The sequence below is a fragment of the Fundulus heteroclitus genome, chromosome 3 (genome assembly GCF_011125445.2).
Source record: "Fundulus heteroclitus isolate FHET01 chromosome 3, MU-UCD_Fhet_4.1, whole genome shotgun sequence".
NCBI classification, from domain to species: Eukaryota; Metazoa; Chordata; class Actinopteri; order Cyprinodontiformes; family Fundulidae; genus Fundulus; species Fundulus heteroclitus.
The window spans coordinates 4,740,109-4,802,725 of NC_046363.1; the positions used below are offsets into that span (position 1 = coordinate 4,740,109).

A 62,617-nucleotide genomic window follows, 5' to 3' on the forward strand; every position below is an offset into this window, starting at 1 on the left:
TTGGGCCACAGCAGAGTTTTGACCACATTCTCCAGCTCTGACCAAAGGAAGCACACAAAAGGAAAGAGGAATGCCAGTTAGAGACCAGCAGAACCATAATTATAATGGAGTAGGATCATAAATCTCAAGGTTAGCAATTTTCTCTAAACAGAAAACAGTACTTATGCTTAGGAAGGGTTTTCTCTGCACAGCTTCTGGCTGCACACGGCTCACAGAGCCATGCTGCAGGCAACTATATCTGTATATATTCTCCACTTAAAATAAATAAATAAATCCAAAATAATCTGTCGGCATATCAGACCTGTCAGAAAGAGCTGGAAAATAAAAAGAAGATGCAATGTGCAAACAAGATAAAGAAGCCGACTGGAACAGCTGCTTTAACTAAAGTCTCACTTGATTCAGACTCTTTTACGCCATCTGCCATTAAAGCTCATTCTGCATTAACCAGAGGGCCATCTAAGACACACAGTACAGCCACAGCCTCCTCCTCTGCAACCAAAACCTCCTCTTCTTCAGGAGCAGGAAAGCTTTTATCCAGTACATGTATCCACAATGCTTCTTCAACAAAATCAACCAAAACAAACTAGAATTGTTAGAACTGTGTTCAGCAAATAGACTATTTGCCTTCTCCTCTGCACCAGCCCAGCCCCTTGAACAAGATAGAACATCGTCTGGGACATTTAGCATATTTCACTCATCTGGACCACACACTTTCTATAAACCGTGCAAAACTAATGGATCCAACAGACCTTCCCCTGCTACACCCACAGCCTCCAATATAACAGCTAAAGAAGGTTTTGCTTTTCCAAACCGAGTCACAATTGGTTCTGTAAAAGAAAATGAGAAGATGTGCTCTGGATCTCTTGAGGGACTTTGTTTCTAATCCAGAACATTCAAAGAGACAGAAATAACAGTAGAGGTCTTTAAACTCCTAATCTTTTGGTTTATTATACTATTCTGCAATTATTGCATGTTAATTTACTAAAATGCTTGTGTCCAGTGTGTGCTTCTTTTAGTCTAAATACATGGGAACCTCAGGTCATTGTTACCTAAAGCTGACTTTGTTTGTTAACTCGTGTGTATAAATAGCTGTTTGCTCATTCAGAGAACATTTTCAATAAACATTGGCAAAAGCAACAATGTGTTAAGATTTCATTCCTAGAACCACCACAAAAAAAAGTTTTAGGCTGGGGATTTTTTTGTTTACTCTAAGCCCTGAAAATGACTCCCTGAGTCTGCTCATAGCACCACACTCATTCTGCTCTTTTCTTTTCAACTTGCTTCCCTTTAAATTAGTTTCAGTAAATTATATGCCATCTTGAAATAATTCAGGCCCGTAACTTTGCCCACAGCTATTCCTTATGCATCACGGGAAGCTTCAAAACTTTCTCAACATTCTGTCAGCACTGCAATCGAATTGTTTTACTGAATAACAGATGGGATTATTTTTGGTTTTAAAAAGCTCTAAAAAGGTTTTTTTTTGTTTTGTTTCTTTCTGTTGTTAGATGTGCGACCCTGACACCAGATACCAGGCCTGAATGTAATTATTCTTTGGCATAGGAGTCCTCCTCTCCATATGGCTGCGACTGGATTGCATACGTGGTCAAATCTGTTTCCCAGTTCACATTCCATTCTCCTGAGAGGAAGGTGCAGCATGAGAATGACTGTTTGCTGAAGGAAGCAACAGTCGAAAGATAACCAAGGTTGGCATTTCAAAGTAAGTGTAGGGTACAAAAGAAATAAACTATATTTAGTCTGTTTCTCTCTCTCTCTGAGGTCTACAGCCAGCATAAAATAATACACCTCATTTGTCTTTTTTGGTGTGCCACTACATTCCTGACAAATGACAGATAGTTATATTCATAATGTTTCTCCTTTCTTTTCTGTTTTCATTGTGTTTATTGTTATTAGTGTTGCAGTGATAAAGGAAGGAGGCCCTTGAATTGCAGGAGGCTCCGCTGGAGTTGCAACAGAAAGACAGCCTTCACTGTCAGTTTAACACATTTCAGGTAAAGACAAATAAACTGCACAGTTTATGTCTTTGTCTGGTGGAGCTGAGTGTTTGGGCTGTCTTTAGTTAAGGGGTGTATTGGGATTTTTTGCGGTCTTATGACGTGTGGAATGAAGCTGATGTGGAATCTGGTGGTTCTGCTGAAGCTGCTGAACCCAGTGACGGAGCTAGACTTTTTATATGGGGGGGGGGGGGGGGGGGGCAGAAGGTAATATGTTGGTTGTCGAGTAGAGCTGTGCTTTTACTAGCAGACATCTGGTCAGTGATTGGTCATTGGTGTGGCCAGCCAGCAACTGGTGATTAGCCGTGGATGTGACCAGCCAGCCAATAGTGGAGCGAGGGGAATCAACTGTGATTTGCAGACTCAATCCTATGGAGAGGGAAACACTAGATTCACTATACTGAACTAACCATTGTTCAGTGTGTGTGGTAGAGGGCAGAGCCACCGCGTCTGCAGTCTTCTGCGGTAGAGAGAAAGCTTGAGAGAGGCAGTGTGGAGCGAAGCCCAGACACTGCCAGTGTGGGGACTGGTGGGGAGCCCACTTTGCTCCTTGTCCCCAGCGGCTGCAAAAACAAGAAGGTGTCGCTCTCAGCTCCTGGAGCTTTGCTCCGTCACCGTTGATAGTGGATCTAACCCAAAGAACACTCCACATAATAGGTGCAGCGTGAATACCCAATATCCAGCCTATAAAAAGCCCTAAATTTTAACAAAATTTGAACAGTTTGGAAGAGATTTTTATTTCTTAAAGGTACATGGCCACGTTTTTTTATTTATTTAAAAGTCGGTATCTCGCTCTGGTTGCAGACAAAGTCTTTATGAAAGATTACCAAGTCCTGCTGCCGTATTAGTTGTTATTTTTGGCATTTTACGCTTTGTTTTCTTCCCAATTCGTTATTAAATAAAGCCCTTTGTGTATATGTATAATAACAACGGAAGTACAACATTGCGCATGTGCAGCAGCGGATAAACAAGGAAGCGGCTAACAGCTATTAGCATCTCCCAGCGAATTGTGGAAATAATTAAGAAAGGCCTGAGATCCAGTGTAAAAAAAAACGCAAAAAATGTGATTCCAAGAGGGAAAAAACTGGAATAGTGCTGGGAATACGGTATGAACGTTGGTGTTCAGTGAAGTAGAAGCTAGACCTGCCAATCGCTCAGATGTGAACTCAGAGTTGATTGGTGTGAGTTAACGTCCTTATTAATACTGTGATGATAGTAATAGCGATGCGCTTCTTAGCCTCTACAGTCTTAAGTGCAAACAACATTATAAATAGATTGATTGATTAATATTGGTTCTTACCTTGATGCTGAGTCCCTGTTTCTGTTTGTGAACAGGACTTTTCTTTCTCTGTGATGTTCTGACATGAGGCTCTAAGAGTTGCTGTAGATCAGTTTATTTAATTAATAACGGTTGGTCTTCTATCAAGCTGAGCTGCCGTTATACCACAAGGCATTGCAGAGGATTACGCTCAGTCCGGGATTATTTACTAGTGATTTATTAGTCGCCATCTGTTTTTCTGATAGTTCTGCAGTACTGCCGGAAGATGGTGCGACATCTGTTTATATCTGCTCATCGCGCCCAGTGCTGGGTTCTATTTAGGCTCAAAAAGGACTATGAAAACACTATCAGGATGGACGCTTGGTGTATATAACCTTTTTTTGTCATGATTAAAATGGTTAAGCATAAGCATATAACGTGGCTGTTTACTTTTAAACGTTTTTTTACTCTACCATTCCTCATGTTTCTTCAGAGTTAATGTCTCAGAGTAATGATTAATGGCAGCAGGGCACAAAACAAAAGTGGGGCTTAAAACCACCGCCTTACCAGGTCTGTTCTAAGGTCCCATTAGAAGAGTACCAAAATAAAACAAGTATCCCTTTAAAACAAAGTACTACACCTGCTAAAATTATTTCTTAATTGTACCCCTCTTTACCTTTAGCAGGAGGACAAAAATAAATAAAAAATTATCTTAGCCTAGACCATTAATTCACATTCACTGCACAATAAAGAAGAAAACATAGCGTCACACTCTTCAATAAATGGGTCTCTGCTTAAACTGCAGAAAGCCAACAGGCACACAGTTTCACTCAGTCAACTTTGGTACTAACAAGACATTGAAGGGGGGAATGCCTGTTTGGAAAAAATAGTACTATTTCCATTTTCAGTCCAAGCTTCAACTATTACATATTCCAAGTCATTAAATGTATTTAAACTGCATTACAGTCCTTCTTTAATAAATGTTCATCCCCGTCCATTTCCCTCCGCTCTTTCCGTAAACTAACTTAACTTTTAATAATTAAATTCAGTCTGTGTTTCAGCCAAGTTTCCTGAAAACGAATAATGTCTGGTTTCTTTTTATGATTTTTAACACATCATTTAAACTCCTTTCAGTTTGCTACAAGACTTCTTGCATTCCAATGTAAAATAATCAGTTCATCCTATCACTTGGTTCACTGGGCTTTCCATCTGCTTCAGGTTTTTTAGCTGCATGTTCCTATGAAAGAACTTTCATCCCCAAGAACGTCTCTTCTCTTCTTATGTTAATTTTTATTTTCTCGGTCTAATGTTTAACCTGATCAGGGCAATTGATCACACTGGCAATAAACAAAATGAGCGTGTTAGTTCTGTTTTATTTCCTTTTCTCTGGCTCCTCTCAAATTAGGGTTTCTCAAATTCTGCATAGCTGACCTTATTGATTGTTTTAATGAATGGAAGGGGGTGACTTGGCTGATTTTATCTAAAGTCAACAGCGATCTGTTTTGTTTTGTTGACATTCAGGGTCAGATTGTGTTAGTCGCACTGGTCCACCAGGTATTTCACATCCTCTCTATAGGCCAGTTTGTTATTGTCCCTGATGAGATCCACCACTGTCTTGTTATCTGCATACTTGATGATGTGATTCGTACTGAACCTGGCACGGCGGTCCTGGATCATCAGGGTGAAAAGTAATGGGCTTAGTACGCAGCCCTGGGGGGAGCCGGCGCTAGGGATGATGACGCTGGTGGTGGCATTTCTTGTCAATCTTGGTTGCAGAGACACCCTCCATGCTCTTCTGGATGTATGAAAACATGACTCCAACATAGTCCTCTACATTGGTGTGTTGGTTTTTAGTTGCAGCCAGTCTGAACATGTCCCAGTCTGTGCACTCAAAACAGTCTTGTAATGCTGACACGGATCCTGCAGGCCAGACCTTCCCCTGCTTTGCGGTGGCTTTTCCTCTAATAACTAGGGGCTTGCATGCAGGAATTAGCATAACAGAGAGATGGCCCGATGAGCCAAGGTGGGGACGGGGAGCTTTCTTGAATACTGCCTTAATATTACTAACTAAATATTTAGCTTAAAATTAAATTTTTAGTTTACAAACAAAATTTCTATTTTCCAAACTAAATAATTAGTTTGCAAACTAAATATTGAACTTATATTTTTAGCTCGGAGCTAAATATTTACCTAATTATTTAATTAGCAGATTAAATATATATTTAGGAAATGCAACATTTATAAATCTATGAATAACATGGTGAAATGTGTCTTTGAAAAATGAGCCCCCATTTCTCTTATGACCCAAAATATTGCTGTTAATCTTTGTGTGACTTTACAAACGGGACCCATAAGAAGAAAGCTTGCTTTAGCTTTAGCGCAAGTTTGCGGATTTGAATTGCTCCCATCTGAGACGGTTGTGCTACAGTACACACAGACCTCACCTGCCATTTTCAGAAGTTACGGAGGTGTATGAAGACATAGAGGAGCATGTCTACCCACTCATTTTCTGTCTTGTTTCACCCCCAGACTGACCAGTGAACCTGAGGACTTCACTCCTGAAGACACAATCCCCTGCAGTCCCTGGTGTTTAACACCAAATACCTACTATACTGGGGTTCTGACAGGATTTAGAAACAGGTTCTGCCCAGGAACAGATTCTAAACACGCATCTCATTCACTGTTAGTGTAAAAGTCTGTCCCTCTTCTTGGTTATATGATTTCTGTTACCACAACAAAACCAAACCAAATGGTGAAGCAGGGAAGAGCAGTCTGAATGTTTCCCCTCGCTGCTTCCATGTGGCTCTTGAAACCCAGCTCTGTGTCTGCTCTGCATATGGAACCAATTTGAAACGTGAAACTTAAGAGACTCCTTAGAACGTGGATAAGACTCTGTTTAGGTGTGCAAACCAAGCTCTATACAAATCGTAACGGTTTGAGGACAACCTTTTAGAAAGCAAAGGTCACACAGCACAGTGACGGACTGGTTGAGTTCTGGAAAAGCAAACAGGAAGGCTGCTGCTCTATCTCTTTGAAATAACCTGGCCTTTATTTTAGTTTTTTGTAGCTGCGCTCCTGTTGCCCAGCAACTTCACGCTTCCCTTTTCTCTTTCAAGGAGGGCAGATCAGTATGACTAATTTCTATTCCATGTTCTACATTAGTTCTACAATTTATAGCCAACAACCTTTGTCATAAATTATGTATTGCAAGTAAGGTGCACATCATTAAATACAGTTAAACACAGACCTGTAAATTCCCAAATACAAAATGACAATTATCATTTCTACTTGCTGTCGGTTTTCTGTAACCATACATCCTGTAAACTCTATGCAGAGCTGAATGTGTTTAAGCATTTCAACTCTTTTCAAAGTTAATATTAGTATTTGCATCTCATAATTATGATTTTGAAAGGGGGGAAATATGACTTTGACTAATTGTGATTTTAAATTTCATAATGCTAATGATAAATTATTACTATAAATGTCATTTGTAACATAACTGTAACTTTTAAAGTCAACATTTAGATTTGTCAGTCAACATTCTGACAAACTTTTCGCATCTCATAATTATGACTTTGAAAGTCAAAAATATGAGCATGCGTGTGCAGGAATGATTTTCCTTATAGAGGAGACACAGAAGTTATAGCTTAGTCCTGAAACTAAACCTTCTGAACCAAAATCAGTAAAGCAAGAGAAAAAGGATTGATAGAGGCAGAGCTGTTGTTTGCTGCTGTCGGCTCAGTAAAGCATGAAGGTAAAGAGAGAATAAAGCCTTACCATGTTTGTTGTCCCTGATCAGGGGCGTTCCTTTCCAGGGAAGGGCTGAGTTATCGCAGACACATCCCAGGAACTGAAAGGTATAACCGGGGATCTCTGTGAACCGGCCAGCCGGTGATCCTCTCAGGAGGCAGCACAGCAGCGACTCTTCCAACAGGAGGCGATGGGAGAACTCTGGCAGCTTCCACAGGAAATAGCACAGATGGTCTCATGCAGTTTTATTTAGTTGTTGCTAAAGAAAGTGTCATGAAGCCAAACGTTGCAGACTCTCTGCTCCCCAGGGATCAGCGCGCTGAAAAGCGCCTTCCCAGCAGGATTTCACAGTAAAAGCCAGAGAGCGTCTGAGGAGGAGCACAGTCTGGAGTGAAATCTGAGCACATTCTGCCCCCTCTCTCTGCCTTGTCATGTTTCTCCCAGCCGCCAGAAACACACTGACACAGGAACGACTGCTATAGTCGGCAGGTGGAAGACAGATTCCTTTAACTAAACCCATTGTGGTTACCTGAATGAACCTGCTAAGAGATGGTAATGATTATTAATGAACCGGCAGCTGAAACCTCCCATCTTATGCCTTATGTTTATGTCTATGTAGTTATTATGTGATAGATTGGCCTGGTGAGCATCTTCTAACATGTTCTTTAAGTTAAAGATGTTTCTGACATGTTTCACGGCACCACTCCTCTAACTGCTCCTTCCCTTTGATTCATCATTCCACAATGTTTTATATTTGTAGTGTCTTCTATATATCTTGTAAATATTGTACTCCCACTATCGCCGCCCATCACACAACTAAAGTAAATATGATTTAAGGTGACCTAGAACTTCCTCTTAAAGCACTTGGACACTGTAGATGTAAAAAAAAGAAATGGACCGATAGTCATAATACGTTTTATTTGTAGCCACCTTTCTGGACACTTAAGGCCACTGCACAAAAGGAAAGACATAAATTGCAGAATAAAGAGTTCGACAGTTTTGAATGGGGAGTAGATTATTTAGATTTCCAAATGAATTGGGAATCTTCAGTATGGTGTCAGAATGCTGCCAAAAAGGGCACACGCACAACATATACTCACATAAGCAGTTTTATTTTCACACACTAACAAACTACTCTCCTCACACATTTTGAATGTTTTACATGTGCATATTCAGTACCAAGAGACCCCAATATAACACATGCATGAGTGTACGCTCCTTCTCTGTGAGCTCGTGGTTTGTTTCCCTTTCACCCGCAGCCTCTTTCCTACTAGCGTGGGAACTTGTTTCTCTGCTTGCTCGTGTGAACTTTTGTCGGTTTGCGGGTTGTACCCACCAGAGAAAGTGAGCCACCAGGAGTTTCAGAAATCCTGCCTCTTGAGACTGGGCTATTTCATAGACGCCTGATGGACCTGGCATCCCGTGGGGCAGCCATCTTGGAAAGGTCACCCATTCCACTCAGTGTAATCTGTTTGGCAGGTGGAATGAAGTATCAACACATTTAATCACCCATAATTTGCTGAATGCTCAACATTTTCATGCTTTATTTTTCAATTTTGACACTGGGATATATTCTCCATCGTTGATGGATGCATGCATACAAGAGTCTGAATAATATCCCAAATATGCTGATAACACTGCAGATATTTCATACAACAGTCTGTGAGAGGATTTCGTCTCTATAATGTGTTTGACTTTGTAAACTGAAGTACTGAAATGAGTGACCTTTTCGATGACATTCTCATTTATCAAATGGGTCTGTATACAAATGCATCTTGTTGTAGTTGCCCATATTTTTGAGCAGGGCATGTCATTTAAATCCTGTATTATCAAGTTTCAAGGATTTTATCCTTTCACCTCCTGGACCTTCTCCTTCACTCCAAACAATAAGAATCAATTTGCTACAACACTTCATCATAATTCCTCATTTTCTACTTCAAATAATAAACCCACTTACTTCTCTGCTTTAGTGCCAAAACGGAACCCTGATGAAAACACACACACACATAACCACTACAGCAACTATATTTAATCTCAAGAAAACAACGCAAGTTCAAAACTAAACATTAGACTAAAGCCAAACAGAATGCAAGTCATCACCCCATCCTCCTGTCCATGTTGATTTTCCCAACAAGGCTGATTGAACACACAGGTTCCTTGTTAACACTGCTGTGTATGTGCACTTCCATGGCAACACATACACGGGTGACTTCAGACAGAGGTGTAGATAAAGAAGAAAAAACAACAGTCCGGAAGTTTGGTCAATCCAAAAAGAAACGTATATATTCATGAATTGGTGTATGGAAATAACTTTAACGACAGCACCTCAGAATCATTCCGTCTTTTTAAGCATTGTATCCAAGTATCCAAGAATATGATGTCAAACAAATGTATCTAGAGAATCACTGAAATAAGAAGAGCTAAACGAGACAGTGTTGTAGCTAATATTGATCAACAGTGTCATTTCACGATCATTCTGATTAACGAGAGTAACTATGATTTCCTTTTAGCGAAACAATTTTTTCTTTTATTGACACCAAAGTCTAACATAGCCTACTGTAAGGGTGGTTATAATGAAAAGTGTGGGAAAATTAATGTAACCGGAAATTATGAGCAGAGTTCAATTGCTTGGTGATTCTACAGATACAAGCCAGAAGAGGGCAGCATTGCCATGGAAGAGACCCATCAATCAGCGTTATAGATTTTCTTTTCAAATAAACAGTTTTGATTAACCTCAATTAATAATATTTAATGTCCTAACGTAAAGATAAGTATAGGTAATATCTAAACAGGCTTAAAAAAAGAACCAAATTGGCAGCAAGCCCTCACCCATGATATTTTAATTAAATGTAAAATTTCTTCTTTGAAAGTCATTTGGCCAAAGAACCAACAGCTTTCTAATCTAAAACAAAGGAAAGGTTTGTTCACATGTCTCCCCTCAACGGAGCGGTTGCTGTGGGAAAAGAGGAAGAACACTGCTCCTCTCCTGCTTTCGTACCTTTATGACATCAAAAGGATTTCAGCTCTGGGGTTTCACCTTCCTAAGAGCAAATTATTACAATGAGTTAATGCTATGCATTGCATCCTGGGATTCAGAGTTTTTTTTTTTTTTTTAAACCAGTCTGTATTGTTCTGTGTGCAGTTTAGTCCTTGAGCTCCATATGGTTGAGTTGGATGCTCAAAATGTCATACCTATAAGTTTACTTAGTTTTCTTATTAAATCCTATCTTTATTTACCATGTTGCTTCCTAACTCCTGTCCAGCCTCACACTTTGTGACATCATTTAGATCCTGGAGAGATGCCTTTTGGTCTGCTTCAGCAGGCAAACTAGCACCTGCTGGAGTTTGCTCATCACCTTGAAGTTGGAGATAAAATTTTACACCTATATATGATTAATGCCAGAATAATGACTTTTATTTCTGCTGTACAGTTGCCACAATTAAACCTTTTTTACTATATATGAAACTCCAGATGACACAGATTGCTTGTCTGATTGTCACCAGGGAATTGTACACATTCAGAAAGAATAGCACACTGGGCGAGCCCCTCCTTCAACTACATCCAGTCAAAAATACAGGAAATCAACAAAATTCCAGGGTAAAATAACATGCAGTGCTGTCATGCACTAAGCACCCAAATTAATCTCCCTGTACTCCGCAGCACCAACAGGAGGCGCCAACTTCTTACTGACCGCACATTTGTAAAAGTGATAGGAAATTTCTTCAAGTCACAGCTGATTAATAAGGAACATGTTTTTATCTTGTATTTCTGGGCTCAGACCTTTCTCTAATCATGATAAAGGCAACTGTACGTATAGCCCAGATCAAAACCTGCCATTGACTCACCATACCTCTCACCTCAGACTTCCAGGAAAATACAGAGTCCTACAATTTGCAGAAATACTCAGATGACTTTGCAGTTATCAAGTGTTGAGAGAAGCTGAGTACAGACAGCTGGTGGACCGCTTTGTGGCATGGTGTGGGAACAACCACCTTATCTTGAATTTGAACTGAATAAAGGAGATTATAGATTTGAGGAGAAAGAGGACACAGTCAAGGGCTGTGCAACTACAATTTGGTTTGGCTATGAACCATTCTAAATAAGAGTCAAAGAGAATTATTAATAAGGCTATTACTTAGAAAGTAACAGCCAAACAGCTCTCTGCAGTTATTGTTTTATGAATACCTTTCTGGTTAGGTGTGATATTCGTGCTTGCTCAGTATGAGGGATTGCAGCAAAGCCATGTACAATGCAGACGACTCTCCCTGTGGATCTACGGTTCTCCAGGAGTGAATGCTGCTTGTCGGGACTTTGAAGCAATCAACTGGTTTCCTTATATAGGACATTTTTGACCAATCTGTATAATCTGACCCAATCTGTATAATATGATTGAACTTGATTTTGTAAAGTGCCTTGAGATGACATGTTTCATGATTTGGCGCTATATAAATAAAATGAAATTGAATTGAATTGAATATTATAGAACGGTAGATGAAGGAGTGAATTTGTGCATTGACATTGCCAAACAGCAAGCCTTGTGCACATATATAGAATAAACCCAAACAACTTTCATGCTTTTCTCAGATGTTTTATGTTCCATCTCAGCCATAGATCCTTCTGCTCCTGCATGTTTGCATTTAATCAAATCAGAATATGGTGTTGCTTCCTTTGCCTCCCCCTTCCACATTTCTGTCACTAGGAGTCAAGTGAAGAGGCAGCTGGAGAGACTGAACCGGAGGCTGGAGGTCCAGACGGTGTCTTCTCCAGAGTCCAGAGGGCAGAACAGCTCTCTAGGATTCTAGAGCACCTCTTCAACCTTAGTCTGACCAAGGGGAAGGTTTCAGTGTTGTGGAAGACCTGCTGCATTGTTCCGCTACAAAAAAAAACCCTCACCCATCTGTCCTCAATGACTTTAGACCTGTTGGCCTAACATCTCACATCATGAAGCTTCTAGAGAGACGCCTGTTAGTCCACCTGAGGAAGGAGACAAGCAGCTATCAGGGCGGCCTGCAGTTTGCTTATCGCCATAGAGGCCATCATACACCTGCTTCAACAAGCCCACTGTTATTTAGACAAGGCAGACAGCACTGTGAGGATCATGTTCTTTGATTTCTCCAGTGCATTTAACACAATCCAGTCTAATTTGTTGTGTCTAAAACTCCAGAAGACTCAGATGAAGGCCTCAACCATTGACTGGATCAGAGACCACCTGACAAACAGACCACAGTTTGTGAGGTTTAAGGGTTGCGTGTCTAAACAGGTAGTCAGCAGCACAGGAGCACCACAGGGAACTGTACTCTCACCATTCCTTTTCACTCTTCACACCTCGGACTTCCAGTACAAGACGGACTCCTGTCGTCTGCAGAAATACTAAGATGACTCTGCAGTCACTGGAATGGAGATGGATGAGTGTGAGTGTGAACAATCAGAGATGGACAGGAAGTTGAGTGCAGGAAGGTGTTGGACCGCTTTGTGGCATGGTGTGGAAACAATCATCTCATTATGAATGTGGATAAAACAAAGGAGATGATTGTAGATTTCGGGAGAAACAGAAATAGAACCAACACTGTTATCATACTGGGAGAAGAAGTGGAGGTGGTGGAGGAGTATAAAGACCTCGGTGTTCAAACTGGAGACACACCTGTGAAGCTGTCTAGAAGAAGGGACAGAGCAGACTGAACTTCCTGAGGAAGCTTAGGTCCTTCAGGGTTCGCAGCAAGATGCTGCAGATCTTTTATAAGTGTGTTGTGGAGAGTGTGACCTCCTCTGCCATCATCTGTTGGGGTAGCAGCATCAGACCCAGGACTTACGCTCTGTTCTGGGGATTCCTCTAGAACCTCCGGAGACTATTTTACAAAGAAATATTTTTCATAAAATGAAAGACATTATGGACAATCCTGTGCATCTTATTCATCAGACCGCCATTCAACAACAGAGTGTCTTCAGTCAGGGGCTTCTTCAGATCTGCTTTAACCTTCCTCTGGTGTTAGCTTTCTGCTGCCATCTGTAGTGTTAGCGGGTCATTTTGGACCCATGTATTAAATCAGCCATAAAATACCCTAAAAACAATCTTTTATCATCCAATGTTTTCTTAACTCTTGTTTAGCTGGTTGGGCTCCCTTATCCATGAAAAGATTGGTATTAATATTTTTTTGTGGCCCCCTGGGCCTTTGTTTTAACAGCATATCTTCTCCTCATTGTTGCATCCTGTGAATTGGAGATGTGTACTCTGCAAGTCACCACCTCTACACTGAAATGGCTTGACAAGCCTGGACATGTCTCCCTTTGTTTGTTCTTGCAAAAAGGCAAAGAGAAAAGCCCATAAATGAAGCTCAAGTGGTTGGAGGAAGAGGCTGTTGGTTGACTGTGTGTTCATGATTTAATTTTGGGCATTTTTTATTGTTTTATAATAGAAAATTTTAACCGGGTCACAAATGACCCGAACACCACAAAAGTCATTTTTTTCACCAGAGCACTTTATAATTTAGTAAAAAAAAAGAAAAAAGATTTTACTTTGTTTAAATGGAAGTCCCTGACAAAGTCAAAAAGTTTCAACTCAAAAAACAATTGTATGAAGTGCTTTTATGCATGTTAAAACTCAAAACGGGTCCGTCGGGACCCTAACACCATAGGAAGGTTAAGACATACCACTTCAGGAGATTCTTCCTGCCTGCTGCCATCAGCATCTACAACTCGTTGAAGAAACCCCTATAGCATGAGCTAACCAGCATTTAATTTCTCTTTGGGATTAATAAGGCATTTTTGAAATGTGTTAAATTGAATTCTCTCTAAAACATGACCATTTACAAACATACAATTATGTAGGCTAGTAACACTCAACTAAACACCAAAGACAAAGGATAACGAATTAAAAATAAAAATAAGACTAATAAAAGTAAAAAGGGTCAAAAAGAATAAAACTGAAACACTAACAATCATGCAGTAATATCACAGCTCGGCGTCGATATGTATGTATCAGAACCCATGTGTGTTATAAGAAATTGGGATTGAGGGAAAATTAGCTCTAAAGCTGACAGAAAACAACCATTGTTAGGTGTTCAAACAACCAGTCCACAATACAAATGGAAAAATAAAACTCAATGTACTATTAACTCTTACATTTGTGTTAATCAGCCATTATAGTGTAGGCTTGATAGGACCTAGGAACTACCTAGATGAGATGTATATGGTTTCACAAGATGTTGTCAGAACCAGAACTCAGTTAATACCAAAAGTGGATGCTACGGCGCTATCTAGCATGCCCATGTCTATCCCAAGAGTACCATTAAATACTACTGATACAAATATGTATGTGTTTGGCGGTATATTATGGTCACCAGCGGCGCTGCAGAGCTAGCTAGATAAACACATATATACCGTGTTAGCAAGGTTTTAGCATTTTCAGTTGGGACCACTGTTGCTAACTTAGCGACGTTTTAGACCCCTCTAGCAACTTGTTTTTGTTAAGAAAGCAACCCCCACTTAAAGGTGGTGAGTCTCAGTCTCATGCAGCAAACCCAGCCTGCAGTCAGAGCAGAGACCCACTCCACTCTGTTTCCACATTCCAAATGGATCACACATGTGCAAGACTGCCTGTGATCCCACCCTGGATTACAAAGCAAGGCATAAATATAATACAAAAATAAGTTTTTAGTTCAGTGTGTTGTTTCCTCTCCTCTGCACTACAATAACTCCCTTCATTTGATACACTCACAGCCTCAGTAACTTCGTCACCTCGCCCACTGTGTGTGCCTCTGATAACATTTGAAAAATGGTCATGTAGTCTGGGTTCAGGCAAAGTATTAAAATCAATAATTTATTTCATTAAGTAAATTTATAGTATACTTTTCTGATGTGGTTATACTTTTATACAATACTTTTCTACTTTTCTGATGTGGTTAGTCCACTGACTGAATTAGTGAGCCATTTGAAATCTGTCATTTGAGTCCACCAAAGCATTGTTGTGCAGTGCACCAGTGCTGGCTGCGTCGAATTTTGATAGTCCTTCTAAACTCAAAGTTGATGCCAGCTTGTGTGGTGCCGGAGATGTTCTTCTGCAAGAAGATGAACAGTGTATAGATCATCCTGTCTGTAACCTTTAAAAAAAATTCACAGGCATCAGATTCATTATAGCACCATTGAAAAAGAAGCTCTTTCCTTGTTTCTTGCATTGCAGTACTTTGAAGTTTATATTGGATCCAGTGTGCAATCTTAGAAAGTGTTCATGGATCATAATCCTTTAGTATTTCTACCTCAGATACGCAATTATAATCACAGACTTAAATCCCACTCCTGGGTTACTCTGATGTACTGTACTACAACTCAATCTAAACTTTAAATATATCTTTCTAAACTGTTCTATTTTGTCTGGTGGTTGCTTGAGGTTGGTCAGAAGGTGAATCATCCTTCAAGTTTTGATCTGGACCCGTAGACAGAACATAACACATTCCTAAGCAATTTGTCTTTTACAATTTGTCTTGTTACTAAAAAGTGCTAAATAAATAAACTTGCCTTGCCTTGCCTGAGCTGCTGCCTTTAGCAGGTGATTCTGGCCAAGCTATAGTAACCTGTCCAGTCACATTGATAATGTGTAGCACTCTTTGTTCTGCACCATTATCAGTCTGGGTCTGCTCCTATCAAATCCATTCAGGAAATAAAGGGACATTCAGCAGAACTTTCCAAGTCGATTGGGCAAAGCAACACCTGTTACCTGCCTATCAAAGGTTTTAGCCAATCACTGTATCAAATGAAAATGTAAGCAGCAGGTGCCATGAGAAACCACAAGTTACGTCAAGGCGCTTCTTGCTGTTCTTCTTTCAAAGATTAAATTATGAATTCTTACCAAACAAATGTGATAGCAGCAGCTATGCGTGTGTCCTCCTGCGCTGCCATGTTTAGTTTGGTTCGGCTGTTGCTTTCGGCCTGCATTAAACCATAATCCTGCATCGTAATTGCCTGTTTTTGGTTCGAGTCCAAACTATTGAGACGGGAGAGGAACATGATGGATTCCTGTGTGTTTGTGAATGCAAAAATATCGCTAGAATTCAGCTTGCATGCTAGATTATGGCTAGAGTACAAGGCAAAGCACATTAACATCGTCAAAATATCTTTGTTTGTTCAAAGTAAGATTACTGGCAATGGGATAAAACTTGCTTACAGTCACAAAACATTAATCAGTTCAGCAGTGACTGTACACCTCTATAAATACTATTGAATTTCAGGTTGATCCACCCAGCTCCCTCTAAATCTTCTCATCACCTACCAAGCACAGAAATGTCTGTACCTCGTTTTTTGACCACAGTGTCAGTTTCATTGCTTCCATTTTCTTTAAAGCCCTGATTACTCTCACTCATTCTGGTGAATTTTTAAAAATGCCGGGTCTGATGCTCGTAATGGAGTTGCTCAGGTGACCTCACCGCCTACCCAGTCAATCACCAACAGTCTGTTAACATTGAGTTTTCATCTCGATTGAGCTCACTTGGAAACCCAGCCCAAAAGGTATCAAAAAAGGGACCGGTACCATGAAACCGTTACTAATTGAAACCCAAGTGTGCAATGCCACACTGAAATGAAAGGTATTAGAAAAGAGCCATTAGCACAGTCCGAAGTCTTATATTTTTGTGACTCAAGCACGATTTATTTCCTAGTTTCGAACCTGAATCCCCATCTCTGCCCACAGTTGCACAATGTCGTTCCACAGTGATAGGATATAGCCATGGCAAGTAATATCAGGTGTTCTAATATCATTGGATTTTAAATGTTATGTTTCGTGTACTTACTTCTATGATTTCAGATAACTATAACTTCAGTGTTTTTAAATGTTCTACATATATTTCATTCAGTTTTTTTCTTATCCTATAAATATTAATTGTTTCCTCATTAATCTACATGATAGCATTTCCACAGTTACACATTCTCAACAATACATTGATCTCTCTCTTCCAATTCTCAATCCCTAAATTATTGATATAATAATTGGGTTTCTTTTGTTATTTGATTTGGTAATTTTTTTGGATGTGTGTATTTCTAGGTTATGTCTGTCCAGAGTTCATCCTCTGTAAAGGAGTCTGTGTTACACCTGACTTTATGAAAAAAGGTGTGAATAAATTACGATTGAGTGTCTGATTAATTGAACTCACACAAAGGATACTACAGCAACATCCGCTGCTTTCAGAATATTAACATCTGTAGACGTGGACTGCAGACCGTATTCCTATGACTATTGGTCAAAGCCTACATGTGAAAAGAGAAAGTCACCTTCCACAGGATGGATTAATAAGTTATGTTTTGTGAAAGTGTCAAAACGAGCCTTGGGGCTGTTTCATCATCTTATCTAAGAGCAAAAACTTGGATTGGAGCCAGGTTGTTCTGAGAACACGCAATTAAAAATGTAGTTGTAAAATTGCTTTAATTAAACATACATTACATCAAAGGAGTTCCAAAGCTGTCCCAGCCATATGCACACTAATATTTTTACTCCAAAACATTTGCAGCGATGCAAAGGTTCAGAAGAGAATGATAGCTGAGTCAGTTGCTGCCTCTGAGGCATGCTGTATCACATGCTTTATTCAGTCCCTGAAAATACATTGAATTAGAAAGGTTTTGCCAAAAAATTTATTGAAAATTAAAACTTTTTAGAAAGAGAGAGAAATCAAATATAGACTTACTCATGTCAATGAGCTCTACACCAAAATGGATCGGTCTAAGACTTACGCTTCAAGAGATGCCGACACCTCATATCTTATCTTATCACTTAGGCTTCAGCCAGGGCTTCATAGACTTCTCACCCTTCTTTCTAAGAATTGTTCAAGCAGCAGGAGAGAATTTCAGATGTCTGCGTGTTGTCAGCAGTAATCTTTTTGTGTTGGAACGGCCATGCTTTATTGCAGATTGCAAACGACTCGAAACTGGGGCATATAACGTCCAAGGACTTCACTAATCCTTAATGATTTTATATGCACGAATAACTGATAAAGGTGAGAAGTCTGGTGATTCTGTCCAAAGGTCAAGCCATATGTGAATAGAAGGCTTAAGCAGAACAAGGCTAATATATATATATATATATATATATATATATATATATATATATATATATATATATATATATATATATATATATATACATATGTGTGTGTGTGTGTGTGTGTGTATATGTATAGTGTTAAAACAACATGCTTACTTGCAATGGATCTTTGTCCCTAAAATGTAATTGGGCAACCCCGACGAGGCAAAGTCAGACACGGGCGTCGTGGTGGGCGACCCAAACGAGGCAGAGCTAGATGTGGGCGTCGCGTTGGGCGACCCCGGCGCCGAAGTAGCAGAGTCTGATGTGGCCAGCGGTGGAAAAGTACCCTGTAAGACAAGCGGCTATCAATTAAGGGCGAAGCAGGGCTACAGGACACAGGTGTCACAGGACTAGAGGCTACAGAGGTTGCAGGACTAGAGGCTACAGAGGTCACAAGACTAGGGGATACAGAGGTCACAGGACTAGAGGCTACAGAGGTCACAGGACTAGAGGCTACAGAGGTCACAGGACTAGAGGTTACAGAGGTCACAGGACTAGAGGCTACAGAGGTCACAGGACTAGAGGTTACAGAGGTCACAGGACTAGAGGTTACAGAGGTCACAGAACTAGAGGTTACAGAGGTCACGGGGCTAGAGGCTACGGAGGCCACAGGGCAACAGTCTACCGAGACCACAGGGCTACAGGCTTCAGGAGACCCCGGGCTACAGGCTTCAGGAGACCCCGGGCTACAGACTACAGAAAATGCCTGGCCACAGACTACAGAAAATGCCTGGCCACAGACTACAGAAAACGCCTGGCCACAGACTACAGAAAACGCCTGGCCACAGACTACAGAAAACGCCTGGCCACAGACTACAGAAAACGCCTGGCCACAGACTACAGAAAACGCCTGGCTACAGGCTACAGGAAACGCCTGGCTACAGGAAACGCCTGGCTACAGGCTACAGGAAACGCCTGGCTACAGGCTACAGGAAGCAGTAGACCCCCCAGGGTCCCAGCGTCTCTGATAGCCGGTGGACCCTCCTGGATCCCCACGTCTTTGACAGGCGGTGGACCCACCTGGGTCCCCACGTCGATGGCCGGTAGTGGACCCGCCTGGGTCTCCGTGTCAATGGTGGGCGGTAGACTCGTCTGTGTCCCCGCGTCAACGGTGGACGGTGAACCCTCCTGGGTCCCCGCGTTACAGGAAGAGGGCGGACCCATGTCGGGCACCGGGCTAGCGTGCTCAGCACCCGCGTCGGACGCCGGGCTGGCGTGCTCTGTACCCGCGTCGGACGCCGGGCTGGCGTGCTCATCACCCGCGTAGGATGGCAGACTGGCGTGCTCATCACCCACGTTGGACACTGGGCTGGGAACTGAGATCTTGGCAGTGAGCTGAGCAGGACCTGGGTCTTTGGCTGCGGGCTGAGCATGAACTGGGTCCTTGGCTGTGGTTGAGCAGGATCTGGGTCTTTGGCTGCGAGCTGAGCAGGACCTGGGTCTTTGGCTGCGAGCTGAGCAGGATCTGGGTCTTTGGCTGCGAGCTGAGCAGGATCTGGGTCTTTGGCTGCGAGCTGAGCAGGATCTGGGTCTTTGGCTGCGAGCTGAGCAGGATCTGGGTCTTTGGCTGCGGTAGGTCGACCGAGGAACAGGTCATCCCTGTCCCCATAGAAAAAATCCCACATCTGAGTCTTGTGGACCCGAGGAGCTTCGGCCGGACTCTCCTGATTAACAATCACCGCAACCACACCCGTTCAAACCACCAAGGGAACTGAGGTGGCTTCGGTCCCAGTCAGAGTGACTGCGGTGGCTGCCTCAGGCAGGATCTCAGAGAGCGGTGTGGTGGAAATCCTATGCCGGCGCGCTCGCCGTCTGCGCTGGGAGGAGCCGGGCGGCAAGGTTGAAGTTTCCACCGACGATGAGGCAACGGAAGCTGAGGTAGAGACTACGGCGGGCTTAGCAGCAGCAGCGGTCGGATCAGCAGACGCAGCAGGAGCAACTGACGTGGAGGAGACAGAGGCAGCAGTGCTGGGAGCAGAAGCTAAAGGCTTCACCGAAGCAGCCAGCTGAGTGTCGTGGAGGTGGTGACAGAAACGACGGGAAATGAGACAGCTTCTTCTCTGGCTCGCTGGGGCAGCCGCAACGCCGTCGGATTGACTCACCAGGGACGTGGAGGTGACGTCAGCTCCAAGCGGAGGGATCACAGCTGTGCCAACCAGCTTAGCCTCAGGTTGAGCAGTGGGTGTGTTCCGGCATCGACGAGCCTGGCGTCTCCGTCGAGAGGAGCCGGGCGGCGAGAGAGTGGCTGCTGCTAGTAATGAGGTTGTGGGGGCAGCATCGGCAGGATCTACAGCAGCGGCAGGAACCGTAGCAGCGGCAGGAGCGAGATGAACTGAGGCGGGATCCGTTGTGGGAACTGCAGCGGACTCGGCAGCTGCAGTGGTGGAAGCGGCAGGAATGGAGGAGGCTGTAGTGGCGGAGAACGAGGGTCTGGGAGGAGGCGCTCGGCCGAATAGCTGAGCCACAGCAACCTCGTTGTTCCAATCAAGCTCCTCCATCAGCCCTGTCTCTTCAAAAAGAGGAAGGAGCTCGACTTGACTTGTCCACAGCTTGCGTACCTGAGCGACCGCGCCTACCCACCTCCAAGGTGGTCTGAGCGAGGCGAGGTTCTTCAAAACGGCCCGGAACTGGGCTATGAGTTGCTCCGCTGCCCGAGAGTTGCCCGAGAGCGGAGCAACATCCTTCTCGCCAGTTCCTGCATGGAGGCTCTGTGTGGGTGTCGGGTTCATGTGGTCGGTTCATTCTGTCACGTTTTGTAGACTGAACCCGAACACAACCACAGCAGAGTATAGTTTAACAGTTTATTGAAGTTTGTGGATAGTGGAGGAAAGAACCAAGAGTCTGTGCTGAGCTGAAGCAGGAGGATGGTGAAGGCAGGAAATGGCAAGCGGGACGGAGCCAGGGCACGGAGGCAGCAGAACCAGAAGCACAGCAGAATGGAGACTTGGAACCAGGCTTGACCAGCAGCACGACAGAATAGAGACTTGGAACCAGGCTTGACCAAAAGCACGACAGAATGGAGACTTGGAACCAGGTTGGACTCACAGCACGACAGAATGGAGACTTGGAACCAGGCTACAGCAGGCTGGCGGAGAATGGAGGAACTTCGGACTGGACGAGACTGGATGAGGTGAGCAGCAAAAACAAAGGTAAACAGGAAAACAGAACGAACCGACGAGGAATGACAGAATGCAGTGAGCTTAAATAGTGAGGCTGACAGGTGTGCTGAATACTGGCTAATTAGTGGCTGACAGGTGTGGAGGATTACTGAACCGGAGACTGGAGCTGTATGGAAGGTGGAAAGTGTCTGAGTCTGTGCATAGTGCAGCAGACAGGCTGCATCATGACACTGTCTGGTTTGGATCTGCCACCAAAAAGGACAGACTGCAACGGACAGTCAGTACTGCAGAAACCTGCTCTCCATTCTGGACCTGTACGTTTCTAAAGTCAGTAAGCAGGCAGGAAACATCACTACACATCCATCTCACCCCAGTCACCACATGTTCCAACTTCTCCCCTCTGGTAGGTGCTACAAAGCTCTGTACACCAAACCAACAGACTCAGGAACAGTTTCTTCCCCCAAGCCACCAATGATTAGCTGACACTGACTCAGGGACATCTCCTGTGCAATAACCCAGTAAGTCCGCCTTTAGTCAGCCACATATTTACTGGCTACCACCCATCAGCTTCTTATTCGTTATTTTCTACTTCAATGCTGTTCATATCCCCGACAGAGATCAGAGCAGTCTGGATAACAATAACTTACACAAACACCTCAATTAACAACAGAAGTTTTTATTGATACATATTTGAGTCACTTTGACAAGAAACCTTGACCTAACCTTGAAGTTCAAATGAAAACTTGAACTCTTTTAACATGTGGGTGTGAAATATTATTCAACCACCAGCTGTAGTACGTTGAGGAGCATCCTTTAGCTTCTATAAGTGGCAACAAATTGTTTAATGAGTGCTGACGAGCTTCCTACACCTCTCAACTGGAATACTTGGCTATTATTCACGCGCACAAATTTCTAGCTTAATGATATTTTTAATGACTTCCTTGCTGCAACTGCCTTCTTTAAATCCAACCAAAGATTTTCGGTCTGATTTAAATCTGGAGACCGAGAAGGACATTCCAGGACTCTGTATCCCCTAGTCTTCTCAACCAAGCCTTGGTTTGGACTTGGAGGTGTGCTTTGGGATAGTTGTCATGCTGGAAGGTCCAGTGATCACCAAGGTTTAATGTGTTTACAGAAGGCAGCCCGTTCCTCTTCAAAATGGCTCAGGATACCTAGAAAACCTTAATGCCAGGTACAAGATCAAGCTGTTAGCAGTTTCTGCTGCAAAAAACAGCCCACATCTTTAAAGATCCACCTCCATGCTTGACTGCAGAGATGGTACTCCTCTGCTCATACATGTGGTCTTTGACAACGCCGCAGGTCCATATGTCCAGATAAGGCCCGGACACCCACTGTCTATAATGACCTACGAGGTGGATGGAGGGGGTTAGTGTTATGTGAAAGGAGAGAATGGATGGATGAATTAGGTGTGATGAGGTCTGTGAATACACTGGTGGGTGATGAGAGGATTTTTTATAATGGCGAGTCAATGAAGTTTATGCAGAATTGGATGATGTGTCTCTGTGAACTCTCTTGAGGTTTCTTGCAGCACAGTTCTAGAGGTATTACAGCTTCGGGATATTCTTTGCAGGAATCCCCATGAACAAGGCATAACAGGAATTAAGCCTTGAGGAGACAAAGGCATGGAGCAGTTTTTCAGCATCAGTAAGGTTGACAGATGGATGAAGTTTGGAGTTGTTAAAGCGGAAGACACAAGATTTTAATGGATGATTGCTGTGATTATTAAATGAAAGCTAAGGGTCCAGTCTCAAACCGAGGGATGACTTGACAGGAGAAAGAGATGGTGGTTTTTGGAAGATGATCTGACCTGATGAGGAGTGACACCCAGTATGGCTTCAGTTTTGCTGATGTTTAACCGGAGGACGTTTTGATTCATCGATGTCAGGTTAAAACATAAAAGATCATGTTCTAAACCTTCCCCTAGTTTTGTTACTCTTATATATTTTTTTCTTTTAGAAAAAAATTTGCTCTTGATTTCTAAATCATTTTAAGAGTCGACGACTCTTTAAAAATTATATATTTTATATATTAATTATTATGTGATTCATGTTAAATATATTGGGTGGGTCCTATCAAACCATCTTTGCTTTCTCTGCATTACATTACTTTAGCACCAGACATTATAAGCATCATCATTACCGTAAAGTAGGTAATACTATATTTTTATTGCACCTTTCCAGGACATAAGCATTGTAAAATGTTTCACAAAGATCAAAGTATTTCAAACAGAAAACACATCAAGCTATACAGCTGCAGGTCAGCATCCACTTAGCTTAAGTTTTTTCCCATATGAGTTGAACTTTGGTCTCTATCCAGTCTTCCAGACTAGGTGACCAACATACTATATTACATGGGTCTCCCTTTTTTCCCATACTTATCACTTGAATACCCCATGTGACTGATATTGACAGATTCTTAGATTCATTAACTTCCCACAGTGCAGCCACATTCAGTAACTTTCCATCATGGGATGACAGGGGCAATGTTCAGTTTAGGGAGCCTGTGGCACATCAGCATTTCACTTACTGAAAGCGCATTGCACAACCTTGAGTTTGACTGTAGTTTTCAGTGACCTTGTGATGGCTACGTGAATTTCTTTATCCTGCACCACAATGTTAACTCTGCCCTGCAATGTTATTGTATATTTAGTTCAGAAAGTTCAAATAATAAACCATAAGTTTAATTGCTGGATCTGGAGCAGTAAATTAACTTCACCTAAAAGCTAAAGTAGAGGTGGAGCTTTTGCATTACTGAAGGATAATACAATTAAAAAGCTGTTGTATTATATTCAATTTAGTAGCACTTATTATACTGTACTTTACTTTTCTTTAACATGTTGTGATGCTGTCTTCTTAAAGGGCTCAAGGTGCAAAACTTTCAACAAAATCTTTTTGACTGAGACTGCTTCATGCTAGAAACAGCATAGGCTTTAGACTTTAGAGGTAATTATGGCTTACGGCACCATTTTTCTATCTGTACCTCTGGCCACCTAAATGTTTTTATCACTGAAAAGCTGCAGTAATTATGTGGACATCTTTAAGCAGTTACAGCTCAGTGGCTCATAAATATCTATTGCTAGTTTTTAATCTCCTGTTTCTATTGATATCATTGAACTATATGTTTTGGTATATTCGTAGTTTTGTCTTTTTGTAATAAAGAAATATATAAATTTGCATGCATAAGAAATATGCAACACCTTTAATAAAGCTGCTATTGCAGATTTACTCAGGCAACTTTGTTGCATGGTGCAGCTTTTTTTTGGTTGTTTAACATTCACATGGATCAGTGGGAAATTCCATGACATCAGGATAGTCCAACCTCCAGTCTATATATATAGTGGCATCTTACTGTAAGTGTGTGTTGAGCTGCAGGCAACAAAACAAAGCTGCATAATATCTGGCAAAGTATGACGAGACAAATGAATGGTGAGTTCTATGAAACACTTTTTTCACAAAGATCTTTTATCTATGTTTTATCTATATAACAAAACAGTATCAAATAATGTTGGAATTAGAATCTACTCTTTTGTGAAAAATACAATGATATCATACTGCATTTCAGGATTTTTTGAAAGTAAAATTGGTGGAATCACGTAAAGGTTTTATTAAATATGGTAAAAAAATGATTAAATGTGATTATAAAAGTCAGTAGTAAAATCCTCATACTATGTATAAGAAAATGGATTTTACTACAGACCTGTATGATAATATCATCATGTGCTGTAGTGCAAACATGAGCTGGTTGCTTTACCTGTTAGTGACCTGATCACTTCAAAACTCTTTGAAAGTAGATGGATGAAAACTCAATTCAAACCAGTTCTTAGTGTCAGTATCAAACGGTACTGATAAACACAGACACACACAAATGTGAGCTTCTGGTATCGTGATAAGGGCTTTGCATTAACTTCTATACATTTTCCATCCATTTCTATGGACTGACCCTAACCCTAAAACTAAACTTAACCTAAGCATTTTTCACACATTAGTCCTAAACCCAACCCAACAACAGAAGTTTTCATTGTGGGGAACCACAAGGAGCAGCAGGTCCTCACACTGTAGCAAATGTTGCAAATTCTTTTGTTGAGGTTTTTTCTGTGTGTTTCTTAATACTTTGCAATTATGGAAGCCTTGCAGCTGCATTTGATGCATATACCTTCAGTTGTGTTCATATTTACATAACCACTATAACACAGCACTTTGAATCGTCTTGTTACTGAAAAGTGCTATATAAATAAGATTGCCTTGCCTTACAAGTCTCAGAATAATCCTTTTTGTATTAGAATGGATTAACCAATCCAGTTTCAGAATCAGAATAATCTTTCTTTGCTAGGTATGTGTACCTATACGAGGAACTTGACTCTGGATTGAACAATGCTCATGATGTGCTTACTTATTCAGTCATCCAAAAAATCTAACAGTCTGCAGTATGGAAAACACATCTGAACACACCATAAACAAGCAGACAAACTGAGACTATGATTCAGTGGTGGGATTAGCAGAGTGCAGACAGTGCAGGAGTAAATATTATTTCCATTGTTGTTATTATTATATACAAGTCAGAGGTGGGAGTGATGTATGGGTGCACATACAAACATACAGGGCCACGGTGTGATGAGTTCAGAGAATGCTAGAATAAATGAGTATTATATGCAGTTTTATGTACTCTTGGTAGGTGGATTTGGTATACAGTATATACAATATGACTGTATGTACAGTAAAAATGAGCTGACTGGGGTGAGATGGATCTGCAGTGAGGTTTCCTGTCTGTTTACTGACTTTAGAAATGCACAGGTCCTGAATGGAGAGCAGGTTTCTGCAGTACTGACTGTCCGTTTTAATCTGTCCTTTTTGGTGGCAGATCCAAACCAGACAGTGATGGATGAGCAGAGGACAGACTGAATGATGGCTGTGTAGAAGTAGATCAGCAGTAGTTAGGCAGGTTGAGCTTCCTGAGCTGCAGGAAGTACATCCTCTGCTGGGCCTTCTGGAGGATGCCGACAGTGTTGGGCTGCCACTTTGGGTCCCGGGCCATAGTGGATCCCAGAAATCTGAAGGTTTACACAGCAGACACAGAGCTGTTGAGTATGGTGATGGGGGAGGGGGGGGGGGAGAGTGGGTGGGCTCTTCTTAAGCCAACTCATCATTCTCCCTGATGAAGGTGATGACCGTTGTGTCATCAGCAAACTTCAGGAGTTTGACAGCTTGGTCCCCTGAGGTGCAGTGATTGGTGTAGAGTGAGAAGAGCAGTGGGGAAACACACACACACACACATGAACATGATCCTTGCATATGTCCCTGGAGCTTCAAGGTGTGGGAGAATGTAATCCAGTCCCAATTTGTCAGCCCTGTAGGGAAACTGCAGGGGGTCCAACAAGGGTCCTGGGATGCCCTTCAGATGAGCAAACACCAGTATTCTAAAGCACTTCATTGCTACACATGTAAGGGTGACAGGTCTTTAATCATCTCACACAGCTCTTGGTCTCCTGCCTCTGGAAGAGCAGGTGCACATCCTGTTCACAGATAGAGGGTACATGTGGGGTGCTGGGGAAGGTTTAAAGATAGTGTTGCATCAGAGAAAGAGAAACTTACAATAGAAACAGTAGTATTTACCACATTTGATAATGGATACATTTATTAGAATTGGTCTGTGATTTGTTCTAAAGGCCATTCCACCTTGGAGGAGCTGATGAAGCCGGACAAATGCTCTCCAGATACTGCTGAGGACATGGAACCAGCAGAGAGCTTCATCCAACAAGCCATGGAAATAATTATTCAAGAAGCAGTGAAAAAAGGAACAAACGTCAAAGAGAAGGTAAAACTAAATCCTTCCTACTCCTCAACAGTTTGTCACTGTGTACTGAGTCTGGACTATTACGTACACAAGAAACATTAGAATTTGTTGTCATCTAACGTTTCTGACAGTAACAGCTTGCCTCTGTCGGACAGGTTTGTGAGTGGCGGCCCCCTGAGCAGCTGAAAGAGCTGCTGGACCTGGAGCTGAAAGACACAGGAGAGCCTGAGTCCAAGATACTGCAGCGTTGCAGGGACGCCATCAGATACAGCGTCAAGACCAGTGAGTGTACCCATTTAAATTAAATGTCGATATTATCAAACATGATAATAAAACTGAACTGAACTAAATGGCCTGTGTCTTTGAAAACGTTTTGCTTCTGGAGGTATATTATGGTCTGTTGTGCACTGACAACCACACCATCTAGCAAACAGCATTCCCCCTCCCCTTCCCACCGCCCCTCCTCCCTCCAGCAGGTTGAGCTGAGAACTTGAAGGTGAAGCAGACAGCAGCCCCAGATCAGCTTACCTGTACTGGCTCAAACAGGAGGCAGATGCTGCTGAAGATGTGGAGCGCAAATATTCCATATTCAACCTGAAACGAACTTCACAGCGGTTACTAAAAAGGGGAGCTGATATATCCGAGGGTGCTTAAAAATGCATGAAGGTTCCACTCACTCCTGAAAGACAAGAGAATCAAAGAGTTTTATGGGGACATTACTGAAGGCTGTTTCCTGTGGGGGAATTCAAGTCTTGGTTTTCCAACTAGCTGATAAAAAAAGCTTCCGCTTTTTCAAATAAGATTGTAGCCAATCAGAGCAAAGTCAACTTGGTAGAGCTGCATATCATTACCACAACCAACCCTTTTACTGAGAAGGGACATTTGGTCTGACAAAACAACAAGCTGGCACTATTTTTTATGAAATTCTTTGGAGAATTGACACATGCAGTAATATTAGCTACATGAAATGGTTTGTACAGTGATTGTGATCTTTTAACTTTAGAGGTTCCACGACCTCTAAAAAGTTAAAGGAGCAGTAAGTAATACTGACACCTAGTGTTGCAAATCGGAACAACACATACACAGAGAACAGCCATTTCTCAGTGGTCCATTGCTGGTGTGAAATCCAACTGAATTTTTAATTTCACAGGATAGGAATATGATGTTGTATACTGGCTTCTATGTTAGCAGGCTAATGCTGTTTTTGTTCAAGATAGAATACCAAATGCTTCACAGTGTTAGGAACCGTGGGAACTCTCATATGATTGGCTCAGGAACCAGGAAGTAAACACGGACTACACTCTGAAGTAGTACCTCTAATTTTAAAAGGAGAAAAATGTGACTAAGACATTGTTGTTGGAGAGGACTGATTGTTTATGGGGAATGTTACTAAAATGATTTTGGTTGATTTTGCAGTAAATTTTAAAGTTTAAAGCATTCATATTCATCCATTTTATTTGGCTGACCTTAATTCCAGTGAAAAGACTGAAAGAGGGAAAAGACTGAAACGTCCTCCTCCTTGTTTGGTTTTAGATCTGCCGCACATCTACCCTAGACTTAGATTGGGTTAGGTTATTTTCAGCCATCAGTTGGACCTTGGTTGAGCACTGAGCTAAGGTCTGCTGTGTGTTAGATGTTGTTTGGGTTCTTTTGAACCTGACTGAAGAACCCACTGTGTTTCAGACCTTAAGATGTGTCAGCACAGTGTGCAGAATGTGTCTAACTTGTCTAACTTCTTGAGGAGCTCTATCACAACACTAAAAACATATTCTAAGGATGCTCATTTTAATCTCAACAGGTCACCCTCGTTTCTTCAACCAGTTGTTTGCGGGGATGGAGCCTCATTCCATGGTGGCAAGTTTCATTACTGAGGCAATAAAAACCAGCCTGTGAGTGATGTGACATAACGTTAAAAGCCTCACACAAATAATCGCTCCCTTGGTTTCACATACTGAGGATTATAGCCGGCCTTAGCAGTATTTCATGAGATTCCGTGTTTATGGCTTTCATCAGGTACACGTATGAGGTGGCCCCAGTATTCACTTTGATGGAGGATGCTGTACTAAAGACGATGATGGAGCTGATAGGCTGGAAGGACGGAGGGGATGGACTCTTTAATCCAGGTGCACGTGCCAGCTTTACTGTATTGATGTCATACACTGAATCAGAATTTATTGAGTTTTGGCACAGAGGAAGATCTTCATCAAAATTTTTTATTCCTTTTTTGACAAAATCAAATGTTCTTGTATGCGTTTCCTCCTCCAGGGGGATCGATGTCCAACATGTATGCTGTAAATTTAGCACGGTATTACTACTGTCCAGATTTTAAAGAGACTGGGATCTACGGTTCTCCACGGCTAGTCATGTTAACGTCTCAGGAGGTATGATTCCACAGGAATTCATCAAAACATTTATACTGTACTTCACAAGCATCGCAGCACTACCAACCCAATGCTGACTGTAAGCAGCAGGGAACTATCAGTAGGAGGTACAGTTACCATTACCTCTACATGGGTTTTCACAGGCAAATAAATCTAATCCCAGATATTTACATACACAACTTTTTTTTCTGTTCGACTTTAAAATAGACTAAACATTTCCTGTCTTAGGCAGGATAGGATCACCAAAACTGCTGTTATTCGCTAAATGCCAGTGGAAACTGAATTAACTTATTTAAGTCAGAGGTTTGCACACACTAAGTTTATTATTCAAGATTCCGATATGGGAAAGGCCAGATGATAATTTCATTGCTTCGTAAAATTGTGACTGACTCGCAACATTTGAGTTAAAATGGCAACACATATACGGAGGTATTTTAAGACAACATTTTAACCACACTGCTTACTTATGTGGCATTACTGGAAAATCAAACAAATAATCTAAGTTTCAGGAAGATAACTGTCAAACCCCACCTGTCTGGCTTATCCTTAGATACAATTCCCAGATGCTAGAATATGCCACGTTCACCAGTTCAAACAGTTATATAGAGAAACAGAAATTATGTTTTCTCGCCTGTGTGATTAAGTTAAAAGGTGAGCAGCTGAAATTTAGACAAACTAAAGGCAAGAAAGGGAAACCTGTCTGAGCTCAATATATAGCATACTGAATATCTTCTCAAAGTGCTGCCAGGACTAACTGGTCTTTATTTCAGGAATTTGTTGCAGCTGGGAAAAGCATTTACTACAGAGCTGACTTGTGTATCAAATTTAAGGTCACCATTTAATTTCACTCCCATTTTATTCTGTATCCTTTATTTGGATCCCCATTAGCTCCCACAAAGTGGTTGCTAGACTACCGGGGGTCCTCCAAGAATATAAAATTATAAAATATATTTCACAGTACAATACAATAAAATAGTGGTGGTTAATTTCAAATATGGAGTCAACGAACCAAGATAGAGGTTGTCACAAGGGTCACGTGGGTTTGATTAATAAGGCCTCAGTCTTTTTATCATCAAAACTAAAAAACATGGCCTGTTTTTTAAATCAATTAGGCATTCCAATAAAGGCCTGAGTGACCTTAATTTTCAAAGTAATGCAGACTGGACTATTATCAGCATAGCAGTGGATTAAATTCCAAATTGTGAGGAACCCAAGGGCAACAAATCCAGAGACAAAAGAAGGCGTCTTAGAATAGAACCCTGAGGTACCCTGACAAGAAACAATGGAGACGACACAAACTCATTTATGCTGACACAAAACTTCTGTGTGTCAAGTAAGACTGAAACCACGCCAAGGTTGCACCTTTCAACAACATAAGTGTTAAAGATTACATAAAATCCCAGGATCCGCTGTGTCAAAGGCAGCTGTAAGGTTTAAAAGAACAACAACAACATAATTACCAGCATCAGTAGCTAGAAAATGTGTTTTATAACACTTAAAAGTTAAGTTTGTAAAACCAGACTGAAACACCTCAGAAATACCACCACCATCTAAAAGTGAATTTAATGTAAAGAATTATTTGAAAATAGTTAGTTTTTTTAGACTCATCTTGTTACATAATTAGAAATATATATGAAAAGTATATATTTACAAAATATAAATTTCCGATTTACAATCTTAAAACTTTATAAATATTTACACCCATCAGTCTCGCAGGACGTTATAAATATTAAACTTTCTAATAACTGATGAAAAATAAGGAATATATTCAAACATTCAACAACAAACATGGGATCTAGCCATTAATAATAAAAATAAAACACAGAAGAACAATGCTGTGAGGGGAAAATATTTTTTCCAGCACTATAAATTAATATTTTAATCTGTAAACTGCCTCATTTGTTTCAGAGTCATTACTCCATCGCTAAAGCAGCAGCTTTGCTGGGATTAGGCACCAAGAATGTTTATGTTGTGCCTTCTGATAGCAGGTAAGATGTTTTCAACATGTCTTCTTCAAATTAGCTGTCTTACCTGGATCTGATGGATATTCATTTATTTTCTTTAAGTATAATTTTTTTTTTTTTAAAAACTAATATTTTCAGTTTGATTAAACAAAATAGTTTGATGGGTTGAAACATTAGTCTGACAAAAAGCAAGAACAAAAGAAAAATGGTAAATACTTTTACATACTGCCAAGGAAAAAAAAACTCAATAAGTATAACAAAGTTTTAAAAGTACCACCTCATATATTTGATCATAAACCAATTATTCTGTGTTTTTCAGGGGGAAAATGATTCCATCCGCTCTGGAAGAAAAAATACATCTGGCAAAAAGTGAGGTGAGTCTGCCACCATGTTTGCGGGGCCTTGTTTGTTGTGCGTCTTTCATGTGTGCCCAGTGTCAACACTGAGCACAGGTTTAACATACGTGAACGTTTACACGCACGTGTTTTTTCAGGGTGCGGTTCCTTTCATCGTAAATGCCACAGCCGGAACAACCGTGTTTGGCGCTTTTGATCCCATTGATGAGATTGCCGACATCTGCCAGAAGCACAACCTGTGGCTGCATGTGGATGTGAGCTGCTTTGCCGGTTAATCGCCTAGGGCCTCAACATCAGCTTTCATCATCATTATTTTATTTCTGTTCTCCTCAGGCATGCTGGGGTGGAGGTGCTCTGATGTCTAAGAAGCACAAGCACTTATTAAAGGGCATCCACAGGTGAGTAGCCCTGTAGTTGGTTACGGAGGTCCATACAGGTCACATGGATGTCACAAGAGTGTTTGGATGTCTTTGTGGCTTTTCACTCTGGATCACTCCAGAGCTGTGGTCAAAACACGCTTGAAAGAAGTGACCAAGTTCAATTGATGCGGCTCCAGTCAGTGGAGAAAAAGAAAATAAATGGTTCTGCCGGAATTTAAAACTGAAGTAGACAAACTTACAAACTGTATGCTGCACAAAAAAAATGTGCATTGTTTTCCTCCCACCCTGTTTATATGGAGGACCAAGTCTACACTTCAGACAGAATCCAAAGCAACCACTATGTAGATATAGTCATCTGTTGCTGGGTGGAGCTCCACTCCAGAACACAGGTTTACAATCAGAGTATAACACATTGTTCACGCCAGAAGATGATAGATAACATTAGACTTATTAGTAATCGGTCATAAAAGCTTTCTGGGTTTAAAATAGCAGAATTGGATAACTCACTTTAGAGGACCTGTTGCCATTGAAGCATTTTAGATGATAAGAACATGATAAGGTCTCAAAGTTACCATATCCCGAAGGTTTTGGGACTGAGGAATACAATGTTGATTTGACCACATCTTAACTAAAATACAAGTCTTTTTGAATTGCCCTGATGCAACTGAATGTATATAAGAGTAGAGGTGTTGCTATGCACTACAAAGTATATTATTTAATTTTAAATATTAGGTTTAAATTGCTGTATCACAGTTACAGTTATTTTAAAAAATAGTTGATTTAATTGGCAATTATTTTTATTTTACTAGCATCAGGGGGTTTCCTACCTGCATCACAGAGCCAAGTCCAAATAATTACAATTTTCTTTTACACAACCATGACATGAATTTTAAGTTGGTTGTGGCCATAAATGTGCTCACTGTGTCTCTGTTGTACCTGATAAGGGCCAATTCTGTTGCCTGGAACCTTCACAAAATGTTGATGGCTACCCTGCAGTGCTCGGCTTTCCTGGTTCGAGACAAGAGCGTAAGAAAGCAAATCTATTACCCAATATGTTCCAGAGAAAAGTTAAGAAAAATGTCACCAGCGGAGCCAACAATTAGAATTTTTATATTGCAGTGAATTAACATTTCAGCTCTCTAACAACTCTCCTTTTCCCTTTTCCAAGTGTCTCCTCCAGCGTTGCCACTGTGCCGGGGCGTCCTACCTCTTCCAGCAGGACAAGTTCTACGATGTGAGCTACGACACCGGGGACAAGTCGGTCCAGTGCAGCAGGAAGCCAGACGCTTTCAAGTTCTGGCTCATGTGGAAAGCTGTGGGGACCAGAGAGCTGGAGAACAGGGTGGACAGAGCCCTCGAAATGGCCAGGTGAGTCCTGGAGAGACTAGTTTGGGATGGTTCTTAAAAAAAGATATGCTAAAATCAGTAGGAAGAAAAACCCCGCTGTGAGATGTTTTGTCTCTTCTCCAAGAGAGATCTTCATTCTGAAGAGTTACACACAATCCCTTTACACAGTGGCCCAACAAGTTGACTGGGACAATCAAGACTTGTGCTCACATATATATAGCAGGGCCATCAAGTTAGCAACCTTATCGTTAGCGCGCTAATAGCATTGTAAGAGGGGGACTATTAACAATGGGTGGCTTCTTTTCACAAAAATGGCTCCTTTATTCTCCTTTTAAAGCCACATTCCTCTCTGTCCAGGATGCAAACATTTTCATCCGTATAAAACTGACCGCTGGCCTCCAGATGAGTGTAAATCGCATAATTTTGGCCTGATGGTGTAAACATGATGTCCCAGTGGGGTTCAAACCAAAAAAACACATTAACATAAATATTTGTTCACTCCAAAAATCTGATCCGAATTTGGAGAAGCTTCACAGGGAGTGGACTGAGGTTGGAGGTAAAAATTCACTACAGACAGATGAATCCTACACTTCGGCTACAAATGTTATGTTCCTCATGTGAAGCCACTCTGGAACCAGAGACGTCTTCAGAAGTCTCTTTCCTGGGGTGAGGGGAAAAAGAACTGCACAGTTGCTCTCTTCCAATGAAAGTAAAGTGCTTTTCAATTGGACATCAGGGTCCCAGAGTCTAGAAGAATGGTAAATGCCTTGCCAGAGCCACAAGGACCTGTGACAGGGGTGAGCTGGCATCAAACACCACTGACTGTACTCTACCCACTGAGTCAGTTGCCAGAGGAGGAGTGGAGAGGCAAAGAACCCACATTGCCTGAAGTCCAGTGTGAAGTTTCCACAGCCAGTGATGGTTTGGTGTGCCATTTCATCTGCTGGTATTGGTCTACTGGGTTTTCTGAAGTCCACAATCAATGCAGCATCTAGCAGGACATCTTAGAGCACTGCTTTTATTTTCCAGCAGGACTTGGTACCAGCCCACACTGCCAAAGGTACCAAAAGCTGGTCCAATGACCATGGTGTTACTGTTCTTGATTGGCCAGCAAACTCTGGGCCCTATAGAAAATCTTTGAGCTGTTGTCAAGAGGAAGCTGAGAGATTTCCGACCCAACAAGGCAGATGACCTGAAGGCAGCTCATAGAAAAACCTGGTCTTTTTTCTCCTGTGTACCAGTAGGGCAGTTTGAGTTTTACTTGGATTAATAGGTCAACCTACCATTAGTGACTGTTTCTCCATGTTTGAGAAATCTGGAAAACATCCACCTTCCATTAAAAAGAATCACTCACTGATATACATAGAAATGATCCTTTTTCACTTCCTACAGTCAGGTCCGTTGATATAAATGCATGGTTACTGTTGCAGTCTGAACTATCTGTCCCTAATGATCAGATTTTTGACTCATTCTGACTATAAATGTTCTTTTCTATGCAGGTATCTTGCACAAGAGATCAAAAAAAGAGAAGGATTCAGATTGGTAATAGAGGTGGGCTTTTTGGCAATACATGCATAATTCCAGATATAATCACTGATTTCTCAGGCTGTATGTAAAATGCGTATCAAATCTGTGTCTTTTTTCATGTTTTAAATATTCCCTTTTTTTTATTTACTTTTACAGCCTGAGTTTGCAAATGTTTGCTTCTGGTACATCCCACCAAGCTTGAGGAACCTACCGGATGGCCCCGAGCTGCGGAAAAAGCTACACGCTGTAAGGAGTCTTTTTGATAAATGGCATGTAAAGGTTATTTTAGCTTCAGCAACCTCACTTCATTTAATTCCTGAATCAGGTTGGTGAAAAGTAAATTATTCAATTCTTATTGGTACACATGCAGCTGCAGTTTTTTTTCTAGTGATGTAGATAACAAAAGAACCCCTTTAACAAATCTTTCAGCTGAAGCTGAATTTTGCATCAATGTGCAGCAGCTGGGGTCCGTTAGCACAAAAATTTGTTCCATCATAAATTCTACATGTTTAGGTCGGTGATCAATCCCAGACATCACATTGTTGTCTGTTAAGACATGTTGGGATTAAAGCCAACACTCAAACACTTAAAGCCACAAACATTATCACATACAAACAAATAAAAGCAGATGAACAAACACCCATTGTAGCCTCTCCTCCTCCCCTGTAGGTGGCGCCAGTAGTTAAGGAGCGCATGATGAAGTCTGGTACTATGATGATTGGCTATCAGAAGCATGGGGACAAGCCCAACTTTTTCCGGATGGTTGTCATCAGCCCTCAGGTGAAAAGGCAGGATTTGGACTTCGTCCTGGAGGAGATACACCGTCTGGGGAAGGACTTGTAATGTGTTTCCATCAAGAGCTTTTTGTTCGTCTGCAATAGATGGACTTGAACTGTATTTTCTGGCAACCAAAGAACCAACAGAAATGAGAGTTGGAACAGCCTGTACCATCAATTGGGCAAATCCTGTTAAGATCTGGTGATCTGTACATGTTTGATCATTTTTCTACTGTTTATCTATACAAAAGCAATAGATGAGCTGAAATGTATCCAAATATTGATTCAATCTAAAGAGAAATAGGTGCTTAATTGTGCTGTCTCTAAATGTGATGTCTTTTAAATTTTGAAATGGAAAGTCAACTCCAGCTTCCTTTTGATATTTATTGTGTTGTGGATTTAATTCCACAAATTCTTTTTGTCATTATTAGTTGTAGTAGCATTTGTTGCTGCTTTACTTTTTTCCATCCAAGCTTGTGCAAAACAGCACTGTCTTATAAAGCTTATAAAAGCACTCACTCATCCCTGGATTCATGCCACATATCAAGACGACGTCAAGTGTTGCACTCGCTCTTGTTTCAACTCAGACTCCATCTAAATACCTCTTTTGCAGAAGGACTCTTTAGCGATCTCTCCAAACAAGTCAGGGACAAAGTTGTTGAGAGGTACAAGTCACTGTGGGGTTATTAAAAATATCCTCATCTCTGATCCCCCCCAGAGCACCATCAAATCCACCATCTTCAAATGAAAAGTACATGGTACCACAATAAACCTGCTGAGAGGGGGCCATCCACCAAACGTCCCATGCCGAGCAAGGGGGGCATTAATCAGGCAGCACAGAGACCAAAGGTCACCCTGAAGGAGCTGCAGAGCTCCACAGCAGAGACAGGAGGATCTGTACATAGAGCCATAATCAGCTGGACACTCCATAGAGCTGGACTTTATGGAGGAGTGGCCAGAAAAAACTTTGCCAAAAGGCACGTGGGCAATTCTCCAAATGTATTGAGGGAGATGCTCTGGCCAGATAACACTAAAATTAAACCTTTGCCACTAAGGAAATCACTATCTGGCAGAACCCAACCCACCCATCACCCCAAGAACACCATCCCCACAGAGAAACATGGTGGTGGCCGCATCCTGCTGTGGGGATGATTTCAGCAGCAGGGACTGCGAGAAGTGGTCCGAGTCATGGGAAAGATAGATGGTGCTAAATACAAATGGTAAACGGATGTTCTTGGACAGAACCTGTCATTCTACCTGTGACTTGAGACTGGGGCGGAGGTTCACCTTTCAGCAGGACAATGAGCCGAAGTATCCTGCTAAAGCAACACTCTAGTGGTTAAGAGGAAAAACACTTAAATATGTTGGGGGGGGGGGTGTAACAGTAATGCAAGCTTAAAGGTTATTTTTTCCTATTTGTTGTTTGCTTCACAACAACAAAATAAATCTTCAAGGATGTAAGCATACTCTGTAAATGAAATGCTGAAAAATCAATAATTTTGATTACAGGTTGGGATGCAAAAAAATGTGAAAATTGCCAAAGGTGGTGAACCCTTTAGTAAAGCACTGTATGCCACAGCTGCTACTTAGAGAAGGTGTCTTCCAAACCTGCCTCCAAATTTAATCCGAAGACTTGGCAGCACATGAAGACTTCACTACGTCAGAACACCATTTAGTGTGGGGACAAAAGATATGATGGACTTTGGGTCATATGACCACCCCACAAAGGAAATACTTGGTTTGACAGGGGCTATCATTTCTTTCACCAAAAATGTACTTGCATTCTGAAAATTGTGATGTCCTGGCTGGGTTGGAGGGGTAGTAATGGTTAGAATAAGCTCAGCTCTGATGGGCCCTGACAGCAGGCCTGGGTCTTAAGTGGGAGTGTGAATGTGTTGTTCAGTAGACTGTAGCAGCCTCCAATGTGAAGCACATCAGACCTATGGGCCTTTATTCAGTATTCCCAGGTGAACAAAAGTGGCAGTGTGACAAACGTGCAAAAATTAGGAAATCAGGAAGAGGGGAACCACTTTTTGGCACTACTTGAACCCATGTGTATAAATGTGTGTTAATGTGACCTGGCCAGCATTTCAAGATCATGTAATAAACCTTTGACCAGGGCCATACTGGAGCTCTAGTCATGGTTGAACACAGTAAATGTAATTCTTGGTTGATGAATGGCATCATCCAACCTCTATCTCTATGATTTACAGAAACATTTTACTGTTTTTATATTACATCAAAAAAATAAACTTATGCCGGAAAATGTAACCTTATGGACACTGTACTTACCCACTTGGCTATTTCAAATGATTTCATGAAACATAATTTTTTGACTACTCTGTTATAATTTCTTTGCATATGTGGCAAATTTAGCCACTACCCACATCCATTGTAAATTTCATGTCTACAGCACCATTAGAAATCTTTTTACTAACATCAAAATGTTCAATACTTATTTAACCCACTGTATATTTTCCTGGAAAAAAACATTTTATGACAGCAGACACACACACACACACACACACACACACACACACACACACACACACACACACACACACACACACACACACACACACACACACACACACACACACACCTGGTTAAACACAAATCCACTCCATGACTTTACTTTCCAGCTAGGGTTAAAGAGACCATTGTGGTGCTTCTTGGGTTCCCTGTGAAACATGGCAAGTCAGAATGTAGGATCACTTGTGACGTGTGGGAGATCTGCCATCACTGCCACACAAAACTGATGCTTGATTTACACAATGATTGTCTTTTAAACTTTAAGGAAACAAGTGCACTCTTCAGCAAGACCAGAGTCGATGGGTTTATTATTGTTTCATTCCCATTAAAAATATGTTTTATATGCAAACCAAGTGCAAATCAGAAGATGAGATGCAAATGAACGCTGAACTCTCACAATGCTTTGTGGTGCAATAGAAGAACAGTGTACATCTCAACTCTGCATCCCGAGTTAAGATCACCTTTCTTTGGTTTTTAAACTTTTGTTGTCAACAGCTTCCTCACTACATATCACAGGTAAAAGTGCCACAAGCATTGTCTGGATGCCAAAAGTAGGATTTTTAAAGAATGTATTCCGTCTCAGATGCATTTTTTATTTCAAGAAATCCAAGGACACAATTCTAGTACATATGCTACAAGTTATCTATAAACTTCTAATAGAAAAGCTCCCGTGTGAATCCGTCGGCGCATCACAAGTCCATACCCAGACTGTGTATCTCGTCCAGGACAAAGTCCATGTCCTGTCTGCTGACCTGAGGGCTGATCACCACCATCCTGAAGAAGTTGGCTTTGCCTCCGTGGGGCTGGTAGCCCACCATCATGCTGCCTTTCTTCATCATGCGCTCTTTAATAACTGGGGCCACCTGCAGGTAGAGGAGTAACAGAATGAAATAAAAACTGCCAATCATTGAACGTCAAAAACATAAGAAAGATCCACTACAATATGCCAAAGTCTTGAGCAGGGGCTCTTAACCTTCAGGTTCAAGGTTCAAATCTGATTTCTAGATAAGGGCAGCGGTCTGAAACGTCTTCCAATAAGCATATCCTTTTCTTCAAAATCTGCCTAAAACTCACTAGCCAAAGAAATTGCTGTTTAATCCCACAATTGTTTGTGGGAGGTTGGGGTGTCAAATAAAAGGCATATAATACAGTGGAAGAAACCCTGATGTTCTAAAACATAAAAAAATGGAAAGTATAGGACTGAAGATATGGTTAGATTTAATTAATTAAATGAAGTATAGGTAGGCTGGGCCAATGCCTGTATAGAAAGATTTTAGCACATAAAAATGGTAATTGTGGCAGTTTAGAATTTTCAGGCTTGCGGCCGTATTTGAGAATAAAGCATGTTTTAAATTAAATTGGAGTTATTTTCATAGTTACACAACCTAGTGTCCCAGCTGTACCTGAATGCAATATGAGCAGCTGTTGGGTTCTCTCATGGGGTTCCTTCCTTGCATCTCATAGGATGTAGAGAGTTTGGTCTGTTAGGGATGCTACAGGAAGCCTGGTTGGGACATCAGCTGATTTTCTCTAGTATCTTTGATATTTACATATTTAGTTATGTTTATTACTACTTTACATCGAGACTGAATGAAAAATGAGTCTGTACCTGATCCTGAGTCTGGCCCTTAAAAAAAGCCTGTTCAAAACCACCAATTGTTTTCTTATATTTTATTCAGCAGAGCCACCATATGTCACTAATAAAAAAAAATGTTTAGGTCTTAAGAGACGACCTAATAATTTTTTGTTTGTTTGTATTCTATTACTCCAGTTGTGTGTGTGTGTGTGTTCCCGCTTTTCTTTTCACTTTTTCAGTTATGGATATAACCGCGTTATGGACTACTTTGCTGTTAATCCTTCTCTACATGGGATTTGCTCTCGGAGACAACAGAAACCAGCTGGAGACCATTGTTTACTCCAGGGAACAGTTGCTAGCTTTGGCTAACAACCCATCCAGAAATCCAGGAACTCAATCAGATACCCAAGGAAATTAGTGTTGCGCCGATGCCGTTTTTTGGCCCCGATACCTGGCTTTGCAGTATTGGCCGATACCGATATCATCTGTTTGAAATTGATGTGTGTGTATATATGAAGAACTGCTTACTACTTAGGGTAGTAGAACTTTTTATTGCCTACCTGGAATAGGTGAGACAATAGTTAAATAAACTTTTGACTCTCAAATGCCAAAATAGTGCAACATTCGTGAATTTATAACATGTATAATAGTAGTGCAACAGTAAGACAGTAAAATTACATTAATTATTGAATCATCTCTTTTAAACCCTGAGTTTTGGCTCTCAAAGGCCAAAATAGTGCGACTTTCATGAACTTATATAACATGTATAATACTAGTCGGGAGAGAGAAGGCTGCGTTCAAGTGACATACAAACATCAAAATGGTATCGGTGCCCTATTTGTTGGTACTCGCCGATACCGATACCACCATTTTAGTGCGGTATCGGGGCCCCGTCCGATATCGGTATCGGTGCAACATTAAAGGAAATGCGAAGGAAGAACCGAGGCAGACAGGCTGGGAGAAGTCGACATACATGGAGGAAATATAGACACGCGCTTCCTTCTATCATCATGGGAAATGTTTGATCCCCAGCAAACAAAGAGGAGAAATGGATGCTCTAATGAAACACCAGAGACTGTATAGGGAGGCCAGTCTGCTGTTGTTAACTGAAACTTGGATTACACCACAAACCCTGGACTCTAAAGTAAACACCGACAGCTTCCACATGATCAGAGCTGACAGGACGAGAGACAGTGGTAAGAGGTGAGGAGGGGGTGTGGCTGTGTTTATTGATAACTGCTGGCTAGCTTTGATCACGTTATGGTTAGAGAGAGACTTTGCACAAGCAACATTGAGCTGCTAGCTGCTGGTCTCAGGCCGTACACGTTCCCCAGAGAGTTTTCACACGTGGTCATGAAAACGGCATACGTACGTTTGTCCCTCTGCAAACACGAGGCAGCCTGTGACATCATCAGCAGCGCTGTGAGTAGAATGCAGACTAAGCAGCCACAGGCTCTTCTCATTTTGGGGGACTTTAATCATTTGTCCCTGTCCTCCACCCTCTCCACACTTAAACAATATGTTACATGTAAAACCAGCCAGCCACCCCAACCCAGGCTAACATGCTGCAGACACCCTCACCTGCCTGTTCTTCCACCCAGACCTGCACATCATTCATCTCTCAGCTGTCATCCACCCCCTCCGCTTCAGATGACTCTACTAATGAGCCCCCCTCAACCACCCTGTCCTTCACAGAACTCCAGGTAAAGACCATTCTACAGAAGACCAAACTGAGGACAGCTCAGGTCCAGATGGCATCACCTCCAGACTTCTGAGGTGTGGTGTGGATCATCTTCAAGGGTGGATGATGCCATCTACCTGATGCACTGCACTGCATGGAGCTGCTGCAGAGCTGGAGAGCTCTTTTAGTGACAGACTGCTGCATCCTAGATGCTCTAAGGAGAGCTTCCACAGGTTGTTCCTCCCAGCTCCTGTTAGACTTTACAATCTCTGCTGCTCACAACAGACTCGATGACTTCAGGGGTCACCAACATGGAGCCCGCGGGCATCAGGTAGCCCCCAAGGGCCATATGCGGTGCCCACAAGACTGTTCATAAAAATAGCACAACCGTCCAGTGAGCTGCATTTAAAATCTTATTTCATTCGGTTGCTCTTCATTTTTAATCATACTTATATTTACTTATAATTTATTGATTTAAAAGTGACAAAGCATCAAAAAATATTTCTATTACATAAAGTTAAGGTGAGCTTGGACTCTTGTTCAAAGTAAAGGTAACCCTTCATATGACACAGTACCAATGAAGTAGCTCTCAGTTTAAAAAAGGTTGGTCACCCCTGCTTTACATCATGTTAATGGTTGCACGGGTTCTGATCCAACCATTAATTGTTTACATTGTTCCCAAATGCTAAGGTAACTTGCACACGCCTTATCTTGGATGTTGCTGCACTACCATGCATATTGCATATGGTATGTTATGCATGTATGTCTGTAAATAGGCTGGAGTTTTTTCCACTGTCAAAATGTTTTTTCCTTTATTCTACATTTACTCTGGTATTTACTCTTATCTTCTACTCTTGGTGTTTCTTTAGAGCCAAGTTTAGATTAGACCGCCTTGCTCTTCTTCTACTCTCTTTTTTTTCTCATCACTAAAAATTGTGTGTAACTATTTGTGTGTTAGCCACCGTCACACCCAAATTTCCCCATTGCGGGACAATAAAGGAATTCTTATTCTAATAAGTAAATGCTTTGTTCTATATTTACATTGACTCACTAATACACTAGAGGGTTAGTGACTCTAGAGTTGTTTTCACTTAAGACTGTCAATAAATATTCCACGTTCTGCTCTTTAATAAGCTCTGCTCAGAGGAGTTTAGCTTGACTCATTACATGATACATGATAACTCATAACTACTTCACACAACCACATTTCACAAGAGAAAACATTTTCTTTTGGATTGAAGAATAGTTTTAAAATATCTAAAGAAAAACTTAAAAACAATTCTGCGGTAGCCAAGAGAACCAGAATTCAAGAGTATTTCAAAAACAATAATTTTCTCCTCGACCAAAACTTCTGCATTGCACCATAACTTCAATAATAACCATGTTACATTACATACATTGTGCAGTTTTTTCCAGAACTCAGGACCATCAGGAAAGTCTCTCAAACTTGGTGGGATGTACCAGAAGCAAACATTTGCATATTCAGGCTGCACAAAGACAAAACAATCATAGGCAATTTTAAAACTCTGACCAAATGCACATTTAACAGTGTATTGTTAATGAATAAACTTACCTCCATCAACAGATTGAACCCTTCTCTTTTCTTAATTTCTTCTGCAAGATACCTGCAAAAAGTTTTCATTGGGTGTTGAATAAGACGTGATATTATTGAAAAAAGGGCAGTTTCAAGCCTACAAGCTACAAAGATATTGTTCTACTCAGAGTCTAGAAAGGTATACTGCCTTATCAGGCTCACAGACAAGATAACAAAAAATGTTTAGTCATAAGTAGATCACAGGTATCGACATAAAAGCCGTAGAATATGTTTAAATTTAATTTAATTTAAAACTGCTTCAGAATAGGCATAAATTATTGCTTCTTTTTACTGGAAAGTGTTTTCAGTCCGCTATAACCCGCTATAACCCCCTCAGAAGGACACTGGAGAGCTAAGTCCTCTTTGAAACTGTGGATCCAGGTTTGAATCTCGGTTGCATCAGGAAGGCTATCCTGTGTAAACACTTTGTCAAGTCTGTGTGCAAATTGTAATGACTCACTGTATCGAGCCTGAATAAGGGAGCAGCCGAAAGGACTCGCATTCTCAGAGCTCTCATTCACAGAAATAAACACCAGCTGAAAATACTTTCATACTTCTCTAAAGCAAAATCTCTTTGCAAATCAGATCACAATCTTCTTTTTCTCCTCTCAGAGTATAAAGCCCTTGTTCAGAGACAACCTGTAATGAGGAAAACTGTGAGGAGATGGTCACAGAAGGCCATCAATGCCGTGACTGAGTGTGCTTGACTATATAAACCTCTATGTATAGAAAAAGAGCTAGGAGGTGAGGCATACAAAAAGAGGCTGCAGACTAAGCTTCAGAAGAACAATTTCAGAAATGTGCGGTCAGAGATGAAGATCACAGGCTTCAGGAGAAATGGACAGATGGAGCTCTGGGCAGAGCAAATGAGCTGAACAGGTTCAGTTCAGGAGCAAACTCAGCATCCTTGTCTTCTGCCAACAGCCAAACAGACATCCTGTCCTCCTTTGACCCACAACTTTCCTGCCACACTTCAAATCATAAAAATCTCATAATAATCAATACGACTCAATTTGAACCAAGAAATCTAACAATTAAATGTGGTTTGTTAAATATAAATTATCTCCCTCCAAAGACTGTTAATTACTGAATTGATTTCTGATAATCAGATTGATTTATTTTGTCTCACAGAAACCTGGCTGCAAGAGGACTTCGTTAGTATACATTCTAATTATTTAAATTGACACATTCCCAGAACTACAGGACGGTGAGGAGTAGCCATCATCTTTCAGTGTAATCTATTAATTAGTCCCTGGCCAATTAATAACTATAATTCTTTTGAAAATTTAACCCTCAGTTTCCCTCATCCAAACTGCAAAGCAAGAAAACCTCTTCTCTTTGCTTTTTTTGTATCGTCCACCAGGCCCGTACTCGGTTTTTAGGGCAGTTTTCAGACTTTTTATCTTATTTAGTGTTAAACACTGACAGGGTTATTATAGTGGGGGATTTTAACATTCATGATGACACTGAATGTGCCCCCCTTCCCTGGAGAAAGTTTAATTATAGTAGATCTTTATCAGATAATGCTGTATCAAACTTGCCCTCCCTCCCTCTTTTAACTTTCCTCAGTATCAGAAATATCTAGCAGATGGCAACAATGTTGTTTCTTCCCCTTCACCAATTGATGCTTTTGTTGATGGCATCACTTCCTAATTGCGTTTTGCATTAGACAACGTAGCCTCCTTGAAAAGGAAGGTGATTATTCACAGGAAGCTGGCTCCCTGGTTTAATTTAGAGCTGTGTTCTTTGAAGCACAATGTTAGGGAGTTGGAGAGAAAATGGCGCTCTACACATCAAGACAATCTTTGCGGGGACGACCGGCGGAGCGGAGCGCCTGTTTATTCCCTGCCATTCACTATATGCACGCGCAAAAGCAACAACAAAAGAACGCCTGTTACCGTCAAATAAACATGAAAGCATATCGAGTTAGTTTTTTTTTTTTTTTTGGTTTTTGGAATGTTGGCGAGGCGGTAGTGTGAGTTTGGCGAGGCGGCCGCCTCGCCAAGATAGCGCTGCTGGAAACACTCTCTTTAGTACAGTTGCCAAACTTACCCAGAGTCATACCTCTGTTTATCCATCCATTCCCTCAGCTCTCACTAGCAATGACTTTATGGGATTCTTCATAAATAAAATTGATTCTATTAAAAATAAAATCATTGGCAGCCTCCCAAAAATGAGGTCGCAGGGGTTGCTGATGCCTATCTCCAGCGTTCACTGGGCGAGAACACAGTATATATATATATATATATATATATATATATATATATATATATATATATATATATATATATATATATATATATATATATATATATATATATATATATATACACACACACTTCCGATTGGCAAAATTATCAGACAGCATGGGATTATTTTCCACTGTTGTTCTGATGACTCTCAGATATATTTATCCATAAATCCTGATGAACCCAAACAATTACTTTGACTGCAGTCATGTCTTGATGACATCAAAAGCTGGATGACTTTAAATTTCCTGCTTTTAAATTCTGACAAGACAGAAGTTGTCATCTTTGGAGTCATTAAAAAATAAACTTGTTTAATCAATAATTTAATCTGGATGCCTTTAAAATAACATCTTGTAATAAAGTAAAAATATCTTGCTGTTACTTTGACCAGGTCATTTAAATTCCATATTAAACAAGTGTTCACCTACAAAATATTGCCAAAATTACAAACATTCTGTCAAGAAGTGATGCTGAAAAACTAGTCCATGCATTTTTTACTTCTAGGCTGGACTATTGTAATTCTTTACTATCAGGAAGTCCACAAAATGCAGTTTGAAGTCTTCAGCTGATCTAAAATGCTGCAGCAAGAGTTCTGATGAAAATCAACAAGCGGGATCATATTTTTTCCAATTTTAGCTTCTCTTCACTGACTTCCTGTTAAATCAAGAATAGAATTTAAAATTCTCCTTCTAACGTATAAAGCCCTTAATAATCAAGCTCCATCATATATCAGAGCTCTGATTACCCCGTATGTTCCTAACAGAGCACTTCGCTCTCAGACTGCAGGTCTGCTGGTGGTTCCTAGAGTCTCTAAAAGTAGAATGGGAGGCAGATCCTTTAGCTATCAGGCTCCTCTCCTGTGGAACCAACTCCCAGTTTTGGTCCATGAAGCAGACACCCTGTCTACTTTTAAGACTAGGCTTAAAACTTTCCTTTTTGATAAAGCCTATAGAGGCTTTGGCTATCCTGGGCTGTTTCTGCAGTTATGGTGCTATAGGCTTAGGCTGCTGAAGGACATCAAGATCTATTTTTCTCCCACTACCGAGTTCTCCTACTGTTCCCCAATTTTGCATTGTTTCAACTTTTAACTTTTTGTTCTGTCTTTTAACTTTTTCTCTTCAAAGGTACACCTGGTGTGGCATTTTGTTATCTGTGATATCATCCAGGGAAGACAGATCATCCACCGTTACCATATAACATAGAAACGATTCCTTTATCAATGTGTGCATCTGTGCTTTTGTGTCTCTGCTCTGCCTTCTCTTAACCCTAGTTGGTCGAGGCGGATGATTGTTCATACTGAGCCTGGTTCTTCTGGAAGTTTTCCTTCCTGTTAAAGGGGAGTTTTCCTCTCCACAGTCGCTTCATGCATGTTCAGTATGAGGGATTGCTGCAAAGACATCAACAATGCAGACGACTGTCCACTGTGGCTCTACACTCTTTCATAAGGAGTGAATGTTGCTTGTCAAGACTTGATGCAATCTGCAGGGTTTCCTTAGAGAGGAACATTTTGGACCAATCTGTCTGTATGATTTGATTTAATTTGACTAAAGTGCCTTTAGATGACATGTGCTGTGAGTTGGCACTATATAAATAAATTTAACTTCAACTGCACTGATTTGATGTTGTGCTCTTTGGGTTTGATCCAGAGAGGAGCAGCAGTAAAATTATATGAAGTACACAATTATATCAATTATATTAACTAAACAACATTAGGTAAAATCCAGTAAAATTTAATTTCAGTTTAACCCACTTTAACTTTTCCCTGAACTTCCTCAGTGAAAACCTTCTGGTCTCTCCTCATCCTCAGCCAATCAGTGAACAGCAGTCTGTTAATGTCATGTCTCGGCCCTAGTCCGCTCTGATTGGTCCTACTCCTGAACAGGGCTAGAAAAAGGCAGCCCAATAGGGAAAAAGACTGTAATCGAAAATGCTTGCTAAGTGGTTGGAGCCGAGCAAAGTCAGAAATGTTTCCCCAAACTGACCTGGCAATGGCGAGGGCTCTGTCCACCCTCTGCTCCAGTTCTCTTGTTCCCAAAGCCTTCCACATAAGCCAGAATTTGAAGGCATCCGGCTTTCTGCTGCACTGAATGGACTTGTCCCCGGTGTCGTAGCTCAAGTCGTAGAACTTGTCCTGCTGAAAGAGGTAGGAAGCCCGAGCAGAGTGGCAGCGCTGGAGGAGACGCTGAAAAAAGAAAGAGAAGTGCCATATGTGGGGGGGTTTTCTGATATTACATTTAAGTACCTCAGTGTCTAAAATTATAAACACCAAAAATTTGAGGATGAGATAGAGTTCTTACAGTTTTGTCTCGGACCAAGAAAACTGAGCACTGCAGACAGGCCATCAGCATCTTGTGAGGGTTCCAGGCAACTGAGTTGGCTCTATGTGAAGAAAAAAGGTGAGACATTACACTCTGCTGGTATCAGAGGAAGCGCCTGGCTTTGTTACAGCTCATAATTTTCATAGAGATTTACATTCACCAATTTAAACAAACCATACACAAGTTCTCAAAGTGATATAAAATGAACATCAGACTCATGCTTCAATGTATAACAAGCTGCTTGGAGTCAAACTGAAAAGCTCTCCATTGACGGGCAACAACTTCTCCTTCTTGAGTCTCAGCATTACCAAACGCTTATCACGGCACTTCTTCTTGAGCATTTAGTATAAACGGCATTTAAATAATGTGAAAATTGTCAACAGATTTGCAAGAGACAGATTTTTTTTTTATGGTGACACCAAACCTCGGAATGTATATACTCAATTTGTAATCTGTGCAATTCAACTGAATTTACTTTTTTGTAAACTGCCTTGAGTAGATGTGCTGTGAATTGGCACAACATAAATAAACTGAATTGAACTGAATAACTGTACTGAAACAGGATGTTAGTAACCCTTAGTCCTTCTCACTGCAAATCAAATATGTCCAGCTGTGCTTAGTTTTGGTTTGTTGTTTCTGGCATTTGGTTGAGTCTTACTTATAATTATATAAATCATTGTAACTAAAGTTACAGCTTAAACTGCTTGGTTTCCAATGGAGTCTAAACAACAATGCTGGGTGAAATACCTCTGAATGCCCTTCATCAGGTGCCTGTGCTTCTTGGACATGAGAACTGCTCCTCCCCAACATGCCTGTAAAGGGAAAAACAAAACGACCATGTATGCTGATGACATGGTTATGTTGAATGAATTGATTAATTCCTTGACTCACATCCACATGCAGCCAGAGTTTGTATTTTTCACAGATGTCTGCGATTTCGTCAATGGGATCGAACGCTCCAAGCACAGTGGTCCCTGCCGTGGCGTTTACAATGAAGGGAACAGCGCCCTGAACTCAAACACACACATTTTATTTTACGTTCTTGCAAAAATGTCCGCCTTATATTTCATCCAAATTAAACTTCTCACCTCGCTTTTAGCAGACTTGATTTGCTCTTCAAGAGCGGAGGGAATCATCTTTCCTCTAAAAGACAAACAATTCACAAACAAATTGGACTTTCTTCACAAAACTACTTTAGAGTGAACATACAAATCAGCTGCATTTAAATTAAAACTCACATCCCAAAATAAATTAAACTTGAAGATATCATTAGAGAGTTGGTTGTAAAACCTGCACCACTTCGGTCTTAGAGAAGTAGCAGATCAAGAAGGGTTATAAAACGTATGTGGCAATTTACCTCTTATCTGACGGGACCACAAAAACATTCTTTGTGCCAATTCCCATTAAAGCTGCAGCTTTTGAGATGGAGTAGTGACACTGAAAGAGATCAAAACAGACCTTAAACGCAGTCATAATAAATAAGCACACAACGCCTGTCTAATCTCCCTTTTTAGGAGTCAAGTTCACTTTGCTTTCTAAACAGGTTGTGAAATCTACAAGCTCAAACACGACAGCTCTTTATTACAACTAAACAGATTTTTTGAATGGCTGCCCATTTGACAGCACTGTGGCCTTGCAGCAACAAGGTTCTGAATGCAAATCCCAGCCTAGGGATCCCACAGTCTACAATCATAGGTGAGGTTAATTGGTCTCTCTAAATTGCTTTGTGTTTCACCCAGTGAGATGGGCACCAGCGACTCTCCATGGATAAGCGACTATAGACGGATGAGGTTTTTTTTTTAAGGCCTGACATCCGAAAAACATGGTGCACTTTCAGATATGTTGTCATTTTGTTGCTTGCTACAGTCTCATGACAGGTTAAACTTGTGGCTTATGTAAAGTCTTATTGTATTATGTTGATGGAGTTTGTGGGGGAATAGGTCTCTGCTTTGTCACGCTGAAGGTTGTCTGCCAGAGCAGCGCCTGTTCTGCAGCTATAGATAAACAAAAAATCAGTTTCTCACGATAACTTGTCAACTAACTGGCCGATAACTCTCTCAGTCACGACACTTGGACTGATGCTTTTCTCAAATCTCATGCAACATTTTCTTTAATAAACCTGACTAAGTGATCATAACAGAGCTTGGAAAATCAATTTTTTTCATGGCACTATGCAGCCATTTCAGAAATGTAGGACAAAAACTATAATGAAGTCAAATGTCTTTAATCGTCAACACATTGTTTCCTGCAGGGAGGTTTAAGGGACACCTTATAAAGTAAGAACCCTACCTCTTGTGATGTGAACACCACCAGTCGGGGAGCTGCGGAATTGCCAAGCTCCTTGATTTCCGGAAAATCACGGTATCTGGCTAGGTTCATCGCGTACATGTTGGACATCGACCCACCTTACACAGAAAAATCATAGACAAGATACGATGCATTAGACATCTAACCTAATGACAGCCAGTCTATTCTGTTGTGCAAAGAAAATCAAGCCGTTTCTTGCTAAATTAGCTTTTCCACAGAAAAAGCAGAACATTGCTCTTTCTATAGGCCCGTTAGCCTTTAGGAAGGAAGATAAGAAATACCTTTATTGTCCCACAATGGGGAAATTCAGGTGTGACAGTGGTAAAAGCACGGTTACACACTAGATTAGTAATAATAAGCAAATTTAAAAGTAGGTTCTAAGGCAAAACGGAGAAAAACTTATCAGGAAGGGAAAAAAGAAAATATTACACAATTATTGATATGGCATATTTAGATAAAATGCAATTAAAGTCTAATCAAATGGTAGTCTTCAAATATAATTTCTAAAATAAACCTTTCTAGAATGTCAGTTTTGCCTAGAATATTATATCCTATATCTATATTGTGACTTCAAAACCAGTGGATGTCACTGTGATTAATAAAGTAATGCCAGCCATTATTTCAGCTTTCAGGAACAACTGCTAACAGGTGCAGGGAGGGTGGGGCCTATTAAATCTAGAAAACTGTGTAGGCCATTTAGGCCAGAATTCTCTCCCGGTGTAGAGGACAGGCTATGATAAGAGATGGAGTCAGTGCTGTACCCAATTAAACTTGCTAGGGAAATATCCAAATGAATTACCACCTACTGTTAAAACAGTTATGGGCATGGCGGAATCCGAGGACAATATTTGAAAATAGCTCAATTAATATTCTTGTAACATTAACTGACTAGGACCTTTCATCGCAAAGTGTAGGGGAGGGGAAAGCCACAGCCAGTTTGTATACTGCCTTTGTTTAGCTCTGCGCAGGATTTTGTTGTGTCGGTCAATAAGCACACATGGCTACTCTTGCAGCTACTTAACACCGCTAAGAAAGAAACTGACTTTCTGTGACGGGAAGATGGGCCAAGCTGGACGCATCGCCCAAGAACTAAACTGTCACAGCACTTCGCTGTGGGAGTAAATGTTCACTAGGACGCCTGAGCTGGACTCTCTTCAGATTCTGAATCAGGAGAGATGAAGCGGAATAAATAGCACCTACATAACTTTAGAGAACATTCCTAGCATCCAGCTGACATTAACAGAAGATGAGAAAGTAAGTAACAATGACACCTAGTGTTTCAAATCGGAACAACACACAAAACAGATAGCTAGCTTCCCTCCCCTCTTCGGAGTGTTACCAAGTTAAGAGACTCGAAGACATAGCTCAGCAAAATTCAAGATGAGTGAAGACGATTCACCCTCATTAAGTTGTTGTGCACTTTTGTCATGTATTTTTTCCTGTTACTGGCTTCCATGTTTGCAGGCTGCTGCTCTTTGGCCAACATAAAATACCAAATGCTGCGCTTTGTTTTGGCAACCCTAGGAACTCTCATTTGATTGACTAAGGAACCAGAACGTAAACACTGGCTATACACTGCACTGAATTACTTTCGGAACATACCACTAATTTTGAAAGAAGAAACATTTGACACAGACATTGTTAATGGAGAGGACCCATTGCTAATAGGGAATGTTACTTCCATTCCAGGTGACTAACGAGAATGATTTTGGTAAATTTTACAGTAAATTTCTTACTTATTGCTCCTTTAAGTAATTAGATGAATAAACTGCAAAATGATTGTCAGAATACTTGATAGAATACTCAATTACTAAAATAATCATTAGTGACAGCCCAATTAATTACTGATTATCAGTGTTACTGATAATCAATCTTAATTGCACAATTGTATATTTTGTTTGATGATCTGAAACATTTTGACATAAAATGTAAACTAGGGTTTAATATTTTGTAGTAATCCATTTGTAAAAACAAATACCTGCATTAAAGATTCCATCACCTTCCTCCCAGCCAACAATCTGGACCATCTTCCTTAGCACAGCATCCTCCATCAGGGTGAAGACTGGAGAGACCTCATATGTGTACCTGATAAAAATGACAGCCTCACATCTGCTTCAATTGTACTAGGATATAAAATACTGTAAGACCAAAATTCACATGATTACATTTTATGGACTTATTTTAGGGACTCACAGGCTGGGTTTCAGGGCATCTGTGATGAAGCTCGCCACCATGGAGTAGGGCTCCAGCCCTGCATACAGCTGGTTGAAGAAATGAGGATGGGCTGGAAATTGCACAGATGGGTTGATTCAGGTCCTCACATATCATCACAGAGACAGCTCACATTTGGACAGAATTATGCCAATAAATACAGATGAAAGGTTATAGAAAACATAGTTTAGAGTTCATAACACCACTCAATGTGTTAATACCCAAAATAAAGACTGATTTTAAGGTATCCATTTTACCTAAAAACACAACCCTTAAAAACTATATTACATAGTGACTAAAGTAAGTAAGTAAGTAAAGTTTATTTGTATAGCACTTTTCACAGATAGAAATCACAAAGTGTCTCACAGTAAAAATATGAACAATAAAACAATGAACAATACAATGCATAACAACAACATTTTAAAAAACAAATGGAAACATACAGACAAAACCGTAAAAAAAAAAAGCACGTCTAATTAAAAGCCTGCTTAAATAGCAGCGCCTTTAGTTGCTTTTTAAAAGAATCAACAAGAATGCATACAGTGTAAAAAAGGAGGCAAAACATTCCAGAGCCTCAGAGCCACTGCCTGGAATGAACGATCCCCTCTGGTTTTAAAATGGGTGTGTGGAACCACTAACAATGTTTGGCCCGATCACCTCAGACCATGGGTCAGAGTATGGAGCTGTATCAGCTCAGAGATGTAGGGAGGAACTTGACCGTGCAGGGCTCTAAAAGTAAGAACAAGAATTTTAAATTGGATTCTATACTGGACTGGTAACTAGTGCAGAGCTGCTAATACTGGTGTAATGTGTTCTCTTTTCTTAATGTTAGTTAAGAGCCTTGCAGCAGAGTTCTGGACAACATGGAGACGGTAAAGCTCCTTCTTGCCTTCTTAGGGTTTCTGTTTTCTGAGTTCAGAAGCAGGAAATAGTCACATAACCACTGTTTAATGCTGGTCAGGCAGTTAGTTAAGGAAGACAATTTATTAAAGTCAGTGTCCTTGAATAAGCAATATAGTTCAATATCGTCCGCATACAGATGGTAAGATATGTCACTGTATTGACTGATTATCTGACCTAGTGGAAATATGTACAAAAGGAACAGGATGGGTCCCAAGACAGAATATTTACATAAACACTAAAACTACTACCAGAAAGGTTAGATGAGAACCATTTTAAAACTGATCCACACATCCCAACCAGATCATGGAGTCTATTTATTATACTTTTATGATCAACAGTATCAAAAGCAGATGAAAGGTCCAGGAGAACCAGAACTGTGTATTTCTTAGAGTCAGCTGACATCAGAATGTCACTAGAAACTTTAAGTAATGCAGTTTCTGTGGAATGTTTTTTTACGGAAACCAGACTGGAATTTGTCAAACAGCTCGTGGTTCTCTAAGAAAGTGGTGAGTTGTTCAGCTACAACTTTTTCTAAAAGTTTTGAGATGAATGGAAGTTTGGATATTGGCCTGTAGTTCTTAGGTTGTAATGGATCCAATCTGGGCTTTTTCAGTACTGGTTTAACAACAGCATGTTTAAAAAAAGTAGGAACGACACCAGTTAAAAGTGAGGTATTTAGCATATCCACAATACAGGGGTCAATAGAATCAAATACTTGTATAAATAGCACAGTTGGGAGGACATAGGACAGGATGAGGGTTTCAGTTTATGTAGAAAAGAAATTATGTCCTGTAAAGTCACTGGTTTAAAATATGACCAAGAATGAACTGAAGACAAATCACATGCAGATTCTGAGTAAGTGAAGGAGAGATGTTTGCCCTAACATCTCTGATCTTACTTACAAAGAAGTGTAGGAATTCATTACAGTCTGATTTTGAGGACACTGTTGCTTCAGGGGCAGAAGGAGAGACTATTGCATTTATGCTCTCAAATCAGATTTTAGGGTTTTGCTTCTTAGAGGATATTAGCTGAGAAAAGAAGTGAGTTCTCGCATTTCTTAGCATCTCATTTAGGGTAACCATTAGTTCACTCAGCTGAAGCCTATGAACCTCAAATTTAAAACACTTCCACAAACGTTCAACTTTTCTACAGTTTCTCCTAAAACTCTTTATAGTTTCATCAACCCAAAGGACATGGTTTTTTATGGGAAACAATGTCTGATTTCACTGGTGCCACTTTATCTAAAATTGTTAGGCACTGGTTATTAAAAGACTGGATAAAAGTATCTGCATCACTGCATCCCATCAGGGAGCATGCGTCAAACAAGGCAGAGAACTTCTCCCCAGCATCATGAGTACTAAGCCGCCTCTGAGCCCTAATCCGCATCTGTGTTATATGTTATATCATCAATGTGCAGGTTAAAATCCCCAATAATTAAGACCTTCTCCAGTTTCATGAAAGATGATAAAGTCTGTAAAATCAGTAAGGAAGACGCCAGCACCTATTTTGAGCGACTGAGATTCAAAAGAGGAAAAACTTTCAGAGTTAATAGCTCTGCATATGAATCTGTCACGATGCACAGCAGTAAGCCCACCACCGAGGCATGCCAAGCAGGGCGTCCCAGTAACAGAACAGACAACTGGACCGAGCTCATTTAGGTGACCAAACTCATTTTCCCTTTGCCACGTTTCAGTTAAGAACATTAAATCCATATTATCACTGGTAAAAAGCTCATTAAGAATACATGATTTGTTAGAAATGGAACGAGCATTGAGCAAGGCAAACCGGAGCGATGACGGAAGGCCAGCATCCACAATGGCTGACGGAACCGACCGTAAACAGGTGGCACGGTCACGTGATCTCCAGCTTCGGCGCACGGTCAATCGCTGGTCACACAGCACAGGATCGCCGTATCTTGACCTGAACGCCAACTCTACAGCCCCCTCTCTTCAGTCGCTTTTTACAGTTTCCAGTACCTCTGGGCGTAAACAGAAGCCGATACCCAGGTGAGGAGGGAGGACACACGAGCGCGGGTCGAAAAGTTTGTCTGTAACTTTCCCAGCTATCAAAGAGAGTCCTTCCATAGACTCTCTGATGTCCAACAACGAGCGTGGATCATACGACCGAGCAGCAGAGACATAATTATTAGACATTAGAGCTGATATGGTGAAAAAACATACCAGTACAAACACCGAAAGGTGAGACGTATCCAGCGTAGCAGCGGCCAAGCCAAACACAGGTGCCATCTTTGTGTACATACATAGTTCAAAACTAGTCATGATAGTATATAATATTAAAGGATTGTAGAAACGAGTGCTTTGAAATTTGAATCAATTCGAATTTTAATCAAATTTAAATAAATTTGTGAAAACCCAAACAAGACAGATTTGAGTGTTTCTTGTTTTTATTTGGCTCTCTTTATCAGGTACCATACTACCTTTATTTATAAAGCACTTTTTTTTCCTTTCTTTTTTTTCTTTTTTCCTGAATCTGATGCCCTTTTTAGAGTTTAACATCAAGAGTGGAAATCATAAAATTGAATGTTCTCCCTAGGATGTTGTACTTATATCAGTTGAATTCTACAGAGAAACTGGATAAATAGTTTGTAGAATGGGATAAAAAAAAAGATCCAGATTTGTGTGGGCAGGGAAAAAAACCAAGGTGAAATACAAAACATTACAACTTTCCAAAGAGAGGATGATTAGCACTTCCATGCGTGTATGTTTATTATAGAGCTTCACAACAAAGTCCTTTAGTAGGCTGGTGCAAACCTACCTATAATTCAAAATGGAAGGAAAGAGTGGGGAATAGTTGGCAACCTGATGGTTACTGTGCTAATAGGTGACCGACCCATTATAATTGGATGGTCAATCAAACAATATTAGGCTTTTATTAGAGTTCAGTTAAAATCTGGAGTGAAATACTAAAAAAGTTTAAATTACATGAATATGCAGGACTTTTCAAGTGGCTTGCATACGACTCAGAATTTACTCCTGGCAGAAACGAGTCAAGTTTTAAGATGTGGTGCAAAAGAGGTCTGACCACGTATTATTCTCTCTTTAAGGCTGGGTTTTTTAGAAGCTTCCAGGACCTTAGAGACACGTTTGGATCAACACGTCATGACCATTTTAGATACTTGCAACTTAGAAATTTTGTTATAAAAAAGTGTAATAAAAATATAAATTATATTAAAGAACGTGTATTATTCAGACGCTCCATATCAAAAAATTATGTCAAAGTTATATTTGTGCCTTCAAGATTTACGGAATTGCGATACTCATTATATAAATAAATAAATAAAATAATAAAAATATAGCTCACAACTGTTGGCGTGTGAATAGGTGAATGACTGATTGTAGTGTAAAGCGCTTTGGGGTTGTCGGACTTGAGGGCGCTATACAAGTACAAGCAATTTACTATTTACCATAAAGACAAGGTGGGAAACAGAGGGCAACATAGTATTTATAATAGAGGACTGGAATAGAATCTGTAAACAGCAGCGATAACAAGTGCCCGTGTTGGAGGGAATTCAGCAGGAAAAACTTGATTAGATGTTTCTGCACTCCAGCTCAAACATTTAAATACTGGTCAGGACAACTGCAGGAGGTTATGTGGTCAAAGGCAGGCTAACAACTTTCATATTTTTTGGAGTTGTCCCTCTGTGGCTCCATTTAGGAGAACGTTTCATGGAGTGCTGGAAGACATCTTTAAAAGGAAAATAAGATACAACAGTTGCACAATGTATTTGGGAGATCTGTCTGTAATGCACTTTTCAAAATCAGATATTTTCCTAATACGAGGACTATTTGGGGCGGCTAAAAAGGCTATAACTCAAAAATGGTTGAGTTTGAAAACACCTACATTAAATGAGTGGATAGATCAGGTTCAGAACATCTTCAAAATGGAAAGGATTACCTTTAAACTGAAGTTGGAGATGGATATATTTGAGGATTACTGCTCAAAGTGGTTGACATATGCGACAGTAAAAAGGCCCGACTTTGTATAACGTCATGTTTTTATAATTGCCCCCAACTGTTGTAATGTTATAACGTGCATATTTGTGGTTAACAAAATGTTTTATAAAAAGTGAATGACAAAAAAAAAAGATTTGAATCATATCTGGGGTGGTTTGACTAGAATGGCAGAGTTCATCCAGGGAAGCCTTACAATCTTTTAATAAATCTCAAACTGTTTTCTGTATCTTTTACTAGAATATACTCATCCAGGTGTGGGCAGGTAGTTTTTAAGAGGCACCTCATGGCCTTAAAATGGACAGCCTTATAATCCGGCTTGGTAGGGTTTTCACAAAATGGATAAAAGGTTTCACAAATCCCAAATACACTGCAGACCACCATCATCAGCTTATCTTCCATGTTGAATGAAAACAGCTTCGTCTCTGCAGCATTCCTTCACCCCACGTCACAGCCACATCCAGTTCCTGAGTGGTTGTCGCAACGCGTCAGATTTTTTAACTCCAGCGACTGCCGCTTCGCATCCATCGCAGGTGTCGTGTCACGCTGGTTTTTGTTTAGTCGCCAGAATCGCACCTTTTGCGTTGCTAGAAACCCGTCTGTTACCTCGCTTTGTGTGAAATTGCGTTGCATCGCTCCTGTGTTGCACCTGTACATAGGGATAACATGTAAACCTGTTGCTCTGGCTGCCACATGCACCTTATGGTACATAAATGGAGTTTTATAATTAATGACGAAATGTAAAGCATTTGGTCCACAAAATGACGCCGACTTGCTTCATTAAAACCTGCTCCGCTGTAAGGTTAAAAGGCCAATTCAGGTGTTATGGACAACAACACGGAGAAACGATGCACTTGGTGCTTCGATCTGAGGTCATTAAAGTCAGACTTACTGGTCTTGACACTGTATCTGATGGCATCTCTGCACCGCTCCAGGATCTGTGCCTCAGACTCTCCACCATCTCTTAGCTCCAGATCCAGAAGCTCCTTGAGCTCCTCAGGAGAGCGCCACTCACAAACCTGTTCAGGAGGGACAGCAGCCTCGCTGTCATGTTTGCTCAGGTAAAATACAGCTGTGCCACACGGAAAATGGAGAGATTACATTTCTAACCTTTTGTCGGACATCAGTGGCCTTCTTCACTGCCTCCTCTAAAATCATACTCATGGACCGTTGTAGAAAGCTTTCAGCAGCAAGATCGTCTAGTGGTGAGCCATTCAGGGGAACATCGTCTATGATTAGAGGAGAAAAATAGAAATGCACAGAATGCGTATAACTGCCACATTAGTTTTATGGCTTCTGAGTTACCTATCAATTCAACTTTAAATTTTTGGACTTTTTGCAACATATCCTAATCTATTAAATAGCTAAATTCATTACATGTAAAAGGCATATGTATGCACACACACATTCTTTTATAGTCTGATTAGGAAACATTTCCCCTTTTTAAAAGGTGAGCTGGTAAATTGTAAATTACTCTCAAACACGTCTGTTTAGTTGAGTAGTTTTTTAAAGTTGCATTTTTGAAAACGTGTTTTTTGCTTGCAATGACATCAGAACAAATCTCTCTCCGTATAATTACTGACTGGGTGACAATCGTTGACGCTGAAGCTTTCCGTTACTTTGTTTTTGTTGTTTGCTTCACATATATATATTTATATATAAAGGTTTTAGGCATGTTCTGTAAATGAAATGACTCTCAAACTGTCAATTTTAATTCCAGGTAATGAACTAAGTTTAGTTAAACTTAATAATTCAATAATATATTCAGCAATATTCCTGTTTGCAGGAATTAAAATGTGTCCGCGTGCAGCAGCCTGTGCAAGGAGCCAGAGCCCCAAAACCGCACATCCCTATTTCTTCTGTCGTTAGGGTTTTGGAGTTATAAAATGTCCTAAAATAAACACAATATTGCATGTCTGAATATAAGGATAAACGGGAAGGGAAGCAGTGTGTAGTCTTACCTGCGACGTGTATTTCTCCGTTTGATGCCATTTTTTATGCAGCTCTTCTCTTCGTGCGGCTCTCTGGGAAGTCAGATTTATGTCTGGAGTTTTAATCTTTCAGCTTTCTGGTGAAGGCTTTGCTTGTAGATGTAAACTCTGTAAAAGCGTCAGAAAGTCGCCAGTTCTGTTGGGACATGACGGGACAGAGTGGAAAATTCCACTATATTATCCTGTCTTTCTGGTTGCCGAAGAGCCAATGAAATGTCTCTCCTCATATTACAGTATTGCAGACTGTCTCCAACTTTTCACATTCTCACGGACCCACGAGCTTGCATCGCGTGGGCTTGTGTGCTCGGCGTTAGAACATCAAGGGAAGCCCGATGAGTGCGCCGCGCGGAGGTTTTCAACAGTACGTGCTTACGTGGACACCTTGAGAACGCAGCGCTCAAAGCCGCGTGCGGCGCGGGGGAGGGGTGGACCACATCATATATATATATATATATATATATATATATATATATATATATATATATATATATATATATATATATATATATATATATATATATATATATATAAATAATATATCCTCTATAAGACAATTGTGGCAACAACAATTTCCACTTTGCTAACCTTCCTTCCACTTTCTCAAACACCCCTTCCCAGTTCTTTTGTTCTGTGTCCTTATCCCCCAAGTCCACTCCAAGGTATTTCAAACCTCCTCTTTTCCATTTTAAACCACCAGGGAGTTTAGGAAGCCCTTTAACCCAGCTACCTATGGCCAGAGCCTCACTCTTAACCCAGTTAACACGTGCAGCAGAAATTTTACAAAATAAATCAACAATTTTCCCTAACAATTATTTCTTCCTGACTTTTAACAATAACAATGATATCATCAGTATATGCAGACAAATTAAAAGACATATCAAAACCCGGCAAATTTAAATCATCAATATATGATCTAATATTCTTTAACATTGGTTCAATAGAAAGAGCATATAACATTCCAGACAAAGAACAACCTTGTCGAACACCTCTTGTTTACACAAGCAGCCATTAACTTTCAGTACACTCTGAATGTCTTCATACAGAACCATAATCTTGGCAATAAATTCAGGGCCGAGACCAAACCTTTCCAAAACCTTCCAGAGGTAATGGTGCTCAACCCTGTCAAAAGCCAACATTACAGTATGGGGCTAAAATAGTAGCTTTTAGCCCCATATTACAGCCAAATGAGCCAGAGACCTCCAAAATATCTCTAATGAGGGCTATATTATCAAACATAGACCTGCAGGGAACACAGTAAGTTTGTGTGCAATGGACAATTTGGTCAATCACTCTTTTCAGTCTGTTTGCCAACACTTTTGAAAACAAGTTGTAATCTGTGCACAACAGTGAAATTGGTCGCCAGTTTTTAATGTCCTGAAGATCTCCTTTTTTCGGTAACAACGTGAGAACTGCCCTCCTGCAGCTCTGAGGTAAAAGTCTGTCGACAAAGCTCTCTTCAAAAACCTCCATGATGTCCATGCAGATGTCCGACCAGAAAGCTCCGTAGAACTCACTTGGAAGTCCATCAATGCCAGGTGCTTTTCCTCCTTCCATACTTTGCAGTGCACTGTAAACCTCATCCAGAGATATTGGCTCTCCCAACTTTTTGGTAAACTCAACAGAAACCGTCGGAAGACCTCTACAAAACTTATCAAAACACTCATCATCCTCAGTGTATTCAGAGCTATACAGATCAGTATAGAAATTTGCTGCTCCCCGTCTAATGTCACCATCTTCTGTCAAAAGGACCTTGGCATCTGATTTTAGGCCATGCAAAAACTTGCTTTGTCCTTTCTGTTTTTTCTGACGAAAAGAAAAACTTTGTAGGAGTGTCCATCAACGTAACTTTCTGGAATCTGCACCGAACCAAAGCTCCCTGTGTTTTTGAGCCCAGCAAGTCAGCCAAAGCAGCTTTTTTTAGATTTGAGGTTTTCAAAGCAACCTCGATCTCCTGTGGACTGTGCAGAAACCTGCAAGTCCACAATTTCAGTCTCTAGATCTCTCATAGATTTGGCTAAATCAGATGAGACATTGACAGTGTACTGTTGACAGAACTCTTTAATTTCAGTTTTACCACGATCCAACCACTGTTTTAGAGATCCAAAATCCTCTTTTCTAGATCTGTGAACCCTCCAGAAAAAAACTAAATGCCTTCTTAAAATTGACATCTAACAGCAAAGCAGTGTTAAAATGCCAATAAGCAGATTTATGTTTAAGATTGGCAAATAAAAACAGTACAAGAAACCAAAGCATGATCAGAAAAGCTTACAGGATGAATATTACACTCTTGGAAAATACCAATACATCCGCTAATGAAAATACATCTGTCAAACGTTTTAAACAGGTTTTTGAAGCTGGATGAGGTTCAAAATGATTCCTATCTAATTTATCATTTTCCGCACAGTTAAAATCACCACTCAGAAAAAGAAAACTTTCAGCATCACATTTAGATAAAACATTTTCAAGCTTGTGTAAGAAAATAACCCTCTCTCGTACTGTATTTGGAGCATACACGGTACATACTTTGCGTTCACCACCATTACTCTACCTTTTACTACCTCTTCAACGTCAAATGATTCTGGTAAAAAAAATTTAGAGAAAAGAATTGCTATTCAACCACTAGTCTGGTTTAAATGACTCAAAATGACTTCACCCTCCCATTCTCTCCTCCAGTCTACCTCATTTAAATGATCACTGTGTGTTTCTTGAACCATCAACACATTCAGATGTTTTAGATTCATTAATTCAAATACACTGATTCTCTTCCGCACATCTCGGGCTCCATTCAGATTTAGTGTAGAAACTCTGAAGTGGCTCATTCCCAAAGGTGTAAGGACTAGCACTAACAAAAAAACTAACAAGCTTCAAACTCCTCATCATTGTTAAGTTCTTGTCTAAGTTTTCCAATCAATTCTTTCAACCGGTAAACTTCTTTGTCAGTATAGCCCCCCCCCTTTTTTTTACTATTCAACTGCGATCTCACATACAGGAGAAAAAGTTTCTTGTCAGGGAAAGAATCCTCTACTTTACTGTAATATTTTTCATGTTCTTCGTGAACTTCAGAAATTGTTTAACATTCTGTACATCATACCCTTTCTTCTGCTTATTGTGAGCAAAATATTTACAGGATGAACTGGCCAAACTATCTTTAGTCCAAACATCATCTTCTCCTTCCTTGTCTTCATCCATATTGCTTTCTAATTCCAGACATTTCCCTGAACATTCTATTGCTGTTTCATCTCCAACTTCATTTTCAGTTTGCGAACTAATAAAGCACTCAATTTCTTTCCGTTTTGAAGAAGCTTCAGAACTGTCTTCTTTCGACATCTGACTGCTTCCCATGACTTCCATTTCATCTGCATTTGTTTTTCTATGTTGAGACTTTAGTAAGCTCTGACTTTGCTCTTCCACAGTGTCATCCACCTGATTCTCCTGTGAGTCTAACAATGGTTGACTTTCAGTTTGCACAATTTGTTCTTTATTCTCTTCTTCAATCATAGTTTCATTTACTTGTTCTACTTCCTGGATGGGATTCTC

At 40.6% G+C, this 62,617-nt stretch overlaps 2 protein-coding genes across 2 annotated transcripts; one reads left to right on the plus strand and one right to left on the minus strand.

Annotated features, from left to right (window-relative positions):
* The first annotated feature begins 24,583 nt into the window (after positions 1-24,583).
* LOC105918853 (acidic amino acid decarboxylase GADL1) lies at positions 24,584-36,261 on the plus strand. Its single transcript, XM_036129005.1, has 15 exons — positions 24,584-24,651; positions 26,889-27,037; positions 27,172-27,298; positions 28,815-28,905; positions 29,030-29,139; positions 29,282-29,397; positions 31,306-31,385; positions 31,681-31,735; positions 31,855-31,971; positions 32,051-32,115; positions 33,042-33,123; positions 33,266-33,465; positions 34,944-34,995; positions 35,128-35,217; positions 35,641-36,261. Exons 1-15 carry the CDS (start codon positions 24,633-24,635, stop codon positions 35,812-35,814), a joined length of 1,527 nt encoding a protein of 508 aa, XP_035984898.1. The 5' UTR covers positions 24,584-24,632; the 3' UTR covers positions 35,815-36,261.
* Positions 36,262-38,851: 2,590 nt separating this feature from the next.
* LOC105918854 (acidic amino acid decarboxylase GADL1) lies at positions 38,852-59,441 on the minus strand. Its single transcript, XM_036129011.1, has 16 exons — positions 59,313-59,441; positions 59,051-59,216; positions 58,200-58,318; positions 57,982-58,108; positions 52,198-52,288; positions 51,983-52,089; positions 49,987-50,102; positions 49,055-49,134; positions 48,786-48,840; positions 48,589-48,705; positions 48,445-48,509; positions 47,677-47,758; positions 47,362-47,561; positions 43,110-43,161; positions 42,934-43,023; positions 38,852-39,142 (listed from the first exon to the last, which is right to left on the minus strand). Exons 2-16 carry the CDS (start codon positions 59,079-59,081, stop codon positions 38,969-38,971), a joined length of 1,506 nt encoding a protein of 501 aa, XP_035984904.1. The 5' UTR covers positions 59,082-59,216; positions 59,313-59,441; the 3' UTR covers positions 38,852-38,968.
* Positions 59,442-62,617: the final 3,176 nt, after the last annotated feature.

Excerpts from the sequence above, each read along its gene's own strand:
- LOC105918853 (XM_036129005.1), top strand. Across the intron at positions 27,299-28,814 it reads CAGATACAGCGTCAAGACCA|GTCACCCTCGTTTCTTCAAC; the intron begins GTGAGTGTACCC and ends TAATCTCAACAG. Across the intron at positions 31,386-31,680 it reads GTTGTGCCTTCTGATAGCAG|GGGGAAAATGATTCCATCCG; the intron begins GTAAGATGTTTT and ends TGTGTTTTTCAG.
- LOC105918854 (XM_036129011.1), bottom strand. The coding sequence starts at position 59,081 with ATGGCATCAAACGGAGAAATACACGTCGCAG. Across the intron at positions 52,289-57,981 it reads CAGATACAGTGTCAAGACCA|CCCATCCTCATTTCTTCAAC; the intron begins GTAAGTCTGACT and ends TGCAATTTCCAG. Across the intron at positions 47,759-48,444 it reads CTGATGAAGGGCATTCAGAG|AGCCAACTCAGTTGCCTGGA; the intron begins GTATTTCACCCA and ends TTCTTCACATAG.